At 46.7% G+C, this 69,758-nt stretch overlaps 3 protein-coding genes across 5 annotated transcripts; all 3 read right to left on the bottom strand.

Annotated features, from left to right (window-relative positions):
- Nucleotides 1–4,496: 4,496 nt before the first annotated feature.
- On the bottom strand, nucleotides 4,497–14,817 carry BPIFA3 (BPI fold containing family A member 3). Of its 2 annotated transcripts, XM_008020887.3 has the most exons (7): nucleotides 14,460–14,817; nucleotides 8,327–8,477; nucleotides 7,825–7,932; nucleotides 7,042–7,191; nucleotides 5,802–5,886; nucleotides 5,302–5,365; nucleotides 4,497–4,764 (listed from the first exon to the last, which is right to left on the bottom strand). In XM_008020887.3, the coding sequence occupies exons 1-7, from the start codon at nucleotides 14,581–14,583 to the stop codon at nucleotides 4,685–4,687; spliced, it is 762 nt and encodes a 253-aa protein (XP_008019078.2). In that variant the 5' UTR covers nucleotides 14,584–14,817; the 3' UTR covers nucleotides 4,497–4,684. The 2 variants fall into 2 exon arrangements, with proteins under 2 accessions (XP_008019078.2, XP_037838197.1); XM_037982269.2 differs by lacking the exon at nucleotides 7,825–7,932.
- A 6,740-nt stretch (nucleotides 14,818–21,557) lies between these two features.
- Nucleotides 21,558–38,578, bottom strand: LOC103248491 (putative BPIFA4P protein). The gene is made up of 9 exons (XM_008020915.3): nucleotides 38,542–38,578; nucleotides 33,900–34,013; nucleotides 32,751–32,898; nucleotides 30,584–30,688; nucleotides 29,533–29,679; nucleotides 26,969–27,050; nucleotides 26,258–26,321; nucleotides 24,326–24,405; nucleotides 21,558–22,094 (listed from the first exon to the last, which is right to left on the bottom strand). The coding sequence occupies exons 2-8, from the start codon at nucleotides 33,997–33,999 to the stop codon at nucleotides 24,365–24,367; spliced, it is 687 nt and encodes a 228-aa protein (XP_008019106.2). The 5' UTR covers nucleotides 34,000–34,013; nucleotides 38,542–38,578; the 3' UTR covers nucleotides 21,558–22,094; nucleotides 24,326–24,364.
- A 10,531-nt stretch (nucleotides 38,579–49,109) lies between these two features.
- Nucleotides 49,110–68,081, bottom strand: BPIFA2 (BPI fold containing family A member 2). 2 transcript variants are annotated; one of them, XM_037982880.2, is made up of 9 exons: nucleotides 67,858–68,081; nucleotides 60,470–60,641; nucleotides 57,673–57,817; nucleotides 56,557–56,664; nucleotides 55,185–55,337; nucleotides 52,539–52,620; nucleotides 50,855–50,918; nucleotides 49,920–49,997; nucleotides 49,110–49,298 (listed from the first exon to the last, which is right to left on the bottom strand). In XM_037982880.2, exons 2-8 carry the CDS (start codon nucleotides 60,624–60,626, stop codon nucleotides 49,957–49,959), a joined length of 750 nt encoding a protein of 249 aa, XP_037838808.2. In that variant the 5' UTR covers nucleotides 60,627–60,641; nucleotides 67,858–68,081; the 3' UTR covers nucleotides 49,110–49,298; nucleotides 49,920–49,956. The 2 variants fall into 2 exon arrangements, with proteins under 2 accessions (XP_037838808.2, XP_037838807.2); XM_037982879.2 differs by lacking the exon at nucleotides 67,858–68,081 and adding an exon at nucleotides 61,552–61,601.
- Between the last annotated feature and the right edge of the window lie 1,677 nt (nucleotides 68,082–69,758).

Genomic DNA, 69,758 nt, shown 5'->3' with positions numbered 1-69,758 from the left:
GGAGAACTGCTTGAGTCTGGGAGGTGGAGGTTGCAGTGAGCTGAGATTGTGTCACTGCATTCCAGTCTGGGCGACAGAGTGAGACTCTGTCTCAAACATACAAACAAACAAACAAACAAACAAAAAAGATCCATTTCTAAAGGGCAGAATTGGTTTGATTTTTCAAAGGGCTCTGACCTATGCTAGTATGCAAGGTCTCTTCTCCAGAATGTGAGAATGGGATGTGGGATCTGCTCCCCAGGAGAAAGCTCAGGGTGGGGACTGAGTTAGAGACGGTCTTCAGACGGACTTGGAAGCTCCAGAGCATTCCCAGAGAGCCAGGAACCCCAACTTAGATGAAAAAAATATATATTATCAAGTAGGGTTTGCTTCAGGCAAGCTTCCCTTGCTTTTGAGATTAATCTTTGCGCTTGCTTTTAAAGTGCAAAAAAAATAAAAAATAAAAATAAAAATACTACTACTAATGATAAACAACCTTTTGTGAGACACTAGTGCTTTATGCCACCTATAACAAGCCTGTGGGGAAACTGAGGCTCAGGGAGGGCAGTGACCTGCCCAGGGTCATCTCAGCTGGGAAGAGGTGAAGTCGGATTGTCATCTTTGGCTTCAGTGCCCTTACTTTAAGTGCAAGTTTGCATCACAGTTTTCAGTTCAGAAAGCACCTGCCCATCTTCCCTGGAGCCCTCCCGTTGATGGAGCGCTTCCCCTGCCAAACCCTCCATTTTTCTTTTGAGACAGTTTCACTCTGTCGCCCAGGCTGAACCGTAGTGGTGCCATTACAGTTCACTGCAGCCTCGACCTCCCGAGCTCAGGTGATCCTCTCGCTTCAGCCTTCTGGGTAGCTGGGACTTTAGGTGTGCACTACCACGCCTGGCTAATTTTCATGTTTTTTGTAGAGACATGGTTTTGCCAAGTGATCTGGCTCAAGTGGTCTGCCTGTCTTGGTCTCTCAAGTGCTGGGATTACAGGTGTAAGCCACCGTGCACAGCCTTAAGAATTTTATTGTAGTAAGAACACTTAACATGAGATCCACAGAGGTTTTTTTTTTGGTTTTTTTTTTTAAACACAGTCTTTCTTCTTTCTTTCTTTTCTTTCTTTCTCTCTTTCCTTCTTTCTTTCTCTCTTCTTCCTCTCTCTCTCTCTCTTTCTCTCTCAGTCCTTCCTTCCTTCCTTCCTTCCTTCCTTCCTTCCTTCCTTCCTTCCTTCCTTCCTTCCTTCTCTCTCTCTCTCTTTCTTGTCTTGCTCTGTCTCCTAGGCAGGAGTGCCATGGCATGATCTCGGCTCACTGTAACTTCTGCCTCCCAGGTTCAAGTGATTCCTTGTGCCTCAGCCTCCCGAGTAGCTGGGATTATAGGTGTGTGCCACCACGCCCAGCTAATTTTTGTATTAATATTTTTAGTAGAGACGGGTTTTCACCATGTTGATCAGACTGGTCTCAAACTCCTGACCTCAGGTGATTTGCCCCCCTCAGCCTCCCAAAGTGTTGGGATTACAGGCGTGAGCCACTGTGCCTGGCCTTAACAAAGTTTTAAGTGTAAAACACAGCCTTGTTAACTGTAGGCACAATGTTGTATGACAGATCTCTAGAACTGATTTGTTGTACCCCCTCCAATTTGGGGAAACACATATAGCTCCCAGCCCAATACCTGGCACAGAGTCAGTGCCCAGTAGTGGGAAGGCATGGAAGTTATAAGGCACAGAAAGGCAGAGCCAGGACTGAGGTTCTGAACATTTGGGGCTGAATTGGAGCCTTAAACCATCCTCCAGTGTGAACCCCAGTATCCTAATAGAGGTCCATTGTCCAACAAGCCCTTCCAGGAGGAAATGTAATGAGTCTGTGCTCCATGAACCTTAAAATGAAAACAGAATGCCAGAAACCCAAGGAGGTCCCTACAGGGAGCCCTGCGCCAGCCCAGAAAGGGTCAGGAGGAAGCCAGACAAAAGCTGCCTTCACCAGTGAACCAGGTAGCCTTGTTGGGGACCAGGCCTGGCCCTCCTGTGTTTGCTCTTTGAATCATGAGCAGGAAGAACCCCACAAGCTCACGGCTGGCAAGGGGAACATTAGCGTTTAGGGTTGCAAATCCCCGGTGAAGCATTTCAGATTAGGGAGCTTGAATTCAAAGACAGAGATGTGAGATTCTCCTGCCCTATTCTCATCTCTGAGCTGTTGACATTTCCTTATTTGAGCTTGTCAGTCCCACTGAACACATATTTCATCAGTCCCCACCGTGTGTATGTGTGCGTGAGTGTGTGTGTGGTTGGGTGGGGGGTGTTGGAAGGAAGGGAAGACGGGGAGGGAAGATTGACGGTGGTTGAGAGCGTGGACTCTAGAGCTGGCTGCCTGAGTGCAGTCAATGTGGCCATTTCCTTACGTGTGACCTTAGACAAGTGACTTTATTCTCCGAGCCTCAGGCTTCTCATGTATAAAGTGAGCTGAAATTTTGTATCTGGTGGGGTTGCTGGGAGGCATTGATAAGATGCTGGATGTAAGCTCTGAGCACCAAAAAGCTCTAGATATAACAAATGCTTAATGTGTGTGCTACTGTGATTAATATGTGTGTTTTATTTTCCCTTGATTTCTCAGGTTGCTTTTTCAACTCTTGGTTGGAGGAGAGTGGGAATCCATATTTAATAATTGAATAATCAACAGTCAAATCATTAATAATGGATTAAATGACTTTTTTTTTTTTTTTGGTGAGATGGAGCCTCACTCTGTTGCCCAGACTGGAGTGCAGTGGAATGAACTTGGCTCACTGAACCTCTGCCTCCTGGGTTCAAGCAATTCTCCTGCCTCAGCTTCCTGAGTAACTGGAATTACAGGCAACAAAATCGCCATGCCTGGCTAATTTTTGTATTTTTAGTAGAGACGGAGTTTCACCATGTTGGCCAGGCTGGTCTCAAACTCCTGAGCTCAAATGATCCACCCACCTTGGCCTCGCAAAGAGCTGGGATTACAGGTATGAGCCACTGTGCCTGGCTGGATTAAGTGACATTTAATAAGCATTTTCCATGAACCCATCACATATGAAATATACTGCAAATGGTTTTTCACGGCTTTACTCCTTACAAGCATCCTGCGTTATAAATACATATATGGACTTTTTAGAGAGACAAGGTCTTGCTCTATCACCAGGCTGGAGTGCAGTGTTGCAATCATAGCTCACTGTAACCTTGAACTCCTAGGCTCAAGCAATCCCCCTGCCTCAGCCTCCCAAGTAGTGGTGACTACAGGTGCGTGCTGCTACCTCCAGCTAAGTTTTCAAGCTTTTTGTAGACATAGGGTCTTGCTGCATTGCCTAGGCTGGTCTCGAACTCCTGGCCTCAAGCAATCCTCCAGCCTCAGCCTCCCAAAGTGTTGGGATTACAGGTGTGAGCCATCACAACTGGCCAATATTTTTATTGCAAAATTGTTAAAGTGCATTACACGTAAGAAAAATGCATATATGTAAATACCTCAATGAGTTTTCAGAAACCAAACATCCCTTCCCATACCCAGCACCTAGATCAGGAAACAGAATGTTATAAACTCTCCCGAAGCCCCCTTCAATGCCCTCTTAGCATCTAACCCTTGCCCCAAGGTAACCACTATCTTATCTCTGGTGGTACAGATTAGTTTTGCTGTTTTGGGACTCACCTAAATGGGAGATGCAACATGTGCCCTTTTGTCTATGGCTTCTTTCATGTAACATTCTGTTTATGAGATTTGTCCATGTGGCTGTGGGCAATTTTTGGTCATTTCCATCACTATAGAGATTCCAGTGGGTGCCCATCCCACAAGATATCTGCCCATTCTATTTATTCATTCTTTTGATGGGCATGGGGGGATGCTGAGTTTGGGGTTATGATGAACGTTGCTGCTACGAGCTTCCTTGCCTTTTGCTCCACACGTGCATGTATTTTTGCTGAGAATACACTAGGTAGTGGAATTGCTGAGTTGTAAAGCAAGCCTATGTTTAACTTTAAGAGATGCCTTATAAAATGGTGGTAGAACTGATCTCGCACCAGCAGCGTTGGATGGCTTCTGTTGTTCCACATCTTGCAAGATTTCTATTCCCATTTTGCAAATGATGAAGACAGAAAGGTAACAAGTTTTGTCCCAAATGCAGCTAGTGGAGCCTAAGACTAGAATCCAACCACTCATTGAGCCACAAATATTTACTGAGCATGCACTCTGTGCCAGCTGTATGCTGGGGCATGGGTCACCATGCTGCATGGCACCTACACCCTCATGGAACTGCCAGTTGGGCCGAATTGAAGGTGAGCTCAGGTGTGTTTGGTGCCCATGGTTTCACTTTTCCACTCTCTCACCCTTTCTCTACACTCTCTTGGAGCCCAGCAGTATTCTTGACACATATTAGGTGCCCAGTAAATATGGAATGAAAGAATGAGAGAATGAGAAATCTCAACAGGCCCCTCCCTGCATTTTTTTTTGTCGGCATTTCTGGGCTGATGAGCAACCGTAGGGATATTTGTTCTCAGGAGGATACTTCATCAGGTCTGACTTCTAGACCTAAACCCCAGGGCCCAGGTGGGAGGGACCTGTGCACCCTTCAGAGCTAGAGTTTATTGTGGGAGAGGATGGGATGTCCACAGGGTCTGGGGCAAAGTTTTTAGGGTAGCAGAACCCCACTCTAAGGGAGACTTAAGGTCCCAAGATGTGGACTTTCCTTCTGATCAGCAGTAGTCAGCTGGGGGGCACCCCAGCCTGGCATGCAGAGGGTTGGCTGGATTCATGGTGGGTTGGTTCATAAGCAGCCTCCTGTTCTGTAAAGAGAAAAGGTAGCATCTGTCACCAGTGTGCCCACCTCCCAACTCCCACACTGAAGGGAAACCATCATCTATCCATGGTGACCAAAGGCGGGTGTCGGGAGTGTTCACATGAAAACCCTCCCCAAATGATGCTGAATTATTTGCTTCTTGGTATCTTCACTTTACTAGTCTATGAGCTCTATATGAGCCGGGACTGTAACTGTTTATCTGTAACTGGAGTAGAGATGGTCTCAGGTTTGGGGTGGGACCAGTGCTCCCTACTGGATTGGGTGGAGATCTTGGGAGAAGCTAGAATCCCTGGTAACCTGATGACTTCAGTGACTTGGCAGGGCACAGCCTGCTTGGTAGGGGTACCTTCTGCTGTCCCAGCTCTCTTGGGGGACAGTGTGGTCATCATAATATGGTCACCTCTAAAGTGTTCTCACAGCACATGCAGATGCCCCTTAGCAGGCCTCCATGGGGGCTCCAGGGACAGGGGTACCTCTTTCAGCCCCTTGTAAGGAGTCCTCACTGGATGGACCAGACACTCACCTATGAGGCTTTTCAACAGTTTCACATCCAGCTGCCCGAGGATTTCACCAATCAGAGGACATACCTGGACCATCAGCACAGAGAGAAGGATCAGGCCAGGGGCTGGAAAAGGAAAACTGAAGTGCCTGTGGCAGGAAACTTTAAGTCCATGGGATTTTTCCAGTAGGAATCATGGCCAGAGTGGCTCCCTGGTAGTGAGCACCAACTACCTGCTCAGTGTCATGCACAACACTTCCACGCTTTGTCTCCACAAATCCTCATCATATAAGACAGGGACTGTGGTGGTTCCCATACTACAGGTGGGAAGACTGAGGCTCAGGGAGGCAAAGTCTCTTGCTCAAGGATAGCCTGACAAAACTCATGGCCAACCTGAAGTTTCAAATTGAGATATTTCAAGCTCCAAAACCCAATGTTCGAAATCCTTTGCTAAATTGCCAGTGGATATGCCTTGACCCTCGGACTCAAGATTGCTCAAGATGCAAAGTTTTTTCTAAACTTACTTGACTTTCTACCAGTTGTGGGAGAACTTCTTGCAGGTTATCTTTGAGGTTGTGGAGGAACTGTTTCATCTTTGGTGGGATAGCCCTAGAAAGAAAGGTAGAGGTACAGAACAGAACAGAGCAATCTAGGCAACATTAAAGCCAGGAGGTATGTGTTGAGTACGCCTTCCACAGTCTTTTAATCCTCACTCAGTCCCATGCCAGAAGTATCATTGTCAGTGATCGTCAAAGGGGTAGCTTGGACCTTGCCCAAGGTCACACAGCTAATAAGTGCTGGTTATATAAGAAATATGGCAATAGAGCACCAGATTCCAGAGTCTTTCCCTTACACTGTCCTCCCATGAATGTCTGGTACAATCTAGGTACTCAATGAATATCTGATGAACAAATGATCAGACATCCACTGAGGTCTTCATTGCTTTCAGCATTCCAGAATTACAGAGATAAATCAGGCACAAATCTTGCCTTCAAGGGACTTACAGTCAGTTGAAATTGAAAGACTTGGTCAGCCAATCTGTGGAGCTTTATTAAAGCTGTATTTTGTGTCTTGTTCACCACTGTATCCCTAGCATCAGGTGTGGTGCTGGCATACAGTAGATTTTTGGGAAACATACGAATGAATGAGGGATAAGGAGGAGCTTCAGGGAAGATGGGAAGGGCATTCCAGGCAACAGGATCAGCATGTGCAAAGGCCCAGTGGTGAAAATGCGTGAAAATGGTGAAAATGAGAACAAAGGGCTGAAAAGTTGGCAGGGGAGAGGACAAGCAGGGCCTTGAGTGAAATTTGGGAGTTGCTCTTTATCCAGAGGGCACTGGGAACCACTGGAGGCTTTGGAGCAGGGGCTTGGGCATGGCCAAATTTCTGTGTTAGAAAGTTATTTCTGCTGCAGGATGGGGAATGGAGAGTAGGAGGGGACATCCGGGAAAGCCAGGAGGAGGCTCTTGTAGTGCTCCGGGTAGTGGAGTAGGAGATGGAGATGAAAGAGAGAACCTGAGGGCTACTAGGAAGTCATTAATGGGAACTGGTGATGATGGGCCTGAGGAGTAGGGAGGGAGAAGAGTCTGGCTTCTGGGAGGGTGGTAGGGTCATCACGGTTGGGAACACGGGAGGAAGAGCAGATCCTGGGGGAAGGATGAGATCTGCTTTGGACTAATTTAGGAGATGGTCAGGAAGTGACGCTGCAGCTGGGGCTTGTCAGGAAGGAGGCCCAGCTCTGGGGAGGGGCAGCTGGGGTCCTACTCGGTGAGGACGGCCACGTGGACACTGCTGGGCTCTGCATCGCATTTGCCTATCACCAGATCCCTCCGGCCAAACTCGTCTTTCTCCAGCCAGAACTCCACAACGATGCTCATGTGTGCACACATCTTTATGATGTTGTTATCGAAGGGCCTGCAGATGAGAAAGGAGGAGGAGGAAGGGCAAGGGGAGGAGGTAGAGAAAGAGTAGAAATCTCCGTGTTGGCAAAGATGGGCACTGTCCACCGTCAGGGCTTCCCCTGGCACTCTGAGTCCTTTCAACAAACTAGGCCCAGTTAAATCCCGAAGTCAGTGATTAAATAGAAAACAGCTGTAGCCAGAGTAACTTTGAAAATCCCTTAAATAGGCCTTTGGAAATTCAAACGTTGAGAGCTAGTCTCTGTTTCAAAAATCTTTCCCATTTAGCTGCATCCTCCCTTTCTTGGGGGCAGTGGATGTCAAAGGATAGTTTGAACAGGAGGATGGTGAGCAGGGGTGATGAGATGATTACAGCAGTTCTCCTTTTCTCTCTTTTATCAAGCCCAGTTGTGAACTCTCATAGGTTTGAATGAGCAAATCACTTCCTTCCACTGACTAATGATTGTCATCCATATTTCAGGTGAAGAAATCAAGGATCAGAGAGGTGAAGTGACTTGCCCAAGGTCACACAGCAAGTGGCTTTGGATGCCAGGATTTGAATTTAGGTTGGGATCAGAAAGATCTGGATTTCCCAGGTTCCCTGTGAGGAGGGCTAGCACCTCTCAGATGCTGCTTCTGTATGACTCACGGTCTCAATTCAAGGTCAAATTCAAGTGAGATGTTTGCCGAGAACCACTCCTTATGGAATGACATCTGGATCCCACCATAGTCCAGCTGCATGTTGGTGATGTTGATGCTGCACAAGGAAAGAGCAGAGGCCCCACAAGGGTGAGGGACCTCAGAACAGGTAAGGCTTCCTGCTGAGAAACAAGACTGTCCCGTCTATAAAGAGGGCCTGGCAATGGGATTTGGAGTGTGATTCTTTTACAGATGCTCTGAGGGCAAGAGTCAGGTGCGGGAGCCCTGGACTGCAAGCTGCCACAGAGTGGCCCTAACAGTGCCACACAGTTTTGATTTGTGCAGCTGGGCCCCCACTCTTCCTCGTGTGGGCCTTCCACCTTCTCTTCTTTCAATCTTCCTACCTTCCCTCTTCACAGGCCTTGAACCTCCCCAGCCCCCCATCAGCTCCACCCTTCGATCTAGAGCTCTATAAAGAGTTCCAGGGCCAGGGATGGAACTCAGGGTCTCACCTGCTCTCTTGCTGCTGCTGGTGTTTCCTGCCGCTGATTAGCCAGCCCACCATCCCTGGGGCCACTTGTGCCAAGGCATTCAGTCTGTCCCCAAAGTGGATGTTCTGGATTCGGCTTTCTGTGTTGTGCTTTATGAGGCCCTGAGCAATAACTGGAAATGCACAAGGACCACTGACTTTGCACAGTGTCATGGAAAAGGTGGGGGGCTTGGGATTCAGAGACCTGGGTTGCAGGCTGGTGCAAGCTCTGATTGCTTAGTGAGTGGTGCATGTCACCGCCTCCCCATGGAGATCTACCTTCTTCATCTATGAAATGAAATTATGCTTTGCAAGACTGATGTGAGAAATAAAGAAAAAAACCTGCAGAGGGTCTGGCAGGAAACAGCTGCTCAAAGGGGGATATCCTGGTTGAAAGTTCACCCAACACTGTATTTCAGTCTGGAGCACGGAGCTAACATACGGGATGTAGATCAGAGTCAATGTTGGTTGAAGAGAAAATTTAGATGGGTAAGTGTGGAGAGAATAGATGTAAATTGCTCCACACCATATCTAGAATAAATTGCAGGACCCAGTGGAGCTTCCACCAGAAAAGAATAAATCTCCCAAAGGAAGGAATTTTTAAAGCTATTGGAGATGCTTAAGTCCTGCCTATTTTGTCTCTAGACCCTCCTGCCTGGGATAAGGATCCAGCTCTGATGAACCTCAGAGTGTACCACAGGGCACATTATTTCACTGGTTTTACGTGCCCTGAGATCAGGTCCCACACTGAGAACTCTGGGTTACTGTGGATTAGCAGAGACCTTTGTCACACCCCTTCCCCCTCCTCCAAGACAGCATCTGGGAGCTGTTTGTTTCAGCAATGTTTGTTTCTGTCGCCTACAAACAAGAATGTGTCTGGAGTAGCAGATCTTCATTCAAATCCTGGCTCTATCATCTCCCCGGCTCTTGGCTTCCTCATCTGTATAACAGGGGAAGTACCTCACAGGGTCCTTGTGAGGAATATTAAGACTGTTCATTCATTCATCCAACAAATATTTATTGAGCATCTACTGGGTGTCAGGCCCCAAGCTGGGCACTGAGGATTCAAACCAGTTTTGTGTCTACTAGGAGAGATAAATATTAAACAAATAGTTTCAAGGATAGAGTGAAACTATAGGTATGGCCAGAGCTCTTAGTAGTTCTTGGTTCGTGATTATAGTGGTGCTTGGGAATTTGTGAGCAGCAGATACCAGTGGTTGCCAGTCTAATATTCATCCATCCATCCATCCATCCATCCATCCATCCATCCATCTGTCCATTCATCCATCCGCTTATCCATTTATTCATTCTATCCTCCTCATCTGAACCCTGATTTGATTCAAGTACTCCCTTAAATTCCTAGTCTAGATGAGGCTGTTGATTATCTGAACCATCAGGTGTGCCTCACCCTCACTGACTGTCTTGGGTTCAAAGTTGGCACATGACCCAGTTGGCTCTATCAGACCAAACAGGAGAGCTCATGTTTCACGTTTGAGGGGAAAACTCCTTTCTCTTTCTCCTATCGGAAAGAAGCAAGACAGCCTATAGCGCCAATGGCCATGGGTCGCCATTTTCTTACCACACTGGGAACCAGCATGGAATAAAACCATGATGATAGCAGAGCTGAAAAATAGACAAAATCTAGTCTGGAGGTAAGCTTTGAACTCATGACTGAACCAAACCTGGAGCTTGTCCTACCTCTGACTTTCAGTTATGTAAAATGACAACTTTTTTTATTGTGTAAGCCAGGTTGAGTTGGGTTTTCTGTTGCCTGCTGCTAAGTACTCTAACTGATAATATAATTTCACTTCTTGACCCTACCTGAGATCAGGCCCTTCGCCGGGAACTCTGGGTTACTGCAGAGAAGCTGCTACTTGTCATAGCAATAAACATATGCACAGTCAAAGCACTTTTCACATACTTTTCATCATTTAAGTTTGAAAAGCAGCTTCATGAACTAACATTCTAACTGCACTCATTGTATAAATGAGGTTACCTGGGTTCAGAATTATATACCAATATATTCAATAACCTAAATGAAAAGGATACATTTATGATAAACCGCAACATTCCAAGTTCTGATGAGGAAAAATAGAAAACATTCATAACCAAAGAAATTAAGAAATTTCTTAACAAATAAAAATAGTGATTGAAGATCTCATTCTCCAAGAGCTTCTGACCTAGAAGATTTTACACAGAGTTTTATCAAACTTTTATAAAGAGAAAACTGTGAAAGAAAATGGAAAAACAGAAAGATGTTAAATTCATTTTCTGAGGTTAGTATAACTTTCCTAGCCTCAAGGACAATACCAAGAAAAGAAAGTTACATATTAGTTTTATGTATGAAAAGTTTGCTAAGATCCTAAACAAATTATTAGTTAATGAAATCTTGGCCAGGCGCAGTGGCTCACGCCTGTAATCCCAATGTTTTGGGAGGCCGAGGCAGGCAGATCACCTGAGGTCCGGAGTTTGAAACCAGCCTGGCCAACATGGTGAAACCCTGTCTCTACTAAAAATACATAAATCCGTAGGGTGTGGTGGTGGGGGCACCTGCAATCCCAGCTACTCGGGAGGCTGAGGCAGGAGAATCATTTGAACCTGGGCTGGGAGGTGGAGGTTGCAGTGAGCTGAGATCCTGCCACCATACTCCAGCCTGGGTGACAGAGCAAGACTCCATTGCAAAAACAACAAAACAACAACAACAACAAAAACAAACAAAAAAAACTACTAGTACATCATAAAAACGTTCATTTTAGAAATGTTGGCAAGGTTCAACCACAGAAAAATCTATTAATACAATTTATCATTTAGTAGGTTGGAGGAAAAAAGTGATTAACTTTTAGATGCAGAGAAACTTTTGTTAAAGGTCAATACTGACTTATGTTTAAGAAAAATTCATAAAACTAGGGGCATAAGGAACAAGCTTAATGTGATAAACACTATATTCCAAAAACCTACAGAAAATATGCTTGGAGGGGAATTCTGGATTCATTTCCATTCCTGTAGAAGGCTCTGGCTACAATGCAAGATAAGAAAAAGGCACAGGGAGTGTAAGGCTTAGAAGAGGAAAGACAAAGCTATTACTACTTACAGATAATATAATACTCTAGATAGAAAAACCCACAGAATAAATAAAACAATAAAACTATAAGAGGTCAGCAAGGCTTTTGAATATCAGAAGAAGTCAACAGCTTTCCTTCCATCTGTACCTGCAATTCCAACTAGAAAATATAATAGAAGATTAGGTAGCATTTACTATGGCAATGAAAACTATAAATTCTCTAGGAATCATGTTAACAAATCATGCTTGAGACATTGATAGGACTTTAAAATTATATTATGGGATATATAGTAAAATCTGAATAAATGGAAAGATACACTAAGTTTATGATTGGGAAGTAAAAAATATCAACTCCCTTTAAATTAACAAATTCATTTAACTCCAATCAAATTTCCAGATGATTTTTTTTTTTTTTTTTTTTTTTTTTTTTGAGACAGAGTCTTGCTCTGTCGCCCAGGCTGGAGTGCAGTAACGTGATCTCCATTCACTGCAAGCTCCACCTCCTGGGTTCAAGCCATTCTCCTGCTTCAGCCTTCTGAGTAGCTGGGACTCCAGGCCCTCGCCACCATGCCCGGCTAATTTTTTGTACTTTTAATAGAGATGGGATTTCACTGTGTTAGCCAGGATGGTCTCGATCTCCTGACCTCATGATTTGCCCTCCTTGGCCTCTCAGAGTGCTGGGATTACAGGCGTGAGCGACCGCGCCTGGCCTGATTTTTTTTTTTTTAAGAGACAGGGTCTTTGTTGCTCAGGCTGGAGTGCAGTGGCACAATTATAACTCATTGCAGTCTCAAACTCCTGGGCACAAGTGATCCTCCCACCTCAACCTCCTAAGTAGCTGGGACTACAGGCATGTGCCACCACGCCTGGTTAATTTTCTAATTTTATTTTTGTAGAGGCAGGAACTTGATATGTTGCTCAGGCTGGTCTTGAATTCCTAGGCTCAAGTGATCTCCCACCTCAGCCTCTTAAAGTGCTAGGGAGCCACCATGCCCCGCCAGATGAATTTTTTAAAGGAACTCAACACACTCTAAAACTCATTTGGAAGAATATAGGTCTGTTAGATAAAACAACATTTTACAAAGATGTTGTATTTACAATACTATGTTATTGGCGTAAAACGAATGTACAGATACAGCACAGGGAGCTTAGCAGTGAATCCTCATTTTTGGGAATTTGATGATTTAGTAGATGAGTTAGGGAAACTGAGTCACATGGAGAGAAGCAAAGCTGAATGTCTGCCTTACATACACAGGCATACATAAAGATAGCCTCCAGAGATGGGTTAAAATCTTAAATGTGAAAAGTAAAACTATAAAGCTATTAGTAAAAAACAAAGTAGAATATGTCTGAGGTAGGAGCCAAGTCTTAAGACTCTCTAAACACAAACTATAAAACAAAATATTGATGAATTTGAAAATATTCCTGTTCAGTGAAGGACCTGCAAAGTTAACAGATGACAGTTTGGGAGAAATATTCACAATGCATAAATCTGACAAAGGACTAATATCAAGAATTAAGTAATGTCTCTTCAAATCAAAGAGGATTAAAAAAACCCAGAAAAGCAAATTTAAAAACGGACAAAAGGTAAGAACAGGGAATTCAAAGAAGTCAAAATGGGGCCGGGCACAGTGGCTTATGCCTGTAATACCAGCACTTTGGAAGGCCGAGGTGGGTAGATAACTTGAGGTGAGGGGGTCAAGACCACCTGGCCAACAAGATGAAACCCCATCCCCACTAAGTATACAAAAATTAGCCAGGCATGGTGGCATGCACCTTTTTTTCTCTGTCTCCAAGAAAAAAAGTCAAAATGGTTAACAAAAGTAGAAGATGCTCAAACTTCCCACTCACCAGATAAAGTCAAGCTAAAACAAGTAGTTGTCGCTCAACTACACATCAAACTGGCAAAAAAAAAAAAAAAGTCTAAAAATAATGTCAGTTCAAATTGTGTCCTCTCCTCCCCCAGTGCGACTGTCTTTGGAGATAGGGACTCTAAAGAGCTAATTAAGGTTAAACGAGGTCATTAGGATGTGGCCCTAAACTGATGGGATTGGTGTCTTTATAAGAAGAAACAGAAGCGATCTCCTCCTCTGCATGCACAGAGAAAAGGCTATATGGAGACATGGAGAATGTGTCCGTCTGCAAGCCAGCAAGACAGGCCTCACCAGAAACCAACCCTATTTGCATCTTGATCTTGGACTTCCAGCCTCCAGGACTGTGAGAAAAGGAATGTGTGTTGTTTAATTCCCAGTCTGTGGTATCTTGTGAGGACAGCCCTAGCTGACTGATACAGCTCAGTACTCGGCAGTGCTGGGGAACATGGGGAGACAGGTATAGTCATTTCTTACCGGAGCACGTGTAGACCACATGGCCATTCTAGAGAGGATTCCGGCAGTTTTGGTTAAATTGAGTTTACCTCTACCTCAGGACCCAGTCACTCTCCTTCTGGGTATATCCCAGAGAAACTCTCCCACAGGCTGTAACAGGGACACGTGCAAGGAGGTTCATCTCAGTGTACTTTATAATCGTGGAGAGTTAGAGACAACCTGCATATTCATCCAGAGGGGAACAGCCAAATAAACTGGGGTGGATGAATCTTATGGCTCTTTCTGCACCAGCTGAAGCAACATAGATGTCAACAGCATAGTGCTGAGTGAAACCAGCAAAAAAACCAGAATGGGATATATATGGCAATACAATTTATGTAAATTAAAGTACCGAACATACAAGGACACAGGCATATTTGAATACATCCATTAAACACACTGCAGTGCCTGCCAAGGCAGTAGGGATACGGGAGTGAGAATAAGGGATAAAGGGGGAAATAAGAAAATAAAACAAAAGGGGGACCTTGAAGTGGTTTGTGCCAATGAGGATGTGCTAGAAGTTGGCATATAATCAACACAACCTCAATTTTCTGTACTTGAGGTCTAAGAAAAAAAGAGGGTAAGTGACTAACCTGAATTCACCAAGCAGGTTAGCGGTGGAGCCCAGATGGCACCTTCCCACCTCCCCGACCCCGTGGGCAGCAGGCAGAGCCCGGGGCTTAGCTTACTTCTTGCCAGGGTGGATTTGTTGTCTCTGTGGGCTTGGGCCAGGCCAGGCCAAGGCTGCTTGCGCAGTGCCAAGGGCAAGGCCAGTAACCCGAGGAGGATGAGGAGCCTCCAGAGTGGACACATCGTAGGGTCTGGGACCTGCAGATGTCAAGAGTGTCAGATGGGGCCTGGGCAGATGGCTTTGAGGGTGGCAGTCTGGAGGGATGGGCTCATGGTTTTCTGCAGAAAGATGACATCAGAATTAGCCCCCAGCATGCTGTGGGGAGGGGGTGCACTGGACCCTGGCAGCTGCCACCAGGGCTTGCTCACATTGGGAGAGCAACAGGTGGAACCCTGGGGGGAGGCCAGGGGTCCAGAGGAAGGCCTTGTTGCTTGGAGACACTCACCACAGCCTATTGTTGGGTCATCCAACAGGAGTCCTCTCCCAGACCCTGGCACAGGCTGGATGTTGGTGACTCTTTAGTGAACCAATGAATGAACACATTTGAGTGAGGATGGCTAATCCCAGGCTCTCCAATTGGGCTAGGACTTTCTTAAGGGCAAGACCAACCACTTCAATCTCTACCATGACACTTGCTTGTCAGAAACTGAGTGCTAATGAATGTTTGTTGAGTGACTAAATGGCTGAATTGATAAGTGGAGATGGCTGATCTCTGAATCTCCTCCAAATTATGAATTTCTTGAGGGCAGGGTATGAGTCTAATTAATCCTCATGTCTACAGTGCCTCCTATGTTTGCCACATGGTAAGTACTGGTGAATGTTAATGCTACAAATGAATGAATGACTGGATGGATAGATCTTATCTTTCTGGATAAGATTTACAGAGTCTTGAAGCCAAAGCAGCAGGTTGACCTTGGAGCCCTGGGATTGGGATTCAGAGAGAATTCAGTTTAAGTCCCCTGTCCTCATTCTCAGGAAGTGGTGCCAAGTCCATCTAGTTGCTCCAGTCCCAGCCCGTGGAGTTGCCCTTTCCTCCCCTTTTCCCATCTCCCACAACCCATCTGTCAGGAGATTCTGCTGACACTTCCAGAACATGACCACATCTCACAACTACTCCTCAGCCACCATCAGCTTGGTCTGAATTATTGCCAGTGGGTCCTGGCTGGTTTCCCAGCATTTAACCGTGCCCGCCTACAATCTCTTCCACACAGCAGCCTGGACAGTCATTTTAAGATGTAAGATAGGCTGGGCGCGGTGGCTCATGCCTATAATCCCAGCACTTTGGGAGGCCGAAGCGGGTATATCAGGAGGTCAGGAGTTCAAGACCAGCCTGGCCAACATGGTGAAACCCCGTCTCTACTAAAAATACAAAAATTAGCTGGGTGTGGTGGTACACGTCTGTAGTCCCAGCTACTTGGGAGGCTGAGACAGGAGAATTGCTTGAACCTGGGAGGCGGAGGTTGCAGTGAGCCGAGATCACATCACACTGCACTCTAGCCTGGCAACAGAGCAAGACTCCATCCAAAAACAAAAACAAAAAAGATGTAAGGTAGACCATGCCACTCCTCTTCTCAAAACCCTCCAGCATTTCCTGCTGCACACAGAGCAAAAGCCACTTTCCACACAACACCTCCCAGGCCCAGGAGGGTCCCTGCATCCTCTTGGACCGCACTGCCTGCAGCTCTCTCTTGCCCACTATACTGCAGCAGCACAGGTCTTGGGGGTCTGGGCCCCACCGTGCCATTGCTGTGAGCTCTGAGACAAAGGCATTTGTCACTGTCCCTGTGCTGTTTCCCCATACTGCGGGGGATGTAGAGGGCCCCATGTGGATGAGCGATGGGAACGTCTTTTGCAAATTTCACAGAAGCCTTGCGGCTGTTCTTGGGCAATTTACTGTGGTGTTGTAAGAGACTGTACTGAGAAAGCCGTGGTTCAGAGTGTCGGCTTTCCCTATTGAGGTCCTTTCGTGGAGTTCATGCTCCCCTTGGGATATTTGTAGAATATCACTTACTTCAAAATGTATTTTTCTAGCCTTCCTGGTCTTATGTAAGTGGTTGGAATTTTTTTTTTTTTTTTTTTTGGTCAAGAAAACAGAAGAGTGGGCACTGTCGGGAGGAACAAATCTGTTGTCCTTGGCTCTTTGGACATCTTAACACGGGACGGGGGCTGTTGGTCCCTCCTCATCACAGGCTGTGGTTCTCAGGTCCTTGGCTCTTTGGACATCTTAACATGGGGTGGGGCTGTTGGTCCCTCCTTATCACAGGCTGTGGTTCTCAGGGCCACAGAGCCTAGTGAAAGGACAATGTGGAGGGTATAGATTTTCAGAGATTGATGCATGACAAGAGAGAGCTGATTTGGAGGGATGAGAGGGCCCTGCTCAGGGGCTGGGGACTGGATTTGAAGCCAACTCAGTGCAGGATCACATGCAGTCCAGAGCATGTGCTTTGGGGTCACGCAGACCAGGATTCAACTCCTGACTCTGTCTCTTGGAAACTTAGCTCCCAGGTCTGTAAAAGGATCACAGGGCAGACCTCAGAGCTATAGTGAGGATTAAAGGGAATCATGTTTGGGCCAGTGCTCCAAAACCATGTTATGATGATGATCCTCCTCCTTGTCCTTACTCCTCTGAGCCTTCCTCACCTGTAAACCAGGGAAGCTGATGGAGTCAGTGACATGGAGCATGAGAGTCCCGAGATGGTTTCTGGGACACGTGTGCAACGAATGCGGGAGTCACCTCTATCAAGTACTTTCACGAATGAAATGCAACTCCAGAAGGCAGGCAGGAATGACAGAGAGGCTGAGACGGTAGTGAGGATGTAATGGTCCTGGAGTGAGCTTGAGCGTGGTTGTTCAGATGGTGGGCTTTGCTGTCATTCATTCAATGAATAAAACCACTAAAATCATTGAGCACTGAGTGCCAGGAGCCATGGGCTCTGGGGATCCCACAGAGAGTGGTCAGGCAGGGCCCTTGTCCTCATGGAGCTCACATACCAGTGGGGGGAGACACAGTCTTCAATTATCCCTGCAACTGAGCATAGGATTATGAAGTATGGCCCAACGGTGAAGGAGGTGGGAGGTACCGTGGGAGGACACAGTGAGGGGATACCTAGTTGATGGGGGAAAAGGGATGTCAGAGAAAAGACCTCTCTGAGGAGGTGGAGTTTCAGCTGACATTCAAAGGAAAAAGCCCGAGTTGGCTGGGCACCCCACGCTGGTGCTGTCAGGGAGGATGGTGGTGGAGTGAGGACTGCTCCTTAATGAGCAACTACCTGGAGGTTGGCGGGGCTGGTGTTTCTCCATTGGGACCTGTTCCCTGTGCTAAGCCTGCCCTGTGGTCTATCTTATGCTGTCCTCATGCCACAAAGGTGAGCAGACAGGGACCCAGAGAAACCCAGCAGCTGCCTAAGCTCCCAGCCAGGAAGAGGCTGAGCTGGCATCCCAGCGGGCTCTCTTGCCTTCCCTAGCACCGCCTCAGATACTGTTTTCCTTAGGCCCTGGAGCTGTGGAACACCACTGAGCCTCACGCATTAGTAACCTCTTTCAGTATTCCAAATAGCTTTCCTTAAAACAAGCTTCTTTACCTTCTTGGGGGACATTTTGAAAATGCACTGGAAGTTTTGGTTTGTCTTTTAGAAAAAAAAAATGCACCAAGCTAAAAAATGTTGTACACAGTACCAGGATTGCCATGGACCTCTTAAGGCATGTCCATGGGTTCAATGGTAAAACACTTGCTCTCCTGGGAAATTGGCTTTCAAGGAGTTTGACTCTGAAAAAAATTCATTTATCCATCCACCCAACCATTATTTACTGTGGGCCAACTGTGTGCGTGGCACTGTGCTTGACTCTAGGGAATAACAGTCACCCCGTTCACCAGCAGCTTATCATTTGGCGAGGGAATCAGAATAAGGTGAAATAAACAAGAAACCAAATAACCATAAATTGTATTAAGGGGAAAAAGCTTAGTGTGAGATTGGAAATATCAAGGAGGCCACATTAGACTGGGGCTAGGGAAGGTCTCAGGTGACATTCAAGCAGAGCCCAGAGGAGGAGAGGAGCCAGACTTGAGTATCAAAATGTGGAAGGGGAGCCAGGCAGAGGGAACCACGATGGCAAAGGCTCTCAGGTGGGAAAGGGCTCAGCAGGTTGGAGGAAGAAAGGAAGACAGTAGTGGCTGGATCTACGGGGTGAGAGGTCTGTACCCATGCGCCCAGGGAGAGGGCCTGTCTCACATCCCTGGCTACAGGAAGAAGCTGTCCAGTGGGAAAAGGAGGCAGGAACCTCCCCTGGCAGAACTCTGGGCCAAGCAGGCTTATGCACACCTGTGATCTCCAATGGCCAATTGGGGTGTCCACTTCCTCTCCTTGGGGCCCTAAGGAAATTCCAGGTCCCTAGCAAAAGGCAGAGGTCCCCAAACTCCAGGGAACAGCAGAGAAGGCAGAAGCATTACATGCAGATTCCTGAATCTGATTTAGAAGGGGCTGGCGGAGGTGCTGCGAGCTGCCTTTGGAATGAACACCCTAGAGAGATGATGCAGGGGGTTCAGTCCATACTTCGAGAATTACTCTTCTAAGGAATGGAATTCATTATTCATCTAGTCATTCATTCGTTCCATTCTTTATATATATAATATATATGTGTGTGTGTATATATATGTACATATATGTATGTGTGTATACATATATGTACATATATATACACACACACATATATATGTTTAACATACATATGCTTAACAACTACACAGAACTAGGGGCTGGAACTTTAATCCAAAGGCGCATTTCCTTAAAGTGGCAGGGGAGGACAGAGTGGGGACCATCTCTGAATGGCCTATTGGGTTTGACAAAGGAAGAGTTGACCGATTCTGGGTTCTGAGGGTGGCCTGGAGAAGGCAAAGGGAAAATGGAAAAACTGGAATTTCCAGGGGAGCATCACCGAATTTTGGAGGGAGAGATGGGACTTGTAAGAATGCAGATTCTTAGGTCACTTCTGATGCATCGAGTCAGACTCTCTGGAGGGGGAGCCTGGGAATAAGCTTCTGGACAATTCTGAGGCACACGGTGTGTGAAGATCACTTAGCTGAAATAATAACAGTGATACCAGCTAAGAGTTATTGAGTGCTGACTGAGCTCCAGGGGCAAGCTAAGTGCTTTACTTGTAATGACTTACTGAATTCTCAACACAACCCTTTGCAGTAGGTACTGTTATTATTGGCTTCCTTTTGCAGAGGCACAGGAATGTTAAGTAAAATCCCCAAATCTACCCAGCTGGGGAGGAGTGGGGCTTGGATGGGAACCAGGTAGCCAGGCCTGCAGGAGGGAGCTCAGAGGAGCTGCTGCTCATTCCCCACCAACTGCTCCATCCCACACCCCATTCTGCTGCTCAACATGATCTTCAGCCCTGCTTTCCCCAGCCACAGGCATTGCAAGGAGAGGCAGGAAGAATAATAAGGGCAGACCCATGTTGAACCCTGACTCCGGAGTCACTTGTATAAGGACACACAGCTGGTAAATGTGGAGCTAGGATTTGATCTTGGGCCGTCTGGCTCTAATCGGCTCTACCTTGTTTCTGGATAAATTCACTTACAGCCCTTGACCTCCCCCACTGCCCCCAGGGTCTGCAAGCCTGTTCTGTCCAGGTGCATTTCCTCTTATATACTACAGAGGCTACTAAGATTCGTGGGACATATATGGCCAATACCAACATTTTCAGTGTGTTGATCCACCAGATGGACTGAAGACTGCAGGTCTCACCATAACCATGAACACTCTGGACCACAAGGGGGCAGGAACCAACCTGTCAAGCCCCGAGGCTTACCTAGCAGGAGTGTTCTCAGGAGGAAAGAAGGAAGGCAGGTCATTAAGGATAACCAGCCAGGCAGAGCCTCACCTGCCCTTAAATGTCAGCCAATAAGAAGAGGAAACGGGCATGGGTCCTTCTTTTAAAAATGCACATTCAACCTGTTTGATCATTAATTTTATTCTTCAAGCAACTTGGCTTCTCTTCTGCTTCCTGCTGCCTTTCTCAAAGGGACCAAACTTGCTTTCTGTCTTCTTCCATTTTCCGCTTTTGGATCCCAATTCCCCTTTTATTAATTTTATCCAACATGTGTCACCCAATATTTGCTCATTTTGCTTTAGCTGATCCTAAATTCTCATGGTTGCTGGAGATAGCTGCAACACTAAATTTCTTCACTTGGATCCTCTGGGAATTGGGGAACTGTCTTTGGAAGAGGGATTGTGTGACTCTGAGGGTGACATTCTCCATGCTGTTGTGCAGTGTGTGGCAGCTCCCAGGAGGGAGCATTTATCAGGGAGTTGGCAGGTTTCACTGAGCCCCTCCATGTGCCAAGCAGTCAACAGGACAGATAAAAATCCAGTCCAGTGTTCAGCTCTGACGTTGAAACAAGCTGAGGAGGCAGCACAAGAAAGCCAGTGTGACCAGAGCAAGTGAGACAAGGGGAAAGTGATGGGGACGGGGTCAGGAACATGCATATGGACACAAACAGTGTGCCCACAGGCCCAGTGAGTACCCAGACTTTCATTCTAAGGCAGATGTGGTTTGAGTCCCATCACTGCACCTCTTTGAGCCTCAGTTTTCTCACCTATTCAAGAGAAAATAACAGTTACTTCCTAGGTTTATCATGAGAATTAAATTAGAATAATGCTTTGGAGAAGGAAGCCAGATTGTAAAAAAAAAAAAAAAAAAAAAATGGCCGGTTGCAGTGGCTCACGTCTGTAATCCCAGCACTTTAAGAGGCTGAGGCAGGTGGATCACTCGAGTCCAGGAGTTAAAGACCAACCTGGCCAACATGGTGAAACCCCATCTCTACTAAAAATATGAATATTTGCTGGGCATGGTGGCACACACCTGTAGTCTGAGCTACTCAGGAGGCTGAGTCAGGAGAATTTCTTGAACCCAGGAGGCGGAGGTTGCAGTGAGCCGAGATCACACCACTGCACTCCAGCCTGGAAGACAGAACAAAACTCCATCTTAAAAAGAAATAAGCAGGGGATGAAAGTGAGGAAGAAGAGGCAGTGAATAGCAGCTTATGTTTTGGGAAGTTTGGTGATACAGGGAAGAAAAATGGAGTTACCAGGGCCAGGATAAGGTTTCTCCCATAAATCACAACTTTGTAGGCTGTTCCTGCCTGAGGGTGCTGGGAAGATGAGACCAACATTCCCACTGCGCAGTGAGGAGACTGTGGCCAAGAGGATGGAGCCACCCAAGCTCACAAAATCAGTTCAGAAAACATCCCAGACAAGACAGGAAACCTTTTAAAATTTTTAATTAGCTTTAGGGAAACATCATGCTAGAGTGTTCAGATGTTTATGAGATAATGGATAAATCAACCTACGTATCCTCCCCTGCTTTCCAGACTTTAGTTATCATGGCCAGACCCACCACCGTCTCTGGCTACATTGCCCCCATCTACATGGCGCTGTGGAAGGTGGACAATTTGCAGTTCAGAGCTGCTAAAAATTTATTGTGGGAAGATTACAGGGAATCAGCACAGAGGTTCCGGTGAGGATTTACAGGGAAATAACCTCCATACCCGGAGAAGCAGGGGATCTTCGGGTCCAGGGTGGGTCATGCAGTTCCAGGCATCAGCTGAATAATCAACACGATCTACGCAGGTGGTGTCCTGGAGTGTGGAGAACATTCCAGGGAGAAAACTAGGATGCAGAAGCTGATTCTGTGTGAAATAATCCAGATATTAGTAAATTTCACACCCTTTCTTCCGGTCAGAACCGACAGCCTTTCCCACTTCCTGCCCTCTCCCTCCGCGCTGGTATGACTGCTGTCCGTGGTGCTGAAGTCTATTGCTGTAGGGACACCCATCCACAGCCTCTCTCTGGATAACGTTTTCTCATTGTTTCCCTGGACTTCCTTTCATCAATTAAGGTGGCTCTTCCTCGTCACCTTGGCCTACTTCACAACACAATAATGCAAAATATCACCCGGTGCCCTAGTTAATCAAAAGACATATTTCTTACTTTTAATATTGGCAACTCAGTCACATGTATAAAACACTTTATAGGCTAAACCAAATATGTCTGTAAGCTGAATATAATATGGGGGGTCACAGATTTGGGACTTCTGTGCTAAGTGACAGCCTAGATATATTGGCAGGAACACTTGAGATGCCCTAGACCTTTCAACGTTTTGCAACTGCCAGCCAATTAACTTAGAGAGAGCTGCACTGTCCAATAGGGTAGCCACTAGTCACGCATGGATATCAGCATTTGAAATGCAGCTAGTCCACACTGAAATATGCTGTAGGTATAAAATACGCATCAGACCAAAGACTTACTGCAAAAATAATATGTAAAATATTTTATTACTTTTATATTGATTCCATGTTAAAATGATAATATTTTGGATATGGTGGGTAAATATAAACCAGTAAGGTTAATATAATCTGTTTCTTTTTCCTTTTAAAGATGGCTTTGCTAGAAAATTCAAAATTACGTGTGTGTCTCCTGTTATATTTCCATTGGATAACAATGGTTTAGAGTATGACATAACTAAGCTAATTAACTCAAGGACATAGATTCCGTTATGGTGTTGGCCACTTAATTTTTTATGTCCCCATCATGGACTGTACCTTATTACAGCTCGATTCATCACATGTGACCTTGTTCTCACAAAGCATGTGTACAGCGCAGCTTATTACATGCTTATCCTTACTCCTCAGAGGAGGATACCTCTATCCCCCATGACTCTTATGGGCAGTCACCCAGAGCTTCTCCCCATTGCCTAGAGCATCAGACCCTTTCCTGCTTCTGTGTACTTGCACATGCTGTATCCTCTGCTTATAATGTCTTTTTCCACCAAAAGAGTCTTTATCATTTTTCAATACCTAGTTTAAATCTTGCCTCTTCTGCAAAGACTCCTGGAAGTCTCCTGGTGAGGCTACTGGGTCTTGCCTGTCTACTTCCATAGAACCTCAACTGATCACCTCAGTGCACAAGAAATTGCCTATTTATTTGTTTTATCTCTTGCTAGGCTGGGGGATCTTGAGATCAGGGGCCATGTGTGATTCATTTTTGTAATCCTGGAACTTAGGATAAAACAGGGAATAAGATGAAGTCCCTGACTTCATGAGGTGTACATTCTTTTGGGAGGGGGAGAGAAAAGATACAGATAATATAGTAGGAAGTAAGATAATAATGACTGTTATGAGGAAAAATAAAACAGGGAAGAGAGTGGTGGATGTGCCGTTTTTGAGAGACTTGAGATGGTGACACCTGAGCAGAGTGTATTCAGCACAGAATTGTTGCAAATACATACATGATAAATGAATGAATAATGACATCTCCTTTTATAGAAACTCCCTTCCTTTTATCTGCCAGATATCACTCTTGTAAAGATGTCTCCTAAAACTGAGCTCCCTGCACACTCCAGCCCACGTCAACCTCCTTTCTTTACTTCAAAAAGGCAAGTTCCTTCATTCCTGCTTCAGGGACTTTGCACGTGTTCATCCTCTTGCTTGTGATACTTTTCTCCTGGGTCTTGGCACAACTCCTACTGCCTGATCATTCAGGGCTCAGCCGAAATATCTGTTCCCCAAAGAGCCTCTGTCTGACTATATTAATTTGATGCCTCTCTCTGTCCCCACCTCAGTTACTTTTGTCCACATCCTCCTGCTTTTTTTTCTTCTGAATACCCACCATCCTCTGGAATTTAGTTGACTATATATTTATTTCTTTGTTTGCTGTTAGTATTCCCAACTAGAATACAAGCTCCAGGAAATCAGATTCCTTGTCCATCTCCTTCACTGCTGTATTCCTAACATGTAGAATAGTGTCTAGCATATAGTAGAGGCTTAACTACAATTTAATAAATGAATGAGTAACACACTTATAATGACCCTAAAGGCCAAAGGTCATCACTAAGGAATGGAAACATGCTCTGGTTTCTCACCGGATTGGTACACACATAGCTCCTTCACTTTGGGGACATTTAGATGGTGACTTGGTACTTTTCCTGCAGCAGGACCAGATCTAGAATGCAAAACAGATACCTCAGACAGTGGGGGTGGGGGAGGATCAGAGAGACCAGGCAGGTTTCCCCCTTGGAGCAGCACTGGGAGCAGAATGGGGAGGGGGAATGAGCCCAAGGTGTGGAGACAGAAGTCTGAGGCTGGAAGCTCTGATTTGCTGCTGGCTGTCTTGAATGATTTTGTGGACAGTTCTGGATACTGCATGGATACTGCATGGATAACCATGCAGTATAGCGACTACCAGTGTGAGCTCTGTAGCTGGAGGATGTGGGTTCACTCTGGCTCCGACACTTTCTTCCATGGAAATATGGGCAAACATTTTGATCTTCCTTTGTTTCTGTTTCCTTATCTCTAAAATGCAGATAGTGATAATACCTAGTTCATGGAGTTGTGTGGACTGATCAAGTTAACATATGTAAAGTCCACTAAGAGTCTGGCACATAGTAAAGCACCTAATATGCATTTAGATTTAATTGTTATTATTTTTTGCTAAGCAATCTTGGATAAATTGCTTAAAGTTCTTGGATCTTGGTTTCCTTATCTATAGATTAGGAACAACCACTTCCTTCCAAGCTAATCACTTAAGAGCTCCTACATTGTAATGAGACAGTGGAGAAAGGTGCCATTACTGCAGCTGGAGTCTCATTTCATCTGGTCATCTCTCTGAAGCGATGGCCCAATAGCAAAGTGAAGGTGTTGGTTGAGCTGTCCCATTCATTTGCATGGGCCTGGGATCACAAGCTTTGGGAATTTTTAGGCTCATCCAGATTAGTTGCCTCAAGCTTCCTACCTCATAAGTAGTGAGTTCTGGCCAGGCGCGGTGGCTCACACCTGTAATCCCAGCACTTTGGGAGGCCAAGGTGGGTGGGTCACTTGAGGTCAGGAGTTAAAGACCAGCCTGGCCCGTATAGTGAAACTCCGTCTCTACTACAGATACAAAAATTAGCCAGGTGTGGTGATGCATGCCTGTAATCCCAGCTACTTGGGAGGCCGAGGCAGGAAAATTACTTGAACTCTGGAGGCAGAGGCTGCAGTGAGCTGAGATTGCACCACTGCACTCCCGCCTGGAGAACAGAGCGAAACTCCATTTCAAAAAGAAAGAAAGAAAGAAAGAAAAAAAAGTAGTGAGTTCCCAGTCAATGAAGGTATATAAGCAGAGGTCAGAAAATTGCTTGCTGGGAGAGCCACTCGAGAGAACTTTAGAAACTCCGGCATCTAGCACTTGGCAGGACTAGTGAATATTCAGTGAATGAAGGCATATACCTTTCAATTCAGCCTTTTTTTTTTTTTTTTTTTTTTTTTTGGTGGGGGAGGTTTGGAGTCCTGATGGGAGCCTGAGCTGCTGAGATTCAATCTTGCATTTTTTGCTTTGAATTCCAGCAGATATGAAAACTGGATGCTTGAGGTAGAGACATCTGAAAGGAGGCAGTCTTTGTCTCGGCTGAAACCAGACCAATTTCCTGCCCCTCAATCAACATCATACAATTTTAGAGGAGAATAAAGGGAGAATTGGGCAGATTTTCTCCCCTGGAGAAGCCTTCATTCATATCTTAGCTGCTCTAGGCTGAGGACAAGAAGAGAATTGAAACAAGCATGTCCTTAGCTAAAGGTGCACATTCAATTGCTAGTGCAGGCACAGTGCTTCATGTTGGCACACTGGGTCCCCTCAGTAAATGTCAGCTGAGTTTATTAAGGTTGTGATTATTAGGGACCATTCTACTTCAGCAGGAAAGAGATTTTTGGTCTAGGAGAAGTGCCAGGGTGAGGTAAGGGGAAATGAGATACAAAGGGTGACAGAGGGGTCTGAGCTTTTTTCTGGAGTGTTCTTGTCCCTTCCCACCTCCAGCACTTACTAATCAATTCTTTAACCACATGCTGCTCCAGGTTGTAGAGCCATTTATTAATCACAGGACACACCTGAAAGACAAGGAAATAGGCAAAAGTCAGGAGGAGGGCTCCGTTAATAAAGCCTAAATAAGAGTGAGCAAGGCAAGTTCTCCTAAGCCAACCTATTCTGGGGACAACTAAGTAGATGGGTTTTGGGGACAGGCTACCCTAGGGTCACAAGCCAGCTCAGGCTGCCCTAGGGTCACAAGCCAGCTCAGCCACTTGGCAGCTGTATGACTTGAGTAAGTCATTGGCCCTGCCTGGGACTGTTTCTTAAATCTGGAAAATGAAGATGATATTGTTACCTGGAGTATGAGATTGTTTGGAGGATGAGATAAGAAAATTTGGATACTTAGCATAGTGTTTGAGTGCTTAGTGAATGTTAATTTTGTGATTACTTATTCCCATTTTACGGATAAGGAAACTGAGTTTGGAGAGAATTATCAACTCACTTCTGGTCACACGGATGCTGATTTTGACCTGAAGAATTAAAGAATGTCTGTCTGTAAAACACTTCATCAGTGTCCGATTGCAGAATGGGAGCTTAATAGACGCCACTCCATCTCTCCCTAGCTCTCCTTCCTGGAAGATTTCTTCCCACTTCGTTAAGAAGATCCAATCCCTCGTTATCTGAGTCTCAGCTCAAAAACGGAAGTAATCTGGGTTTGCATACTTACCTTTTGTCCCAGATCATGGGCTACTATGTTTTTCAGGTTTCTCTCTATGTTTGCCACAACAAATTTTGCTGCTGGGGCGAGTCTAAATGAAGAGGCAGAAAATACGCAGAACAGATTAACTTCTCTCGGATTCCTTTCTCCACATCACTTCTTTGCTCAATGACCGTGAACTTCTTCAAGTCTACTCTTTATTTCCACGGCATTGAATCACCCAGCCATGTCCTACTGCTCTAGTCCACACTCTAGGGCTCCTCAAAATTAATCTTCCAATTTAAGTCACCTTGCCCTTATCATTGTTACCCACCGTTATCTTCTCTGTGACTATTTTGCATCTCCCACTGGAGATGCCTTCTTCAAATTCTTGTTAGGCCCAGCCAACCGGTTTCCTTCAGAAAGCTCTTGCTGACCATCCTGGCTAATTCTGAGTTCTCTCTTTCCTTCTCACTTTCTCATTTCTCTGATTACCTGATGCTACAGTGGAACTTATCTCTTCTGCCGGAGGGCCAGTGCTTTCATGGAAGGAACAGTATAACATCGTTCTTTAATTGGGAGACAGGAGAAAGAAGCAGGAAATAGCATAAAGGTGTCCTTGTGTTCTGTGTTCCTGACTCAGTCCCTAATCCTTAACATGTGAGGATAAATCTGTCCTATTCTCAGGCAAAGGGTTTATGTCTATTTTTTAAAGAGTGTGCATAGAAATCAGCTATGATCTATTGCTTCCAACCTTAGGTCTCAGATTCCTCATAAAGGAGGGCCATGTTTTCTTTAGCATATCACGGGAGAGAGAGGTATTTGCAGAGTTTTCAGAAGGGGAGATGGGTTGTGAATCTGGCCTGGTTCTCATTTATGTCTGAGCATGTCAGGAGGACAGGACCAGGTGTGCAAGGGTGCAGAAAGCATTCCACACCCAGAGCTTTCCTGAAACAGCGAGCAACTGAGATGAATCAAAATAGAGAATTCGTGAAAGAAGAAAACAAGATAGAAAATGGACTGGTGATGACCACTGGATTCAGCTAAATGTGGATATCAGCCTTAATTTAAACAAACACACACACAAACAAACTTTAAAAAGGGCTAGATGTGGTGGCTCATGCCTGTAATCCCAGCACTTTGAGAGGCTGAGGCAGGTAGATCACTTGGGTGCCGGAGTTTGAGACCAGCCTGGGAGACATGGCGAAACTCTGTCTCTACAAAAAACACAAAAATTAGCCAGGCATGTTGGCCTGCGCCTGTAATCTCAGCTACTCAGGAGGCCTAGATGGGAGGATCGCCTGAGCTGGGGAGGTGGAGTTTGCAGTGAGCCAAGATTGTACCACCATTGCACTTAAGCCTGGGCAACTGAGTGAGACCCCATTTCAAAAAAATATTTAAAAAGAAGACTTTTGAAAAAGGATTATAAATTTAGAAGTAACACTAAAACTCTACTTAATAAAAGAGCAAAATCTCTGAAGACAGTTTCTCTGAAGAGGAAATATCAGAGACTAAGAAATGATGAAATCTTTTTCTACCGGTAGTCAAAGTAATGAAAATAATAGCATTTGTGGGATTTTCCTCCTAGTGAAAAGAAGATCTTGTCTTAATGTAGCTCAGAATAATCATATTCAGCACTTTTCCCAGCACCAAGCAGGCTGAAATAAATGAGTAAGAATGAGAGCCATCTATAGCAGATGCTTGGGGAAGGTATGCATGTATAAAAGAATAAATGTTGTGAAAAAGAGAATAATTGGGATTTATTGTATATGGGACAAAATTGCCCAGTATCAGCTAGAGACCTGCCACTTGGTTCAGTTCCATTGGTAAGGTATTTGGTGAGCGATTTGGCAGTGCTGAAAACTTAGAAGTTGTAGAACTGTGTATACTTTTGGAATAATCTTAAAAATCTACAATAAGAAAATAATTCTATTTTTGGAAAATTTTCCTATATCAAAATGTTCTGGGTTATTTATGATAGCAAATGTTTATCTTTTTAATTAATTTAATGTTTTCGAGACAGGGTCTTGCTTGTTGCCCCAGCTGGAGTGCAGTGGCATGCTTATGACTCGCTGCCACCTCAACCTCCTGGGCTCAAGTGACCCTCCCACCTCAGCCTCCCTAGTAGCTGGGACTATAGGCGCCTGCCACCACACGTGGCTAATTTTTATATTTTTTGTATAGACAGGGTTTTGCTGTGTTGCCCAGGCTGGTCTTGAACTCCTGGGCTCAAGCTGTCCACCTGCCTTGGCCTCCCAAAGTGTTGAGATTACAGGCATGAGCCACCTCACTAGGCCCAAAAAGTTTAGAAATAACCTATCATCAAATGGCCAAGCAATCCTTTTTTTTTTTTTTTTTTTTTTTTGCTCAGTCCTATTTGGTAAGTCTCTTTTCATGTTGATAGAATTATTACTTTTGTAAAAAACAAAATTTTAAAGGCACAGAAAGTCCTATTTATTATACCCACATCACCATACACACAAAAGCCTAATTTTGTAGGGTATTGTTTTTCTAGTGACATCTTTCAGGTGAAACCTCACTGGGAACATCATCATAACCAGCTGGACACAGAGAAAGACAGATGGAGAACTCACTGGGCTCCAGTTTGGATCCAGATAGCCTCAGGCAAGAGTCTGCAGTTCCCAAAGGCAAGTTCATATCTGCCACCTACATTCTCCAAATGAATCTGGACTTTTATATCTGACTGCATATTAGCTGTGAAGGGCTTCAAGGTCAGGAGCCTGTGGGAGGGAAGAGGTAAGGCAGGTGGGAGAGAAGCTCAGAGCTCACTACATCCCCATTTGTTTCTAGAACGACGTTCCCCATGTTGCCACAGAATCTTCAAAACCACCCTGTTAAGGTCATTTTCTCATTTTTCAAAAGAGCCCATTCAGTCCTGGAGAATGGGAATGGCTTTCTCCAAGTTACGCATCCAGCCAGTGGCTAAGTCAGAGGGTTCTGCACTCAGGGAATCTAATACTTGCTACCTCTGGCTCTGGGGACAGTTAGGAAGGAAAATATTGATTCTAAGTATGGCATCTTATCAAAACTAGAAAACTTTATCTGACCTTGGAAAGTCCTTTTCTAGAGGTCTCAGAATCCATCACCTTGATGACCAGGCTTGAAATGGCAATGAATGAAGTAGACTGGCAGTTAGTTTCACAGGGAGAGGTAAAGGCTGTGGTGAACTGGAGAATGCCTGGCCTCTGCAGATGCACCATGCAAACCAGACAAAATTTATCAGTGGGCCAGATGCATCTCCTGGGGTGATCTCTAGGCAATAGTGTCACAGAATTGGGGTCCAGAGGTGATTCGGTGTTCTTGTCTTCAGTTACATTCAATCAGAACTAAGCAGACTCATGAAGTCCAAATAAATGAAGGTGGGGGCTGTCTGAAAGAGGTAGGGGGAGCAAATCTGCTCAACCCTTCTGCTTTCCCCAGAGGGGCCCCAAGCTTGGAGCACTCAAGTATTCTGCAGGCCTCTCATTCTACACATGGGGTGACTCAGGCCCAGAGAGGGTGGATGTTTTGCTCTAACCACACAGCGAGTCTGTTGCTGAGTCCTTTGGTTAGCGCTCCTGCCCACAACCCCCGACTCCTATGCAAAAGCCGATGGAACCTGCGAGACTCATAGCTGTGACTTACTGCACGATCAACTCAGATATGAATGGTACTCGTACAGTGGCTTCCTTTCTTTGAGGGGTGCTCTCGATGGAGACTTGGAGGAGTTGAGGATTTTTCACCTGTATCCTGGGTGAAGAAACAGCACAACACAGGGAGGCTGTGGCTCCTGCTGCAGGTGGACCTCACTTTGTGCAATGGCAGGTCCCTTGCAGAGAAGAAGCTGAATATAGGCAAAGATGGTTACTCATTCATTAACCAGGTAGTTTATTGCAAAGCTACTATGTGTTATAAGCACTGGAAATATATCTCTGAGCAAAAAGAAGCTCTTATCTTAATACATCTCAGAATAATCATGTTCAGCACTTTGCCCAGCACCAAGCAGGCTGGAATCAATGAGCGAATAAGACCGAAAGCCATATATAGCAGATGTTTGGAGCAGGTATGTATGTATAGGAGGATAAATCCAGTAAATAAATACTTACAGAAAGTGATAGGCATGGTGAAAAAAAAAAGGCCTTACAGGATCAGGACAATGGAAGGTAATATTGGGAAGAGTGGAATTTCAGACAGGGTAGTCAGGGAAGGTTTATCAAAGGAGTTGACGTTTGGGCAGAGTCACGAATGAAGTGAGAATGAGTCATGCAGATAGTCAGGAGAAGGAAAGGACAGGCTTAAGACAGAGCAAGGCTGGGTGCATGGCTCACGCCTGTAATCCCAGCACTTTGAGAGGCCAAGGCAGGAGATCAATTAAGTCTAAGAAGTCAAGGTTGCAGTGAGCCATGATTGCGCCACTGCACTCCAGCCTGGGTGACGGAGCAATACCTTGTCTCGAAAACAAAACAAAGGAAAACAAAAAATCAACCAACCAAACAAAAAATTAGCTGGGCATGGTGACATGTGTCTGTGGTCCCAGCTACTCAGGAGGCTGAGGCAGGAGGGTGGCTTGAGCCCAGGAGGTTGAGGCTGCAGTGAGCTGTGGTCACACCACTTACTGAACTCCAGCCTGGGAGACAGAGCGAGACCCTATCTCAAAACAATAATAATAGTAGAAATAATAAAGAAGGCAGAGTAAGTGCAAAAGCCCTGAGGCTGAAATGTGGCTTGTGCGTTTGAGGAAGAGCAACAGGCTTTGTGTGGCTAGCAGGCAGAGAGTGAGGCGAGACTAGTAGAAAAGGTGAGCGAGGTAGCCAGGGCCAGATTGCATGGAGCCTTGAGGGCCAGTGGTAAGAACTTTGGACTTGGTTCTGAGGGCGAAGATAAGACATTGGAGGGTTTGGACAAGGGAGTTACAGGGTTGGCTTCACTTCTTAGGAAGATTTTTCTGGATACTGGCAAAACAGAATGGAGGAGATGAGGGCTGGTGGGTAGAAGCAGGAGAATCTGCGGCTGTAAGTTAAGCGGGGAGATAATGGTGGCTCAGACCACCAGAGGTGGGAAAAAAAAGTGGTGAGATGCCTGGGTGTGCTTTGAAGGCAGAAGTGACAGGGAGGATTTGGCAACAGGTTGGAAGCAGGTACAAGGGAGACAGAGGAGCCAGGGAGGACATCACGATTTTTGGCCAGAGCAACTGGATGGATGGAGTTGTCATTAGGTAAGACGGGCTGGGCAGGGAGAGGCACAGGTTGGGGCAGGGATGAAGGTGGGAGTCAGCGGTTGAGTTTTGGACATGTTGAGTTTAAGAAGACAAGGGACCTAGGTCTTCTATACTCTGGTGGCCAATCTAACTCTAAAGCCCAGCATCATCTAGTATTAGGATGATCACATTCTTGCTCTTGTTTATTACCTGTGATTGGATGCTTACTGAGGAGAGGAAGATGTGCAAACATTTTACACATATTATTTCACTTAATGTTCACAACAGTCCCATGGGGGTAGATGTTATTATTCCCCATTGAACAGGGCAGATGTTGAGGCTCAGAGAAAGGGGCAGATTGGTGATGCTGTCACAGCTGGTGAGTAGCCATCCTCTTCCCAGACAAGGGGACTGAATCCCTGTGTCTTTAGCCCCTCCCCTAGCCTCCTGCAGTGGGAGTTTCTCCCAACCAGGGGATCTCAGGCCACCAGAGTTGGAAAGGCTCTTTGCAAGGGAAGGGCCTCTGCAAGGTCAGGAAATGTGGGGAGAGCTCTAACTATCCAACAAACCCGGACAGCCTGGACTGGGGGTGGTTGGTGATCAGAGACCACTCACCTAACGGTGTCGACCTCATTGGTGAGTGGAGGCCCCAAGATGTTCAGGAGGCCTGATACACCATCGAAGGCACTACTCAATGATTTCTGGAGGCCGATTGTCTGCAGGCTGGGAAGAAAGTCTGCCCTGAGGAGTCCTTGAGTCAAATCTGTAAAGAATGTCCCAACCCCAAACCCATGTAGACATTTAGATGCCAAAGATCCTCAGATACAACCTCGATCTCCGAGCATGTCCCCTATGTGACTCTGACTTGTCGATCAGCTATTTCTGGCTTGCTGGGCTCTGGGCCAAGTTCCAGACATAATCATCCAGCAAATATTCATAGGGGCTTACTATGCACCTGGGCCATGCATCCAGTCTGTTCACCACCCTGGGCCCCACCCTGATGGACCTGGCATTCTTACGGGGCTGAGGAGAGACAGATAAAAAAGTGGAGGATAAAGGGACAGGCAGGATTCAGGTGCAAACAAGTGCTGTGAAGGGGTTGGTTTCAAAGTATTTAGCAACGAGCTCAACAGGGGCACTGGCCATAGCTCTGGACCAAGGTCCTGGGGTCCCCAGGCTGTGCCAGGTGTTAACTGCATAGTTGTTTAGTTCATGGGGAAGCTAGAGTTCTGGGGGTGAAGCTGGGATGGTTGGGGCAATGGGGGGCACCTGGAGAGTGTAAGCAGGAAGTATTTCCCAAATAGTATACCCCAAAATTTCAATGTTTTAACCATGATGACCGTGCCGCTGAATATCAGTCCATCCTATGACGAAAAAATAAAAGGCAGGGTGAGGGATTCATTTATGCAGGAGGTCAAGGAAGGGCTTTCTGCAAATGTGGCATTTGAGCAGAGACCTGAAGGAAGGGAGGCAGCCATGTTGACAGGTAGGGGAAGAATGTTCCAGGCAGAGGGAACAGCAGGTACAAAGGCTGGGACAGGGACCAGTCCATGTAGAGCTGGTTCCTTTGATGGTAGGTCTTGATAGATAAAGCACAGCAAGGAGGCAGGAAAGAGGGGGCTCTTGGAAAATGAGGATTAAACGATGTTGCAGTCAGGACAGCGAACAATTAATAGTGTTAATTGTGTCCCAGGCACTTTGCTAATGAGAACTTCACTGGCATTGGCTCAGGGTTCTGCATGACCCAGAGCAGGACAGTCTCACCATTAAGGAGCTGGGAAGAAACTCCAGCCAGGACCTCCTGTGCAGAGGATGAGGCAAGCAGCCCACAGAGGAGAATGAAGAGGCCGGAGACATTCAGCATCCTGGGTTAGGTCCCTGTGGAGGATCAGGGAAAAGAGGTCATTTGCAAGGACACTTTCTGAGAGGGTCTTCCCAGAGCTTAGGTCTGAAGTGGCCACAGAACTCATGTGGACCCATTCACCTATGTCCATTTTACAGATGGGTCGACTGAGGCTCAGAGAGGGACCTGCTTTTCCTCAGAGTTTAGAGCAAGAAACAGAGGGTCCAAGAGATGAAGTCACTTGCCCAAGGCCACACAACTTGTATTTATGCCCAAAAGCTGGGCATATGGTTTTCCCCGCAGGGACACTGCCCTCCCCAGCAGGGCTGCTCACGGCTGCTGCAAGAGGCTGCATAACGTTAGAGTTATGACAATGGTCTCTGAAATCCCCCACCTGTTAGCAGCTGTGGGATTGTGGGATTTAGTGCAAGTTGCTTCACCACACGATGTTATGCAGGACACACTATCCTCATTTTACAGTGAAATGGTGGCGGTGATATGCCCTGGCTTCAGACAGACATACCCGGGATGGAATCCCAGCTCTGCCACCTACTTGCTGGATACCTGAGGCTTTCCTCACCTGGAAAATGCAGAGGATACAAACGCATACCTTCTTCTTGCCCTTGTTGCAAGCACTTAGCACAGCACCTTGCGCATTGTAAGTGCTTCACAAATGGTCACCACTGTGACGATGCATCATTATGATCATGATTTTCACTTGACATTTTCAAGGGCTTACCTCCCTGAGCTGGTGGGAGAGAGCAGGCTCCGCAGCATGGACAAGAAGGGCCCAGGCTGAGGGACTAGGGCTGGAGTATGTGGACACTACAGGCTCATCTACTGTGCCCGTTTGAACGGCACACTGCCTGGTCTGGGAGTGCCCCTTGGGACCTTGACACACGCTCCACCCCCCCCGGAAAGGAGGTGCATGCAGGTGTTTGTGTGGCTTCCTGGGACTTCAACCAAATGCCAGTGCAAATGGCCCCACTGGGACCTGAGACTAACAGGTAGAGGCTGGTAGGGGCCGGTTCTCTCCCTAGACACTTGACAGATTCCAAGGAGACTCTCAGCCCAGTCCCTGGTCACTTTTCTCATGTAAATTCATAAGCCCATTTGGTTTAGCATTTTATTTTATTTTATTTTATTTTATTTTATTTTATTTTATTATTTATTTATTTTGAGACAGAGTCTCACTCTATTGCCCAGGCTGGAGTGCAGTGTTGTGTGATCTCGGCTCACTGCAACCTCCACCTCTTGGGATCAAGCAATTCTCTTCCTCAGCTTCCCAAGTAGCTGGGATCACAGGCACCCACCACCACGCCCAGCTAATTTTTTCATATTTTTAGTAGAGATGGGGTTTCACCATGTTGGCCAGGCTGGTTTCGAACACCTGACCTCAGATGATCCATCCAACCTGGCCTCCCAAAGTGCTAGGATTATAGGTGTGAACCACCTCATGGTTTAACATTTTAATTTGGGAGATCTGTTTTTAGGCAAGTAGAGAAATTAGAAAATAAAGATATGTACAAAGACAGAAGAAGCAGATAAAAATAAGTTCACAGAGATAACTTCTGTTGTGTCTTTTTTTGGAAGTTTTTCTTTCCATAGGTATGCATTCATGTAACACGATGAGAAACAAGGATTGGCCTGTCATGCTTCTACAGAAGCATTTATTCAAGTAGCAGCACATCAGGACTGTCTACCTCCTCGTCTGCAGAATTTTCTAAGGTATGTATTGACTGATGTTCATGGAATGTCTCCTCTTTTGGGCAATTTTCATGTTTTTACCCCAGATGGCACCGGCAGGAACATCCTTAGGGGTTTTCTGCGTTTCCCTGCCACATTATAACCCGTGAAGCATTTTCCAGGAATAACCAACCCTGAAGTTCTTTGTGTGTGTGTGTGTGTGTGTGTGTGTGTGTGTGTGTGCATGTGTGGTGTTTTGTTTTGTTTTTGAGATGGAGTTTCGCTCTGTCACCAAGGCTGGAGTGCAGTGGCGCAATCTCAGCTCACCGCAACCTCTGTGCAAGCCACCACAGCCGGCTATTTTTTTTTTTTTTTTAATTTTAGTAGAGACAGGTTTTCACCATGTTGCCCAGACTGGTCGTGAACTCCTGAGCTCAGGTAATCTGCCCCCGTCAGCCTCCCAAAGTACTGGGATTACAGGCGTGAGCCACCACGCCTAGCCTGTTTTTATAAGTATGGAAGCATTCTCTGTGTTCATCCTTCTCACCCTATCCCTGAACCGCAATGAGGGTTCACAGTCCTTGTGAAATCTACGCTCAAGTTCCATCTGCAGAGTTCTGGTTTTGATCACGACAGAGTATCTTGCATCAGACTAACCGTCCCAACTAAAGTCAACTATAAGAGATGGAAATCTATAAAAACAAAGGAGGACATCCTTGAGCAACTACACGGGCACAATTTGAAATGCTGTGTTTCTTGAGAAAGAGACATCATTCAAGGTGGGCTCCATATTCACCCCAGCTTTTGCTTGAGGTCATTTTCCAATGTATCAACTAGAGTCCAAGCAAAAAGAGCTAGTCTTACAGGGATGAGGAGACAAAAATTGGAATTTGGGGCCACCAAAGTGGCTGGGACTTGAGGGGCAAAATCCCAAAGAGGAAGGTCCCCAGGGAAGGAGCCTTGAAATCTCAGCTTTTAAGCTGCGCCCTTGCAGGGTGGGACTCTCAGGCTTGAGGCAGAAAACAGCAGCTGAAAGTTAAAAAGCTGAACAGAGAGATTAGCACCTCCGCTGTGTGATGCTGGGGAAGGAAGCACTGGTTGGAGGTGGGCCCCTTTGATGGGAAGGACCTTGGTACACATCTTAAGCTCTCAGTGAAGACACAAAAGACTATGCTCTAGGAGAAAGGGCTACACCCTAGAAATAGTCTCCCTCTAAAAGTAAGAACAAGACCAAAATAGTTCTACCTAATAAAACACAAAGCTAAGCCTAGGCAGGGTCATGATCCATTTCTGCTCTATCTTTCTGCCATCTCCGTTTCTGGAAAGAAGATAATGTCATTCACCATCGTGTTCCACATCCAATAAAAATTTACAAGGCATGCATGCTTAAAAAATGACCAAGGGACTAAAGGCCAAGAAATTAAAATATACAATATAATAAATCCACAGGCAAGTCAAATATTCAAATATTGAGCAGACAACAGAGCAAGAAACCAACAGACGATGAGGAGGCCCGAGACCTTCAGCGTCTTGGGGCAGTACCCGTGGGATACCAGGTAAGTAGAGTCAACTTCAGGGTCACTCTGAGAAGTTCTCTATGGAGCTAAAGGAGATTGGGGGGAGCAAAGGAATCATTTGGACTCATTCCTACCCACACAACACCCAATTTTTTTTTTTTTTTTGAGATGGAGTCTTGCTCTGTCACCCAGGCTGGAGTCAGTGTCATGATCTTAGCTCACTGCAACGGCCGCCTCCCAGGTTCAAGCAATTCTCCTGCCTCAACCTCCCAAGTAGCTGGGACTACAGGCATGCGCCACCATGCCTGGCTAATTTTTGTATTTTTAGAAGGGACGGGTTTCACTATATTGGCCAGCCTGATCTGGAACTCCTGACCTCGTGATCCTCCCACCTCAGACTCCCAAAGTTCTGGGATTACAGGCATGAGCCACTGCACCCAGCCCAATACCCATTTTACAGATGGGACACAGAGGCTCGGATCAGGGTTAAGTTTTCTTAAGGCCAGCTGTAGTTAGTGGTTAGCACCTGGCTCTCTCGCCTGTAAGTTTTTTATACTTTAATCTGCATCTCACTCAAAAAGGTTAGTAGGAGAATTCAGCAAGCATTTTGAAAATTGTTTAGCCTACTGCCACTAAATAGAAGTTAATTTTGAATTTGCAAATTAAAGTTCCTCTTTATCCCTCCCTGGTTCTGACAGTAAGTACCCTTGGAAGACTCACAGACAGTCTGAAGGAGGGGAGGGTGGCCGGGAAGCATCTTTCCTGCTGGGTGCTGGAGGAGTGCCCTGATTCCTTACAACATCCCAATCCTATGAAACAGTTATTGACATGCTTCCTTTACAGAGCAGGAAATGGAAGCTTGGAGAGCTGAGGGCACATGCCCATTCTTCCCTCTTTATTTATAGAATCCTTTTATTTTTGAGGAAAGAAATGTGCTTAACAAAGAAATTATCTTTCCCAACCTTCTTTGCAACCAGGGATGGTCCATGAGATATAAATGGAAATTGTAGGTCAGGGCTTCTTAAAATGTTCTCTAGAGTGACTGATCCAGCTGCAAAGCACATGCTTTTGTTTTCCTCTCCTGCCTTTTCCTGATTACATGTAAGGCTTGATGACTGGAGCCCAGCAGTTACCTTACTAGAAGGAAGATAAAAGCCACATGCTAGGGGTAGCCAAGAAAGGAGATGGCAGGCTCCGCCAGCCTAACTCTGGGCTTCTCATCATGATGGAAACCATGATTTTTCATATTCTGTGCTAGAACCAAACACAATTTGTAACTGGTAACATGTATCAAAAGCTTTAGTCTGGTTCAGCATCTGATGAAAAGGCAGGTTGGAGAGTGCCATTGCCTTGTGCTTACCTGGATTTCTCTGGTGTGCTGTCGAGACACTCTGGCCTCTGTAGGTTGATTCTCGATGACTCTGTAGGGGAGCAGACTGTATAAATGGCAAGTGATCCCATTGCTGGGGGAGACGTGGCACTGGGTGATGGACAGCTAGGAAGCTAATGGAAAGCCCTTGATTTTACCACGTCTATCCAATACCTCCAAAGCAAACATGCCTGCCTGGAAGGCCCGGGAAAATGTCAACAACATATTTGAATCTGTAAATCACGAATGCCATCAAATGGAGAGGTACAGAGAGTATGGAGAGCACCGAGAGGGGCTGCAAGCAGGAAGACAGTGTGCAGGAGTCACATTCACATCCCTGCCCCGCTCTGAGCTGCTTTTCTCATCTGTACAATAAGCAAGATGGGTCTGGTGACTCTGAGGAAGGAAGCCGCTCGGTCTTCTGTGAGTGGGGAGGCAGAGGATGTCCTAGCTTCAGTTTACTGGTCTGTAGTCCCAGACCCTTGAGCTCCAGCATGGTGCTGCCCATTTCTTGCTGTTTGATACTGGACAGCTCCCAAGCCCTTTCTGGGTCTCCGTCTCTCCGTCTATAAAAATAATAGCTCACATTGACAGGCAATTTTCACAAATGCATCCTTATCATGCAAGAACTAATTAACCTGATTTTACAGATAAGGAAACTAAGACTCAAGAGAAGACAAATCTTGCCCAAGGTCCTAGAGCTAGTGTATAATAGAATCAGGATTTGAATCTAGTTCTACCGTCTATGAAAGCTTGTAACCTTCACACTACATCATAATTTTCTCCTTTTAGAGCAGAGCTGTGGCTTCCTTGTGGGGTAGGGGTAACTGTTCTCTATCTTACTGAAGAGGTTTGTTCCTTGAAGACTTGAGAACAGATGTGCTCAACCATTTGAAAGGTTGGGACCCCACTAAAGCCTTCATTGCAAAGATGTCTTAAAACACGTGCAAGGTTTGAATGCATGTGTCCCTCCAAATTCATATGTTGGAACTTAAACCCCAAAGCAGTGGTATTAAGAGGTGGGGCCTGTTGGGAATCAATTAAGTCATAAGGGTTCTGTACTCATGAATAGGACAGTGTCTTATAAAGGTGGCCTCAGATAGCTGCCTAGCCCCTCCACTTCTCTTTTGCCATGTGAGGACATAACATTTGTCCCTTTTAGCCCTTTCGTCCTTTCTCTCTTGTGATTGCAGTGAGAAGGTGTCATCTTGGAAGCAGAGAGAAAGCCTTTACCAGACACCAAGTCTGCTGGCACTTTGATCTTGGACTTCAGCCTCCATAACTGTGAGATGTAAATTTCTATTATTTATAAATTACTCAGTCTAAGATATTTTGTTATTGCAGCAGGAATAGGTTGTACTTTTAGGTCTTGCCCTGTTCCCCTCTCAGTCCTTCCAGTCCCTGCAACAAGTGTAGCAGGAACACATTCCTTGCATGCTGAGGTTGGAGAGTCACTGCTTAGGTCATCTCTGAATTGCTCAGCACAGGCTTGGCTCAGCTAGATACGCAACAACCTTCCTATTTTTTTTGAAAATGCATTTTTTTTCTTGCATGCACTAACACAGAAGTAAGTCACATCTAACGAATAAACTTCTGTCAAATTTTGGCATCCCTTTTCAGTTTTTTTTCTCAGTTCCACTTTTTTGCGTCATTGTGATTCCAGCTAAGCAAATTCTTAGATCTTTATTTCCACCCAGCTGGAAACTACAGTTATTTTTCCATTTTTAAAAAATGCCCAGAAAACAAGTCTGTTGAGTTGGTGTAACAATTGACTCCCCTAATTTGAGAACTTTGGCTTTTCCAGTGTGATGAAATTTATTCTACTCCCATTCGCAGAGCAAATATTTACAGTAAAGGTTTCCATCTGCTGGCAAAGATGTAGTGAAATAGGTACACGCTATCATCGTAGTGTAAACAGAAAGATCCACTTTGGTAAATATTTCATGATGTGTTCCTGGGGTCACAAAATGTTCCAAGGCATAGAGTTAACTGTTTGGATCCTGAAATGTTATCCTGTATGAATCAAGCAAACATTGGAAAGATCCATATGAATGGGCAGCATTGATTTAACTGAATAAAGGCTTCAAAAGAGCCTGCACTAGAGTTGGGTGCTTTACTCTCTGGATAACTTCATGTCCACTTAGGTTGTGCCTTCATTCTTCCCACATATCCCCTTATGGTAGATGTCCCTCTCCCTCCCAAAGCATCCTCCTCTTCCCCAAAGCCTCCTTCATGGGACATCACCACCTCCAGGAAGCCCTCACCACATCCCCACTTTTAAGTTCTGGGCTTGGTGAGAAAGAAGCCCAGAGCTGGCCCCAGGGAGGCTCCCCGAGGGGAAACTCCCCCACTCCACATTGGCCACATCAGTCATCAGTGGGTCCTGGTGATCTTGGCCCTACTCCCTCCACAGCCTGGCGCCATGCAGCTAGGAGCCATGCGTTTGGTCCATAGTCCATCAATTTTGTCCTCCATCATCTGTCTCTGGTTAACAGAAAATAATGCAGGTCTCCCATACCCCCTAATCCTGGTTTGCTAGAGTTTTCCTGCTTGCTCACCCATTCAGCTGCCCCAGAGGTGGTGTCTGTGTACAGTCAAGAAGAGGCTCATTCATTTATTCGCTCATTCATTCATTCATCATGGGTTATTTGCTTGCACCTTTGCTAGGCACTGGAGCTGTTGAGGAGTGAAGCACCTGCCCTCAGGCGGATGGGCAGAGGGGTGAAGGAGAAGAGTGGAAGCCACGCTATTAAGAACTGATGATGTTTGAGTGTTCTCTCTGCATTGGACGCTGGTGACAAGGTACCTTGGTTAGACCTGCATGTCGAGAAATACAGTGTCTCATTTTTGGAAACACGAAGGAGCAGTCCTGCTCAGCTGGGTGGTGACTCCTGAGCAGTGGAGGATTTAACCAGCAGGTGAGGGAGAAGGAAAGGTGTCCTAGTTTGGGACAGCGTGGACTAAGGCTTGGCACTGACCCGAGTTAGTTACTGCCCAAAAGAAGCCCCGACTTTTGAGCACCTCCTTGTGTATTTTCTGTGGGATTGGATTGCCACAAATTATAGTCAGTAAGGAAAATTTGCATCCTTCATCTTTTGCTAGCGGGAAAAGCTATGGAGGAGATGAACTTCCGATTAAATGCCATTTTGCCTCTGACCAGCCATGTGGCCTCAGGCCAGTCACTTCACCTCTCTGACCCTGAGTTGCCACACCTAACCAGACTCATCCACTGGATCACTCAGTAAAAATCGGAATTCAATGAGATAAATGTGTATGAGGTCCACTACAGGATTTCTTCCCCACCTCGCCACTTCCGCAGGTTTTAAAATTTAATACATTGTAATCAAATAGTAAGCAGTAAATAAACACTTTGAAAAACAAGCAAGTATCCCCTTATATCTGGAAGAATATTAAGTCAAAGTATTCTACATGATAGAAGGGAGACAACTGCCAATGTCCATGGTTAGACAATTCAAGGACATCTTGGAAATTTCTTTTTGTTCTTTTCTTTTTATTTTTTTCTCCTTCCTTCCCTCCCTCCCTCCCTCCCTCCCTCCCTCCCTCCCTCCCTCCCTCCCTCCCTTCCTTCCTTCCTTCCTTCCTTCTTTCCTTCCTTCCTTCCTTCCTTCCTTCCTTCCTTCCTTCCTTCCTTCCTTCCTTCCTTCCTTCCTTTCTCTCTCTCTCTCTCTCTCTCTTTCTTTCTTTCTTTCTTTCGGCACAGTCTCACTCTGTCACCCAGGTTATAGTGCAGTGGCACGATCTCAGCTCACTGCAACCTCTGCCTCCCAGGTTCAAGCGATCCTCCTACCTCAGCCTCCCAAGTAGCTGGGATTACAGACAAGCGCCACCATGCCCGGCTAGTTTTTGTATTTTTAGTAGAGACAGAGTTTCACCATGTTGGCCAGGCTGGTCTCGAACTCCTGGCCTCAAGTGATCTGCCTCCCCTTGGCCTCCCAAAGTGCTGGGATTACAGGTGTGAGCCACTGAGCCCAGCCCAACTTGGACATTTCTAAAGCCATTTCCAAAAAATCAATGGCGACAGGTTGGGACACAGCTACTCCAAAGGGTAAAATGTCTATATCTACATTGGTTTTTATTAACAGAGATCAAGTTGTACCTGTATAGCATGACATTCTTGTCTTTAGCTTTAAAAAAAAAAAAAGCCTTTTCCATTTGCACCAGTTTGAAATATTTCCAAAATAAGGCTCCCTTAAAATGGATTAGTACAGTACTTATTCATATGACAGAGTTCATCCATGTAGTAAAAAGACAAATACAGGCCGGGCGCGGTGGCTCACACCTGTAATTCCAGCACTTTGGGAGGTCAAGGCAGGTGGATCATGAGGTCAGGAGATCGAGACCATCCTGGCCAATACGGTGAAACGCCATCTCTACTAAAAATACAAAATTTAGGCCGGGCGCGGTGGCTCAAGCCTGTAATCCCAGCACTTTGGGAGGCCGAGACGGGCGGATCACGAGGTCAGGAGATCGAGACCATCCTGGCTAACACGGTGAAACCCTGTCTCTACTAAAAATACAAAAAACTAGCCGGGCGAGGTCGCGGGCGCCTGTAGTCCCAGCTACTCGGGAGGCTGAGGCAGGAGAATGGTGTGAACCCGGGAGGCGGAGCTTGCAGTGAGCTGAGATCCGGCCACTGCACTCCAGCCTGGGTGACAGAGCAAGACTCCGTCTCAAAAAAAAAAAAAAAAAAAAAAATACAAAATTTAGCTGGGTGTGGTGGCGCGTGCCTGTAATCCCAGCTACTCAGAAGGCTAAGGCAGCAGAATTGCTTGAACCTGGGAGGCGGAGGTTGCAGTGAGCCGAGATGGCGCCCCTGCACTCCAGTCTGGTGACAGAGCAAGACTCCATCTCAAAAAAAAAAGAAAAAAAAAAAAAGACAAATACAGGGCTTCGTGGGCTTTGTTTGTTTGTTTGTTTGGTTAATTGTACAAAATGAGAGAGAAATACTCACAAGCATGATCTGTTTAACAACTGTTTAACTCTTAGGTACATCAGAATGCAAAATATAGAATGCCCTAAAAGAGACTGACCAACAGGCATATACAATTGCAGTGAAGCCTGGGATCAGCTCAGTTCCTGCTATCTCTTCAGCATTCCTATGAGGAGGTCTTTCTCTCCTCCTGGAGCATAGACCTTCGACCTAATAGAAAGGAACCTCAGAAAGGCAAGGCATTCTGATAAAACACTCCTCCAGCCTTTACATGGGACATTTTATTTTTAATTTAAAAGGATCAACCGGCCTTGGTCAGCCTTAGGAAGGGAGGTATCACTTAGGTGAAGATATCTGGGGAAACTTTAAATACCTAGCTGCCTCTTCGCATTTAAATCAGATTGCCTTCAGCGGTTCTTACAAAGAATTCCGCATAGCTATTCAGAGCAGTCACTCAAGTTTTGGTTCTCTTTTACATAGCTGCATTTGGAGACACTCTGTGTAAGGCACGTTTAGAAAAAGAGAAACACGGCCGGGCACGGTGGCTCAGGCCTGTAATCCCAGCACTATGGGAGGCCGAGGTGGTGGATCACTTGAGGTCAGGAGTTCGAGACCAGTCTGGCCAACATGGCTAAACCCTGTCTCTACTAAAAATACAAAAAATTAGCCAGGCATGGTGGTGGGCGCCTATAATCCCAGCTACTTGGGAGGCTGAGGCAGGAGAATTTCTTGAACCTGGGGGGTGAAGGTTGAAGTAAGCTGAGATCACGCCACTGCACTCCAGTCTGGGCAACAGAGCAAGACTCTAGTCTCAAAAACAAAAAAATCCCCACTTATATCAAGGCCATTCCCAGAGATCACTGGCTGTTAGCAGGGGGTTCCCAGAGATCACTGGCTGTTAGCAGGGGGTTCCCAGAGATCACTGGCTGTTAGCAGGGGGTTCCCAGAGATCACTGGCTGTTAGCAGGGGGTTCCCAGAGATCACTGGCTGTTAGCAGGGGGTTCCCAGAGATCACCACCTGTTAGCAGGAGGTTCCCAGAGATCACTGCCTGTTAGCAGGGGGTTCCCAGAGATCACCACCTGTTAGCAGGAGGTTCCCAGAGATCACTGCCTGTTAGCAGGGGGTTCCCAGAGATCACCACCTGTTAGCAGGAGGTTCCCAGAGATCACTGCCTGTTTGCAGGGGGTTCCCAGAGATCACTGCCTGTTAGCAGGGGGTTCCCAGAGATCACTGGCTGTTAGCAAGGGGTTCCCAGATATCACTGAGTGTCAGCAGGGGGTTCCCAGAGCTGCTGTAGAAACGGTGTTTCTGGTGGAGGGTGTCCAGGTTCTTGGCGTCTTGAACAAAGAATTGGACAAAACGCACAAATAAAGCAAGAAAGGAATGAAGAAATTTATTGAAAAGAAAGTGCACTCCACAGTGTGGGAGCAGGGCGGAGCACAGGGGCTCAAAGGCCCTGTTACAGAGCTTTTGTGAGTTTAAAAACCCTGTACTTGGGGTACGCCCTGTGTAAATGAAGAGGATGAAGTAAAGTTACCAAGTCATTTACTCAGTGTAGGCCCTATGGAGAGGGTATTTCCTGTCCTAGCTGAAGTGTGAATTGGCCTTGCGTTCCCTGCCTCCAGACCCTATTTTCCTGCCTCATCAGGGCTACTGGGTAGCATGCTTTCGTCAGTAAAGGTGAGCAGTGCCGTTCTGGAACCTTCCCGCCCGTCTGCTCATCCTTGCTCATCTGAACATAGCAGTCAATTAGATGAATCCACACTTGCCACAAAGGACAGAGTGCAATCTGAATTTCCCATCTTGGTATTTGATTGGAAGATTAGTTGGTCCAGCTGATGTTTTAACAGATATTGTTAATAGGTCGTCTGAATGGGAGCTATCTCTAATCAAGCAAGTTCCTTCTGGTGCCTCTTTTAATTTATCTTTGGCTCCATGGACGTATTTCCCCAGTACCATCCTGTGGGAGCTCCTGCAGGGCCTTTCCAGACACGCACCACCTTCGGGCACAGCTCCTCAACGACCCCGTGGTCTCCCTGCTGGCTCCGCATCCCTTCCCTGCCATTCCTGGAGGGCTCAAGACACCGCAGGGTCATGGGAGCAGGGGCACTGTGGCAAAGACAGGTGGCCACTCGGGCTGGCTGGGGTCAGAGAAGGGTTTGTGTCCTTCCTGAATGTCAGTGGGAATCCCAAAATGAGTCCCTCTGGGGTATCTAAAATGGGGGAGGAGGGGTAGGGGACGGGGTTCTTTCTCCCCAGGTCCTAAAACACAGACGGCCAAGTCCTCCACAGATATGGTCACCCACAAATTGCCTAACCCGGGCTCCCCAGCTCCAAGGGTGGGGAATCCTGAGGCTGTGCCCCAGGGTCCTGGCCCTCACTGTCCTCAGCCCATACCGGTTGCCTACTACAGGGTTTCTTAACACTATGACATTTTAGGTTGGATGCTTCCTGTGTACTATGGAATGGTTAGCACCACCCCTGGCCTCTGCTCACGTGCTCTCCTGGAGTGGCACACACCTCATCTATTTGTGACAACTGAAAATATTGCCAATGTGAAAGGAAGATATCTTGGGATCCCCAAATCACTAAGCTAAAAGGAAAATTCGAGCTGGAAACTGCTCAGGGCAAACCTGCCTCCCGTTCTATTCAAAATCATCCCTCTGCTCACTGAAATAGATGCATATTGTGACTGCCTCCTTTGGAAAGGCTAATCAGAAACTCCAAAGAATGGAACCATTTGTCTCACCTACCTGTGATCTGGAAGCTCCTTCCCTGCTTTGAGTTGTCTCTGTTTTTCCCGGTTTTCCGGACAGAACCAATGTACTTTTTACATATATTGATTGATGTCTCATATATCCCTAAAATGAATAAAACCAAGCTGTGCCCCGATCACCTTGGGCGCATGTCATCAGGGCCTTCTGAGGCTGTCCTGGGTGCACATCCTCAACGTTGGTAAAATAAACTTCCTAAATTAACTGAGACCTGTCTCAAATTTTCAGGGTTCACACCAGATATTACCAAATGTTCCCTGGAGGGCAAAGTCATCATCAGTCTAATACAGTGTCTGGCATGTAGTAGAAACTTAAAATGTCTATTCTTTCCTTCCCTCTTCAGTTATGGAAGAAACATTAACTTCTGTCCTGTCAGAGTGGGAAGAACCTTTGGGGCTCCGAGAGGGGAAGTTGGCTGCCTGATGGTCACACAGCATGTGACTGGAAGAATGAGTTAGGTACAATGTAGACAAAGCAGACTTAGCAAAAAGACCCCAACATAGTGGTTTAAATAAGCAAGTTCATTCCTTTCTCCCTTAAGAGCCCAGGGCTGAGTGGTCTGGGGCTGCTGGAGCAACTGTGGTGTTCTCAACACAGGGCTTCCACCTCTGGGTCCAGGTCAGTTGCTCCAATTGCTCCCATTTCTAACTGCAGAGGAGGGAGAATGCCAGGAGGAAGTTGAGGGAATCCCCTTCCTTTTAAAGCACAAAGTGGAATTTGCATAATTAGTTCTGCTTATATGCCATTGGCCAGACCTTAGTCACATGGCCACAGTTAGCTGCAAGGGAGGCTGGGAGATGTGGTCTCTGGCTGGGGTCCATATGTCTAGCCAAATCTTGGGGAGAGAAGAATACACACTGGGAGTTAGTTATCAGTCCTCCCTCATAGAGACAAGGTAGAAACTCAAGATCTCCTTGGGCCACGATTCTTCTACCATATTTTTATCAGTCAGTCAACAAACCTGAGTATGGCAGTTGTAACAGTAGTTTCAGGGTGTAGAGGCCAACATTCATCCTGTGCTTATTTGGTGTGAGGCCCTGGTTAAACAACTTCCACTCACTGACTCCTCATTTAATCCTCACAAGCCTAGTGAGGGAGATTTTCTATTAATTCCATTTGACAGGTGAGAAAGCTGAGGTTAAGTAACTTGCCCAAGATCACACTGCTAGAAAGTGGCAGGGACTGACTTGAACTCAGATCTGCCTAAGTCCTCAGTTTCACCCTGTGTCAAGCAACTCACAGTCATAACCAGAGCTGAGGTCTTCAGCAGAGGGGCTCAGGAGGAGATTCAGCTTGCTGGTCCAAAGCCCTCTAGGCAACTTCAAGGAATCAAAGGGCCTCTGTAGGCCACCTGACTCTCTGAGACTGCCTTCATCAGAGAGGAAGCCCTCGAGTGAATCAGCAGCTGGGTGCAGGCTTCTTTGCAGGCCTTGGCCTCTCTGAGTTTGAGTTTCTCGTGGAGACAAGAGCCGTCCCTGCCTCCTAGAGTTGTGCAGAGTAATGAGATGGCTGCTTGGCAAAATTGGCAAAGGTTCCTGGGGCTGGGTTCCCTACTGGAAAGGAGAGGCTGCTGGGATCGTGAGGTGACAGTGTGCATTAGTGTGTGGCCCGTGTTGCATCTCTGCTGAGGCCAATGCGATTGTGGGAACGGGCAGTGTCCTGCCCCTTCTAGAGCAAAGGAAGAGCCGAGGGTCCACACATGGGGGAGAAGAACAGCACCCAGAGCACCTCGTCTGTCCTGGGCCAGGGAAGTGGAGCCTGCTGGAGACTGGCAAGAGTAGTGGCCAAAGTGCCTGGAAGCCAGGATGTCACCTCTCTGAGCCTGGGCCCTCTTTGTGCCTCAGTGTCTTCATTTGTAGTAAATCCAGGGGTCCTACAGCTGTGGATTCAAAGCCCGGCTCTGCCCCCTTGCTCACTGTGTGACCCGGAGGAGTCACTTTGCTTCCGTCAGCCTCAGAGTTCTCTGTCAAATGGGTGTGATAATGGCTCTCCTGGTGCATGGGTATGGTAAGGAATCAATGGAGCCCGCATGCCGCACAAAGGCAGCCCCCCATGACGTGTTGCCGTGAGCAGTGTGATGCTGTCTCTGCCACAGCCTGGTGCAGCATGGGCTGAGCTGCATTCTGGGGTGTGGATGGAGGGGCCTTGGGTGGAGGGAGAAGCTGGTCTCTATAGGATAGGTGAGCATCCCAGGGTTCTCAACCTCACTAGGGAAGCTGGACCTCCAGGCAGCCTGGCAGGTGGGTGCACAGGCTCTCAGGTGATGGGAGGGGTGGGTGAGGGCGCTACAGACTGAGAACTCTCAGGACCACCTGGAAAAGACATCTCTGCTCCAGTGGGGCCCCTAGAGGGCAGCGGGGCCAACAGGGCAGGTGGAGATGGGGCCACAGGCCTCTGAGCCTGCATCACTCTGCCTTATACTCCTGACTCCAGTCAGGCTGGGTGTCCCCTGATTCTCCGAGAATCCTCAGGGCCCCTGGAGAGGAATGGAGGAAAGCGCTGGGTGGGACTGTTCCCAGAATGTGATTTTCCAGTTCCCACTGTCTGTCTGGTACAGAGTAGGTGCTCACTACATACCTGTTGAATGCGTGAATGGATAGATCAGGGGTCTGCCATCGCCGCAGACTGGCTGTGAGACTTGGGCTAGTTTGTTGCCTCTCTGTGTCTCCATGGTCCCCTTTATAGAACCAGGAGACGGGGCTGGATATTCTCACTGAGCCTTCTGCCTCTGGATCCAGGTCTCTCCCACCCTAGTTGCAGTCCCCAACCTCCCTCCCCAATTCCCACCAACAAATCCCAAATGGAGGGAACGCAACGAGCCACACAGAAGGGTGCAGAAATGGGCCTTTATTGCCAGGGGCAGGAGAGTATGTGTAGAAACTGCTGTTCTGACTGTGAGCAGGAGGGGCATCTAGGAAGGTCCTTCTGGTGGGACTTACGCTTTCACGCTGGTTAGGTGGTGGCAGCAGCTTCCCAGAGGGAGATGCTATAAGGGGGTGGGGCAAGCCACTGGGAACCAATCTGGAATGAGACCACAGGGGGTTAGGACATTTGCAGCTAGGCTGCCCTTATACCCAGCTGTCATCCACTGGGCACTTGATGGGACCCAAGTTGACCTGGCTCCAGTGTCCCAGCTCTTTCCCACAATACCCCATGTGGTTTAAGTCCTGGGAAGAAGAAACTGGCACCTGTGGTTTGGGGTCTTTCATTGGCACCTAGCACTGACTCATCTACATTCCCCTCACCCCCCTTCAGAACAATGGCAGATGTGAAAAGATTGATTGCAGGCCACCACTGGAGCCAGGTTCAGGGCCCAATATGTGATCAGAATCATGGATCCATTTGAGACTAAGGTTGGGGCTCAGTCTGTGACCAAGACTAAGGCTCAGTCAATAACTGGCATCAAAGCTCGGTCTGTGACTAGGATCTAGGCTCAGTCTAGGGCCAGAATCATAGTTCAGTGATTAAGGCTCAGTGTTCAGAGTGTGACCAGAATTAGGTCCTAGCCTGGGACGGGGGCCAGTGCTCAGTCTGTGACTGAGATGAAGGCACAGTCTTCTAACACAAAAAGAAGGGAAGCCATGCTTGGCTTTTCTTCACCATAGGCCCCTGTGCATTGGGGCTCAGAGCCTGGCTCCTCACCAGCAGGCATCACAGTGGTCCTTGTCATTCATCCTCTTCAGATGTGGGTTTGCAGCTGGGTTTCATGCTGAAGATTATCTGAAACAAAATCAATAGCAGGTCTTAGTCTCTGCCTCTGGAAAATTGAATAGAGACCAGACTCCAAAAGATGCCACTCTCCGGCAGGTCACTTGACAGCTGTGGGACCCCAGGGATGTCACTACACCTCTCTGAGCTTCAGTTTGTTCATCTGTAGAGTGGATACAATGACTGTACCCACCCCACAGGGTTGTTGCAAGGATCCAGTGAGATAGTGTGTACGGAGCACAAAGTGACTGCCTAAGGGACTGGACTTGCGGCTATTTCCTTTCTTCTTCTTTTTTTTTCTTTTTAATTTTTTTTTTGAGATGGGGGTCTCACTCTGTCGCCCAGGCTGGAGCGCAGTGGCATGATGTCGGCTCACTGCAATGTTCGCCTCCCAGGCTCAAGCAATCCTCCCGCCTCAGCCTCCTGAGTAGCTGGGACTACAGGTGCATGCCACTCACCTGGCTAATTTTTGTATTTTTTTTGTAGAGGTGGGATTTCACCGTGTCACCCAGGCTGGTCTCAAACTCCTGAACTCAAGTGATCTGCCCACCTCAGCCTCCCAAAGTGCTGGGATTACAGGTGTGAGCCACCGTTCCTGGCTGACTTGTGGCTATTTTCATAGAAGGGTCACCTCCAGGGTCTTGACACCTTTACTTACTCCATTTCTCCCCAGCAACCTCAGCCATGCCTGTAGACCCAAAAGCCAAAGAGAGTCCCCAAATGCCTGTGGAGGGGAAGCCACAGCTCCCTATTTGCTTAGGACAGTGGGTTCTTCTGCTTCTCCAGGGTCTCCTGACCAGAACTGCTTATGCGGTGGGCACAGAGCTCCAGGCCTGCCTCGGAAGGTCCCCACTTCCCCATTGACTTACCGATGATCTGCTGAATGAATTTCACATCCAGGGAGTGGAGGAAGATGTGGATCAGTGGGCATATCTGACAGCCAGAGAGAGGAGGAAGAGGACGGTCAGGAGAAGGAGGAAGAACAGACCATTCTCCTGGGCTAGAAACAAACTGCTTGCCACCCACAGAGGAGCTCATTTCTAGGGATCTTAGAACCTTTGAACTTTAGGATTTCATTTTGTTTTATTGTTTTTTTTTTTGAGGCAGGGTCTCACTGTCTTGCCCAGGCTGGAATGCAGTGGTACAATCCCTGCTCACCGCAACTTCCGCCTCCCAGGTTCAAGTGATTCTCCTGCCTCAGTCTCCCAAGAGACTGGGACATGTGCCTGTAAACCCCAGGAACATGGAAACTGCTTTCTAACTACAGACAGAGCCACATGGATCATCACTTAGAATCCCATATCTGACCAGTGGCTCACCCCAGGGCCTCATGAGATTCTCAGTACAGAGACCTTATTCGTTCATTCATTCAACCCATATTCACAGAGCACCAACTATGCACCAGGAACCTAGCTGGGCCCTGGTACCGAATGAGCGAAGTACAAACATCCCCTAACCTGGTACCTAAACATGCATGACTAATTTTTGTGTTTTTAGTAGAGACAGGGTTCCACCATGTTGGCCAGGCTGGTCTTGAACTCCTGACCTCAAGTGATCTGCCCACCTTGACCTTCCAAAGAGCTGGGATTACAGGCATGAGCCACCGCGCCTGGCCTGAACTTTAGAATTTTAGAACAATGGGATCCCAGCAGTCTTAAATCTGGAAACCCTAGGGTGTTAGAATCCTAAAACCTTAGAACACTAGAATTCTAGGACCTCAGAAATCTACATTCTAGAGTGTTGACATCTCCATGTTGTTGAGCTTTGGAACCCTGGAATTTTAAAGGATCAAATGGTGCCCTGAGGCATTTGCCCTGAGGTTGTAGAGCAGAGTATCTCATGCTCTTGTGTGTACACAGTTCCCTGCAGATTGCAATTCAGCAGGTCTGGGGTGGGGCCTGAGATTCCACATTCCGATCAAGCGCCCAGCTGAGGCTGAAGCTGGTGGAGGACCACACTTGGAATATAAATAAACTCCGGTTCAGTGGGTCACAGAGCCATCCGGAGGGTTTTTCTTTTATAAACCCACATTCCTGGGTCCCCTTCCAGAATGAGAGATTTAGAATCTCTGCAACTGTGGGCCTAGGAATCCTGCACATGGTACCTAAGGTTCTGGATGATGCACAGACGGAAAAAACAATTAAAACTATTTTATAAGTCTGTGTTTAGTTTTTCCATTGATTGTATGATATGTGATATTAATTTTCTATTTGTGATAGGGATATAAAGTTTTATTTTTAAAAATAAATGCTTCTAAAGAAATGTATTTAAGTAAAATTGTGTCGAAGATGTTAGCTGCAAAAGCATATTGGTAGTGCATGGATATGTTGAGTGGCTCAAGTTTGGGTCCTGGCAATTCCAGCTGATGTCAGGCCTCTGTTCTCCCCTGCTGCCCCCCAGGCTGATTAGTAGGGGAGGAAGTTCCAGCTGACCTCCCAAGGAGAAGCTTTCACCTCTGAAGGAAAAGTGCCCAGAGGATACAGCCAGGCCTGCAAATTCCCCAAAATGCCACGACCAGGCCTGGATCTGGGCCCCAAGGAGTGGGAGACTTACCTCCTTCTGCACCAGGAAGGATACGGTGCTTTTCAGCGTGTTGATCACTCTATTCACGATGTTGTTGATGATTTGGCTGCGGCTGCAAACACAAGGAACTGTTAAAGCCTAGTCAAGTGGGCAAGAGATGGGGGAAACGGCCAAGAAACTGGGGGGGAAACACTGTGGAGTCAGATAAACCCCAAGGACATGGAAACTCCTTTCTAACTACAGACAGAGCCACACGGATCATCACTTAGAATCCCACATCTGACCAGTGGCTCACCCCAGGGCCTCATGAGATTCTCAGCACAGAGACTTTATTCGTTCATTCATTCAACCCATATTCACAGAGCACCAACTATGCACCAGGAACCTAGCTGGGCCCTGGTACCGAATGAGCGAAGTACAAACATCCCCTAACCTGGTACCTAAACATTAACAGTCCAAACATACCCTAATGTGGTACCTAAACAATTCTTGCCAAGGTTGGCTCCTCCCACCTTCAACTGTCAGTATAACTGCCACCTCCACAGGGCAGCCCTCCCTGACTACTTATCTAAGAGAGGGCTTTGCTATCACAGTGCCCTGTTAAGGGTAATGCTCTGTGCAGGACTCATATTTCCCCGGAGCGTTCTTTACTGATGGACTGAATTTGGGTTGATTTGATCCAAAGTGCAAAGAAAAGCCCTGAGAAGATTCAGAACTGTAGAGGGGTGTCATTTCACAGATGTGGACACAGATCCAGGGCAGCTTAGCTTTCCCTTAGGTAAGCTCCGCAAGAACAGGGACCTTGTTTGTCGTTACCAATCAGTTCTCCAGAGCCCAGAATGGTGCCTGCTCAATACACCTTTTTTTTTTTTTTTTTTTTTTGAGACAAGGTCTTGCTCTGTCACCCAGACTGGAGTGCAGTGGCACCATCTCGGCTCATTGCAACCTCTGCCTCCTGGGTTCAAGCAGTGCTTGTGCCTCAGCGTCCCAAGTAGCTGGGATTACAGGCACTCGCCACCAACCCTGGCTAATTTTTGTATTTTTAGTAGAGATGGAGTTTTGCCATGTTGGCCAAGCTGGTCTTGAACTCCTGACCTCAACTGATCCGCCCACCTCAGCCTCCAAAAGTGCTGGAATTACCAGTGTGGAGCCACCATGCTCAGTCTCAATACATTTTTGGCTGAAAGAACGAAAAAAGTGAACATGCAATTAAATATATGTTGAGAACTTGTGACAAGTGCTTTAAAGGCAAGAGTAGACTCTTATGAGAGAGAATAGGAGGAGCCCTGTGAAGGCCCTGCAGGATGCAGCAGTCCATTGAAGCAGAGTGAGAAGAAGGTGCTCTAGGCAGCCAGAGCATCCCATGCAAAGGTCTTGAGCTAGTAAAGAGCCTATCTGAGGCACGGCACAAAGGCCACTGTATCTGGGCACAGTGAGTAAGGGGAGGGTGCAGGGATACAAGGGTGGGGCCAGATCAAACAGAGCCTACGTGACCATGGGGAGCACTTGGGATTGAACCACAAGTGCAAAGAAAGGCCCTGGAAGGATCTGGAGCTGCAGAGAGGTGCCATCTCACAGATGTGGGCACAGACCCAGTGCAGCAGGATGGAGTTCCTGAGGCTACTTGGGAAGATAGCACCCAGCCAGACTCCGGTCTCTGAATTTACTTCCCGGCCTTTGTGACTCACATCAGGCTATGGAAACCTTTGGTTTTCAGGGGTCTTTGGGCAACCTGTGTTCAGATCCCTCAGTGCAGGGCAAGTGGAGTGTCCTCTGCTCATGGCCACTGGGGCTGAGAGCTGAGGACCCAGCCTTGCTCCTGGCCAAGACCAAGTAGCCCCAGCCCTCAGCTTCTGGGTCGTTCTTTTTCTCCCAGCCATCGGCCAGTGTCGCTCTTTTTCCCTCCACCCTCTTGTCTGAGTCAGACCTGCTCTTTCAAGCACAGAGCTTAAGATGTAGATTTTGTGGATTAAAAGGGATCAATGATTTAAATGGGGAGGATTAAGTTTTCAAGATCTCCTTTCAGGAAATTTCCACTGGGTGGAGAACAATTTGAGGACAATCTGAAATTAGAGCCCATGGCAGGCACTTACTCTCCCCTCTCCCTCCTTTTGGAGGCAAGAAGGTAAATATAATTTTATTATTATTATTATTATTATTATTATTATTATTATTATTGAGGGACATTACATAACAATAAAGGGAACAATTCTCCAAGAAGTCATAACAATCCTAATGTGCATGCACCTAACAACAGAGCTCCAAACGGTATGAAGCAGAAACTGACAGAGTTGAAAGGTGAAATGAAGAAATTAATGATTATGGTGGGGAGCTCAACACTCCAGTCTCAGTAATGGAGAGAACCAGCAGGGAGAGAGGCAGCGTGTTCTAGGCTGCATGCTAAATATTTGCATTTTCTCATCTGGTCATCTCAGAAGCCTATGAGTAGTTATTATGAACACCCCCAGTTTACAGATGTGAAAACAGGCTTAGAGGATCAAGTTGGTGATAAAGTTACAAGTTAGTGGCAGAGTTGATGTTTAAACCAAGGTCAACATGACCCCAGAGCCTGAACACTTTCACCACGAGGCCTCCTCTTATGTATAGGACTAGAGCTGAAATTAGGGGTCCTCAAGTTCCCTGAGAGCCCAATTCTGCTAAGATGACAGGACTTACTTGTCCAGCAAGGAAAGTGAGATGCTGGTTGGGTCACTGGCACATTCTCCCAGGACGGCAACAGACTGATGTGTCTGGGGATCAGTTTCAATGCTGACTGCAGTCAGGAGGTCCAAGGAAGCTTTCAGGTTGATAATCTGGCCAATGATGGGCCTGCAGGAAGTAAGATGCACAGTGAACAGAGTCTAGAAGGTCCTGCCTGTTGCCCAGTTGGGTTCTTCCACCTGTGTGGACATGAGTCAGAATGTCTATGTGTAATGTCAACATGGCCCAGGTAATATCAACATGGTCCATATCCTCTATGAAATTTACATGTTTATATTAGGGGCTTCTTCTCCTGGCCACTTGGGTTTAGCTCATATGAATTTTTTATACAACATTACACTAATAGGTAAAATAATAATAGTTAATATTTATTGACAACAATTTATGTGTAGGTACTTTAAAATGTATTTTACCTGGATTCATTTATTACTATCCCTATTTTCTGAATGAGGAAACCTTGGTACAGAGAGGTTAAGTAACTTTCCCAAGATCTCATAGCTAAATGATGGATGGCACCATTAGTGCATGTAGTTTACAGAAGTGCTTTCATACATGCTCCTTTCTTGTCTATCTCCTTTAAAATTAAAATTTTTTAATTTTCGTGAGACAGGGTCTCACTCTGTCACCCAGGCTGGAGTGCACTGGTGCAATCAGGGCTCACTGCAGCCTCGACCTCTCGGGTTCAAGCAATCCTCCTGCCTCAGCCTCTCAAGTAGCTGGGACTGCAGGCGTGCACTGCCACACCTGGTTAATTTTTGTGTTTTTTGTAGAGACAGGGTTTTGTCATATTGTCCAGGCTGGTCACGAACTCCTGAGCTCAAGCGATCCTCCCACCTCAGCTTCCCAAATTGCTGGGATTACAGGTATAAGCCACCACTCCCAGCTAAAATTAAAAGAGTTTAAACTTATATTTTGCACACACATACTTTATTATACAGTGTGTATTACTGTATGAATTTTTCTGTAATGGTCTCTGCAATTTAGAGAGAATCTTGAGAGACAAAATAATGCCAGAGGAAATTTTGCCAAGGAATAATAAATGCTTGTTTTCTCAACTTTTCAAATTTTAAAATCAGATAAATGTCATGATTTCAAAACTACATTCATTGGAGTATTATTTTAAAAAGACCCTTGATTATGGCTAGAGTTCTCTAGAGCATTTTAAGGATTGAGATCTTAGACCCAGAAGGGTCCTCTCACTCACAGATTGGGAAACAGAGGCCCAAGGTCACCCAGTAACGGGAGGAGGTGCCCGATTCCCAGGTTGGGCATCCATCGGCCAGGTTGCACTGCCTTTCCCAAATCTCAGATTCTAGTGCATACTCACAAGGTTGCAGTGACATCCGCGGTGACGGGGAAGCTCAGGTTAAGGCCTTTGCCACCATCGATTGGTTCAGCTTTGACATCCAGGATGAGGGAGTCGCTGATTTTCAACCTGTGTAAAACCCACAATTCACCCTTGTCACTCCTCATAACAGCCACTTGCCAAGCACTTCCCTGAGCTGAGCATTTGGGCCTCGTCAGCCTTGCCTTCCTTAGTCTTCACTATAGCCCTGTTCAGAGGTTTGATTCTCTCCATTTTATGGCACAGCACACCAAGGCTCAGGCTGGTGTGATTTTTTTCCCCCAGATCTCCAGGGGAGTAAGTGCCAGAGGCAGATTTTGAGGCCAGAACTGTCTGACTTTAAAAGTTCATGAGTGGGGCCGGGCACGGTGGCTCATGCCTGTCATCCCAACGCTTTGGGAGGTCGAGGCCGGTGGATCACCTGAGGTCGGGAGTTCGAGACCAGCCTGACCAACATGGAGAAACCTCATCTCTACTAAATATACAAAATCAGCTGGGTGTTGTGGTGCATGCCTGTAATCCCAGCTACTCAGGAGGCTGAGGCAGGAGAATCGCTTGAACCCAGGCGGCAAGGTTATGGTGAGCCAAGATTGTGCCATTGCACTCCAGCCTGGGCAACAAGAGTGAAACCTCGTCTCAAAATAATAATAATAATAATAATAATAATAATAATAATAATAATAGTAAAATAAAAAGTTTATGAGTGGATCCACTGCCTGGAGTTATATGGTGAAGACTCCAGTTTCCCTTCCTCTAAAGGGATCTGGGCTTTTACCCTCAGTTACATATGGAAAATAAAAGTTTTATTCCTTGGAAAGGGACTTTGTGTACCAGCAAACAGGTAGAGGTAAGGATGAATATAACCTTCACCCTGACCCTGAAATTAAAGAACATGGAAGCCCAAACCCATAAGACACCCAGATTGACCTTGTAGCCCTGCCTCTAATTTACTCAAGCTCTGGTGGGTCTGACCTCGCTCAGACCACCTTGGCTCTGTGGGAGGGGAACGAGGCTTGTCTTTCATCTTAAACTTACCTCCTCAAAGATATGTTTCCCTTTTCTTAGAGCAAAGATCTCCACCTTGAAGCACCAACTCACCCCAAAGTGTTCGTATTAGTTGGAAGCAGCTTAGAAACGACATTGTTCAGCAATTTCTCAGCTTCCTGGACCTTCTGCTTGGCCAGTTGCCAAGCACTGGATTTCTGAAGCACCCCTAGGTCGACCTTCAGTTTCTCAAGGACACCTGCCAAAAAAATCGCCATTTTGTGTCATGCACCCCTTACGAAGTAGCTACGATGCTCCAGGTACCAGGTAAGACTGTTTGCCTATGTTATTTCATTTAATCTTTATAACAACTCAGTGAGGTAGATATTGTCATTGTCTGCTTTTTTACAGCTAAGGAAATAAAGGCTCAAGATGGTTAAGAAATGTGTCTAGCCACACACCCAGGGAACTCTTGTTTCCTTCATGCTGCCTCCATTCTATTAATAATATATTCTGATTATTTGTCAACAGAGCAATTAGCCAATTGGCCAGGCAATTGATATTGATTGTACGCCAGTGTCTAGAAGTGACTTAGGGGTCTATTGTGTTAAGTGAGATGCTCACGTGAGTTTGAAAAACTAGAAAGAATGAGAGAATACACTCAAGAAATGAAAAATCTAGAATCAAGGAGAAAAAATGGCTCCAATCCATGAAACTGGCAAATGAGAGTCCCAGAATGACAGCTTTGGAACAGGCCCACAAAGCAATAATTCTTTTTTTTTTTCTTTTACTTTAAGTTCCAGGATACATGTGCAAAATGTGCAGGTTTGTTACATAGGTATACATGTGCCACGGTAGTGAGCTGCACCTATCAACCCGTCATCTAGGTTTTAAGCCCCACATGCGTTAGGTATTTGTCCTAATTCTCTCCCTTTCCTTGCCCCCGAGCCCCCAAAAGGCCCCAGTGTGTGTTGTTCCCCTCCCTGCATCCATGTGTTCTCATTGTTAAACTCCCATTTATGAGTGAGAACATGCAGTGTTTGATTTTTTGTTCCTGTGTTAGTTTGCTGAGGATGATGGCTTCCAGCTTCATCCATGTCCCTACAAAGGACATTTTTTATTCTTTTTTATGGCTGCATAGTATTCCACGGTATATATGTACCACATTTTCTTTATCCAGTCTATCATTGATGGGCAGTTGGGTTGGTTCCATGTCTTTGCTATTGTAAATAGTGCTGCAATAAACATATGTGTACATGTGTCTTTACAGTAGAATGATTTATATTCCTTTGGGTATATATCCAGTAATGGGATTGCTGGGTCAAATGGTGTTTCTGGTTTTAGATCCTTGAGGAATAGCCACACTGTCTTCCTCAATGGTTGAACTAATTTACAGTACCACCAATAGTGTAAAAGTGTTCCTATATCTCCACAGCCTTGCCAGCATCTATTATTTCCTGACTTTTTAATAATTGCCATTCTTCCTGGCATGAGATGGTATTTCATTGTGGTTTTGATTTGCATTTCTCTAATGATCAGTGATGATGAGCTTTTTTCCATATGTTTGTTGGCCAAATAAATGTCTTCTTTTGAGAAGTGTCTGTTCATATCCTTTGCACAATTTCTGATGGGGTTGTTTGTTCTTTTCTTGTAAGTTTGTTTAAGTTTCTTGTAGATTCTTGATATTAGACCTTTGTCAGATGGATAGAGTGCAAAAATGTTCTCCCATTCTATAGATTGCCTATTCACTCTAATGCTGGTTTCTTTTGCTGTGCAGAAGCTTTTCAGTTTAATTAGATTCCATTTGTCAATTTTCCATGCTCATGGATAGGAAGAATCAATATCTTGAAAATGGCCATACTGCCCAAAGTAACTTATAGATTCAATCTGTTCCCGTTGAACTACCATTGACTTTCTTCACAGAATTAGAAAAAACTACTTTAAATTTCATATGGAATCAAAAAAGAGCCCATATAGCAAGACAATCCTAAGCAAAAAGAACAAAGCTGGAGGCATCATGCTACCTGGCTTCAAATTATACTACAAGGATACAGTAAGCAAAACAGCAGGTCATTGGTACCAAAACAGACATATAGATCAATGGAACAGAACAGAGACTTCAGAAATAATACCACACATCTACAACCATCTGATCTTCAACAAACCTCACAAAAACAAGCAGTGGGGAAAGGATTCCCTATATGATAAATGGTTCTGGGAAAACTGGCTAGCCATATGCAGAAAACTGAAACTGGACCCCTTCCTTACATCTTATTCAAAAGTTAACTCAAGATGGTTTAAAGACATAAATGTAAAACCCAAAACCATAAAAACCCTAGAAGGAAACATAGGCAATACCATTCAAGACATAGACATGGGCAAAAACTTCATGACACCAAAATCATGAAGAAAGAAAAGAAAGAAAGCAGTAATTCTTATAGGAGGAGGAGGGCAAAGTGTCTTTATGATAGGTCTCTGGAGAACTTAGAGGAATGCAAAGTGAAATAAGTTATAGCTTTTCATCTGTGAGACAGGCAGAACATTTAAAGTTGTCCAGACCCACTGCTGGAAAAGGGGTGGGAAAAAAAGCACTCTCGTAGACTGTTGGAGACAGTGTTAACATAGGAGATTATTTGTCAACGGCATAGTTTTTGAACTTTTGAAATCCCACTTGTAGGAATTTATCTTATGCACATATTGGCAAACGTTTATCAGGATATAATATGTAAAAGGATAGTCATTGTAGCATTGCTTGTTTCTAGAAAGAAACGAATGAGCCAGGAATTGAAGAGCCACTTTTCTCAGTAAACCACCCATAAAGAGTAGCCCCTGGTGGCAGCCTCTGGTAATGCAGGCATAGGGTTCAGGAGGTTAATTTAGGTGACACTCTTCGTAACCCTTGTTGATTTACCTTTAAGAGTATTGTCAACTGTCTCAAGTCCATCGTGAAGAATAGGTTTCAGCTCATCCACAACATTGCTTAGGTCACTGCCAAGATTGTCAAGAAGAGACTCGGAGGTCCCAGTGAGCACGCCGCATAGGAGAACAAGTTTCCAAAGCTGAAGCATCTTTTGTCTTGACACCTGGACAGTCATGGGAAGAACAAAGTGAGAATTGCCCAGAGGGAAATGGTCTCTTCAGTGAGTTCCCATCACTCTTAACATTTAACATTCCATTAAGATAGATGTAGTTATTTCCTATTTTACAAATGGGCAACCAAGCTCAGAAAGCTACAGCAACTTGCCCGGAGACACACAGCCAGTGAGTGAAGGAGCTGGGATTTGAAAAGTCAGACTTGAATCCAAGCCCATACTCTTGGTTCCTTTTCATAACGCTGTCTTCTCTGCCTAAAATATTTTTCTTCTTCTTTACTTTTCCACTTAAGTCAATTCGTATATCATGCCTTCTGTGAAGCCTACTGTAGGCCCCTCCCCAGATTCTAAGTTGGGGGAGTCCCACCTTGCTGCCTTCATTATCCTGATCAAGGTCCTGGGTAACACTTCCCTGATTATTTGACCACCTTTCCTACCAGGCTGTGAACTCCACAGGGGAAGGACTGTGACTTATTTCACTGTCAAATCCTCAGGCGCCAGTAAAAAGCCTGCACCTAGTACAGTACAGTAAATGAATAAATATTTGTTGAATAAGAGTATGAACAAATCAGTGGAGACCACCTCATGAACCTGCATTGTTCATTAGTTTGACACTTATTTTAATATAATCTATAGATCTCTAAATTTGCTCTGATTTGCTATTTGTCTTGATATCTGGACTGTCATGGGAGGAACAAGAGTAAGAATTGCCCAGAAGGAAATGGAATCTTTAGTGAGTACCCATCACTAAGTTGCTATTTAGAGCAAATTTAGAGATATATTATCTCTGCTATATGCAGAATATTAGCTAACCCAAGCAATCCCACCCCTCTGCCTCTTGCCCCCAAAGCCTTCTGAAGACCACCATGTGTGGTGTCAGTGGGGGAAGCACGCCACTCACAGGTTTAGAGGAGGATGCTCATGAAATCCTTGCCCCCTGCACAGTCTGCTGGGATTCTGCTGAATGGTGGCGGCTCTTATATGGTGGAGATGGGATGGAAGGCTGCCCACAGAAGCAAGCCTTGGTTCTGGGATCATCCAAGGACACTCCAAGGAAAATACCCCTCTCAGGATGAGCAGAGAGAGAGATTTCCAACCCAAAGGTCACCCAGGATGTTTGAATTGAAATGGATGGCTATGGAGAGGGCTTTCTGCCAAGACTAAGACCAGGTCCTCATGGAGCCTGCAGCTACCAAGGGGGTGGTCCTTGGTCCTTGTGGGTGAGGACTGGGGAGAGACCGAGAATGAATGAATTGGAGAATGTCTGGCAGGAGGACCCATAATGACCATTCAGTCTAACTCTGTCATCACTTGGAAACTGAGGCTCAGAGAGGGGAAGCTACCAGCTTGGGGTCATTCAGCAAGACAGGGACAGAGATGGGTCTAGAATTGTGGCCCACAAGGAGTCAGACAGTCTCCCAGTGCACAGCATCCTGCCTCCAGGGGTCTGCACCCGGCAGGTGCAGCAGATGCCTGGCAGCTGCTTGTGCTGACACTGGGCTTGGTGTCCCTAAAGGGCACTTTAGATGCACTTTCCTGTTATTCCTTATGAAAACTCTGTAAGGCAGGTTTTCAGAGCTCCATTTTCCAGTTGAGGAAGCTGAAGTTCAAAGAGGGAGGTGGCTTGTCCACTCTTGCAAGGACAGGAACCAGGCATTTGGGCCCCCAGGGAAGACCCTTCCACCCATATCAGGCTGAGGTCAGTTAGCAAAGAGGGAGAGTCCCTGGGCCTGAATATCCTGTTTTTGCTTCGGCCACCGATGTTTGGGTTGGTTGTAACGCCTGCTGCATTGGGCCTGGGTCAACCCGGAACAGCACAGGAAACTCAGGTGGGTGCCCACTTGGCCTCAGGCTGGGAAGGACTGGCACAGAGCTCAGGGTCACTATGGGTCTCTGCCCTTCTGCTTACCCACCTGCAACTCAGCAAGGACCTGGGGGGGGGGGGCGTCCTCAAAATGACGCAACCAGGCAAAGGTTGGGACAAGACCGGTGGCTCCAGGAGCTGGCTGTTCCTACGTTGACCATGGCTCCGCTGTTATAGCACAGAGCTGGGTGGCTGCAGGAAGAAGGTGATGGCCAGGCCTCAAGAGCCCAGACCTTTAGAGCACTGCTGTGGTCTTGCCCGTGGTCTTGAATGGTTGTCACACCTCCTTCCCTGGTTGCCTGACACTGGGTTCTGCACACATCTGAGCCCCGCTCTTCCCTCAGTTGTGAAACACAGAGCCAAGGGCTGTGCTGAAATCTCGTGAGGGCAGTTTGTTCTAGCCCAGGAATACAGCCCAGGGTGCTGAGCGTGATGCAGTGACCTTGAGACCTGGTGTTGGCCTAGGCCTCAGTTGCCTCATCTGTAAAATGGGTAAACACCCTGTTCCTGGATCTCAGAGGCATAGTGGACAGGCAAGGACCTAGGAAATCAAAGCAATGGTGAGGGGCTTTGAGGGCGGTGCTCAGAGCCTGGCACTGGGCTTGGGCTCTCCCGGGCTTGAATACTTGCTCTGCTGGTTGCTGGCTATGTGACCTGGGCCAGAGACTGCACTTTGCTGAGTCTCAGGCTTTTATCTGTGAAATGGGACTGAGAACAGTGCTCACCTCATGGGCATGCTATGAGGTCAAATTGGGGTAACACCCATGAAGGCTTAGCATAGGGGAGGCCCTTGATGCATGGCGACAGCAAAGATGGTGAAGATGATGCTAATGAATATGTGCACATATGGTCCCAGATTACCATGGTTTGACTTCAATAATTCAACTTTACTGCGGGTTTATTGGAACATAACTTATTATAAAATGAGGACCATCTGGCCGAGTGCAGTGGTTCACACTTGTAATCCCAGCACTTTGGGAGGCCGAGGCGGGCGGATCACCTGAGATCAGGAGTTCGAGACCAGCCTGGCCAACATGGTGAAACCCCGTCTCTACTAAAAATACAAAATCTAGCTGGGCGTGGTGGCGGGTACCTGTAATCCCAGCTACTCTGGAGGCTGAGGCAGGAGAATCACTTGAACCCAGGGGGTGGATGCTGCAGTGCGTCAAGATTGTGCCACTTCACTGCAGCCTGGGCAAAAGAGTGAAACTCCATCTCAAACAAACAAAAATAAAATAAAATGAGGAGCATCTGTCATAAGATTAATATTACATAATATATAATACAGGCTCGTTTGTAGGGGGGGAGTTTGGGACCCTCAGAGGTCACCTGTGGTTCAGGCTGGCCGGTCTGAGTCCTTCCGGAAAGAGAAGCAATGACACCTCCGCCTGTGTGCTCGTCCTCCTCCTCTTCTTCCCTCTCCAGGTTACACAAAGTCTTCTCACATGGAAGATGTTTGCCTTTCAGGGACAAAAGCCCCAGCCATGAGGGTCGCGAGATGAATTTCTTATTGAAAATTCCCAGCGAGGCATTAAAGACTAGCTGTGCCAAGACTAGGACATCCTACCCCTGGCATGACTGCTAATCCCCAGCTGGGGCAACTTCCTGGTCCCACTGGCCCAGCCTTAACCTCCAAGCTGGTATCTTTTTCCATACATGGCTCAGTGCCCTGGCTAGAAAGAGCCTAAGAGGTCACGTAGCCTACTGAGACCAGAGAAGGCGAGTGACAGGGCTGGGGTTGCACAAGGGGCCAGCCAGGCTGGGGGATGCTCAGCTAACCAGGCTCTGCCCCATTGACCTTCCTTCTCCCCACTGACAGAAGCAGCCCCCACCCCTTCTCCAGATAACAAACACACAGACGTGCCCTCCCATCGCACCCATCAAAGATAATTGCCTTATTTTGCCAGTAAAATTGTTGAAAGGCTTGTCACCATTTTGCTTGTGAAATCAGTCAGGTACGAATCATCCATCCAATTTCTAGTAGGTCCTAGGTTGTCACACTTGAACTGCCTACTCAGGAATTCTTGGCAAATAAGAAAGATCAAAGCAACAAAATGTGTTCACACGTTACTGTCCTTCTTTTGACTGCTCAATAGAGCAATTAATAAAGTTGTCACAATGTTACAGTCTGAAGGCCTTTAATTCAACTTTTACTAATTTTGACTTTGCTGGGTTTTTTTCCCTGATTTTGAAGGTGACAATTGTATTCTTTCAGCTCTCAAGTATTTCCCTAAGTCCCGGATTCCACATCTGGACACTAATAGACCCCCCTCAGGTCCTGCCCCTAGAATATGGGGAGCCACTTCCTATGGACTGACTGATGGAGGGGGCCTTGCCCCACTGCAGGCTGGAGTCTTCTTCCTCCTGTCCCATGGAATGGTCCCTGAATGCTTCACCCAACACTCCCAGAGAAAATTTAAAGGAGTTTTCACTGGGTCAGGGTCCTCCCCTGGGTCCTTTGAAGTCTGGGCACCTTGTCTTATTCACCTTGGTTCCCTCAGAGCTGGAACAGGGTCTGGTCTACAGCAGGAGTCAAATGATGTTTGTGGCAGGAAAGAAGGGAGAAAGAAAGGAAAAAGAGGGAGAGGGAAGGAGGAAAAAAGAGAGGAAGGAAAGAGAGAGGGAGGGAAAGAGAGGGAAGGAGTGAGGGAAGAAAGACAGGAAAGGGAAGGAGAGAGGGAAGGAAGAAAGAGAGAGAGGGGATGTGGAGAGAGAAGAAGATAGGGAGGAGAAGAGGGAGAGAAGAAGGGAGGGAGGGAGGCCAGCCACGTCCCACCAGTTCCACTCTCTGAGGGCAAGACCACACCATCTCCAAGGTCCCAGTACTCAGCCCAGGGTCTGGTTCAGCTCATGGGCATTGACTTTCTGTCTTCCCCAGGTGGGTGGGCCTCTTGACATGAGCGAGCTCTCTGGGTCCCTCCCTGTTCTCACCTCACTCCCTGGAATTTGGCCCCTCAATCTGTCTGTGCCCTGTCTCATCTTTCAGATCCTCCTGGCTAAAGTGGGCCTGGCCCTGCATCTAGTCATCTCTCCATTTATTTATTGTTCATTCACTTTACAAGTGCAAATTATTTTCTGCTGGAACCACTCATGCTTTTGACAACCCTTTGGTGGGTACCTCAAGCCCTGTGATGGAGTCAAAGACGTCTGAAGCTCAGTCCTTGTCCCAGAGACAAGCCACCTCCAGGGCAGTAGGTGAGTTGCTTCGATCGGCTCACGTCTGGCAAGAAGGCATTTACCCTCCCAGCAACCAGAGGCAGGGACTGTCTTATTCCCATTTTATAAACAAGGAAACTGAGGCACAGAGTGGTAATGTGTATTGCCCAAGGTCACACACCTAGTAAGTGGCAGGGCTGGGATTTGAACTCGGAAAGCCTGACTCCGGAGTCCATGCTCTGAGCCACTCACAGTACACTGCCATTTGTGTGTGTGTGTATATATGTATATCTTTTAAACAAAGTCCCTCTTGGCTCACTGCAACCTCCACCTCCCGGGTTCAAGTGATTCTCTTGCCTCAGCCACCCGAGTAGCTGGGATTACAAGCATGCACCACCATGCCCGGCTAATTTTTGTATTTTTAATAGAGATGGGGTTTTACCTTTTGGCCAGGCTGGTCTCGAACACCTGACTTCAAGTAATCCACCTGCCTCAGCCTCCCAAAGTGCTGGGAATACAGGCAAGAGCCACCGTGCCTGGCAGCACTGCCACTTATATTCTAATCGTCAGAATCCCCCCTGGGTTGTGTGGGTCCTTCTGATTCATTTGCATTGCGCCAGCACCCCCAGCCCCAAGTCTGTGTCCAGGGAATCCCTTCATAAAAGCTTGTTGGTTGAAGGCATGTGAGTTAGCCCTTTCTCCTCCGCTGGACTGGGGCTCCTTAAGGTTGGGGACCATGATTCTGCCATCTGTGTGTCCCCAGCAGCAGCCTGGGGCCTGGCTTTTGGTGGATCCCAATAAACACCACAATTAATTAAAGCGAAAAAAGCAAGTTAATCCACAGACTGAATAGATGAATGTAGGAGATGAGACCCAGAATCAGCAAGAAGAGTCTTTCCTTCCCTCCACCCACCCATCCTGTCATTCATTCATTCGTCACACACGCACGGAGCGTCTTACCTGGGTCCTGCCCCATGTGGGGCTCTGGGCCCCACAGAGCACCCCCACATGTGTCCACCCTCAGACCCCACCGGCAGGGGCACAGGCCAACACGCACACTGACAATTACTTTCCACAAAGCAGGTACGGTTCTTGCAAGTGTTCTGTGCATCGATGGCCCGAAGCAAATAGGCAGCTGCTGTCCCTGGCACAGTGCCCCGCCCTGGTGAAGGTCCTTCCTTTAAGCACTGAATGGGGTCGAACTGACTTTGGGAGTGGAAAGAGGAAATGCTATGACACTGTGGGGTAGGTGGAGACAGATCATATAGACGACAAAGGATGGGAGGATTCCAAAACGTGGGTAAGTCTGGGTGTGTTTGTCTTGCAGGGGCTTTGGGTAACCAACCAGACCTCAGTTTGGGTCCTAACCATGCTGCTTTCTAACTGTGTGACTCTGGAAAAGTGACATTGCCTCTCTGGGCCTCTATTCCCTCATTTGCAAAATGGTGACCATGATCATCCGCCTGACACAGCTGATCTGGGACTGAAGCCTGGAAAAGAGTCAGCCCAGTATCAGGCACATCGTAAGTGCTCACTAAAGATAATGCAGAAGTGTCACGCCCAGCAGCAGGATTAAGGGTGGGAAAGAAGGCAGAGCCTCACTCCAGTCTCTGCCACTGACCAGCTGTGTGATGTTAGGCACGGCACGGCCGCTCTGAGACAGTGTCTTCTGCTCTCTAAAATCGGTGCAATCCTGGCCAGTAGGGACTGGGGAGGCATTAAATAAAAGGGGGAATGCAGAGTCCTGGAGCATCGTGTGGTGGCCACTCAATCAAAAGGGTGAATCAAAACCATGGGAGAGGCTGGGCACGGTGGCTCACGCCTGTAATCCCAGCACTTTGGGAGGCCGAGGCGGGTGGATCACCTCAGGTCAGGAGTTCGAGACCAACCTGGCCAACATGGTGAAATCCCGTCTCTACTAAAAATACAAAAATTAGCCGGGCGTGGTGGCAGGTGCCTGTAGTCCCAGCTGCTTGGGAGGCAGAGGCAGGGGAATCACTTGAACCTGGGAGGCAGAGGTTGAGTTGAGCCAAGATCTCACCATTGTACTCCAGCCTAGGCAACAGAGCAAGACTCTGTCTCAGAAAAAAACAACAAAAAATCCCAAACCATGGGAGAAGTACCATAGCTCCTTGTCTTTTCTTCTAGGGCCCTCAAAGGACTTGTGTCTGTGGGGTCTCGGCTTACCACCTCTGTCAGACTTCTCTGTTTCTGCTGGACAATTCCCAAAGCCTCCTCTTTGGCCTCCCAGAATTTCTTTGCATCAACTCTTCCCAGTGCCAAGAACCAGGTCTGAGGATGTCACCCCCCCTGCAAATTCTCCCCATCCTGCAAGCACCTCTTATATAAAGCCTTCATTGAGTCACCCAGCTGACCTTTTCTCACGTTCTGCCTTGTCAGTTTTGAACAGGTCTCTTCCTTACCTACACACCCACAGCTGTCTCTCCTCCATTGTCAATTCCGGGAGGCCAAGTTCTGTCTGAGGTTCATCTCTGGTTTCCCACTATGGCTTGCCAATAAACTGAAATGTTTGTCAGTTGCATTTGTCAGGGTTCTTTGGGTTATATTTGTAATTGAAAACACAACCCAAACTGACTTAGATGTGAATGAGAGTCATTGGCTTATGTAACTAGCAGGTCCACAGGTTTCAGGCATGGCTGAATCTAGGTGCTCAAAAGAAATCTCCAGGCCTCTGTTTCTTTCCATGACTTGGCTTGCCTTTCTTCTCAAACTGACATCCCCCCAAGAGGCGGCAGAGATGGCCACCAACAGCTTCAGGTCCACATTCTCTCTTAATAGTCTAGCAGAAAGAGAGTATGTCTTTCTTAACATCTCTTCAAAAGTTCTAGTACTGATTCCCATTGGTCCTGCTGAGGTTACATGCTGAGTACTGAACCAATCAGAGTGGCCAGAGTGAAGGAAACCACTGGTTGGCCAATTTGCAAATATCACATCTGCAAAGAAGGCAGAGGTAGAATGGTCAGAGGAGGAGGAGGAGGCTAGGGGAGGAAGGCCAAGGGAAGAACTGATTTCATGGAGGAGGAAGTAGTATGTGTGCTATGGTCAAGATGAGGCTGACCTCAACTATGGTCCACTGGCTTCCTCTACCTGGTGATCACAGAGGGCCTGGTAAAGGCGAGTTTGGTAGGGTGACCAGTGGAAACAAGATGGGTGGTGGGGTGGATGTATCCAAAATAAGCATGCTGCTCAAAGGGTGGCCCATGGACCACTGGCCTCTCCCTAGTTCAGACCAACTGCCCTAGAACCTGCATCTTAATAAGAGTCCAGGTGGCTCATGTGTGTGTTCAAGGTGGAGAAGCACAGTTCTAAGGAACTTTGGCTACGAAGGGGACGAGAGAGGGAAGGAGGTTGGTGGAGGGAATGTGTAGTTACAGGTGGAACCTTTATTCTTCCTGAGAAGGGAGGGACTTGAGGAAGTTAGGTGTGTGTTCTTAATAGTGGAAAATGTGGGAGGAGGGGATATGTTTTATTTAACTTTCTGTTCACCATGTAAAACTTAATATGTTGTAGGACACTTGCAAATTTGCAAGTCAGATTCGTATCAGATGGGACCTGGCTATGTTTACTGCCTGAAAGAATGAGTGTCGTGGTGGTGATATTTCCCAAGAGCCTCTCATATGGATCCTGTGGTGACCCGAGTCCTCGCCATCCATCTGAGCATTTATTGCTGGACCAAGAACACAGGTGCCCTGGGCCTGTGGAGACTCAGGAACCCTGAAGGCCGGCTCCACTTGCTTCTTCTCTCCTTTCCTGGTGCCACCCTCAGGCTCCACGTGACTCTCCCCGCAGCCTGCAGGGCCCTCAGGTTGTTCACAAGGACGGTCCTGACAAAAAGGTTGAGAAAACAAACGTTGTCGTATGTGTCATCAGCCATGCACCCAAGTGACACTAGGGATGCCCAGCATGGACTGAGCTCTGGGTGGCTTTGGTTGGGGCATGGGGAGACATACAGGAGCTTAGGGTACTCCTCTTGCTGCAGGGCCCACCCCCCAGCCCCAGGAGCCTCCTGGATATGGCTTCTTGGCTGTTGCACTGCATTTTCCTCCAGAGAACCAGGGGGTAGTGAA

The sequence above is a fragment of the Chlorocebus sabaeus genome, chromosome 2, assembly GCF_047675955.1.
Source record: "Chlorocebus sabaeus isolate Y175 chromosome 2, mChlSab1.0.hap1, whole genome shotgun sequence".
Taxonomy (NCBI): domain Eukaryota; kingdom Metazoa; phylum Chordata; class Mammalia; order Primates; family Cercopithecidae; genus Chlorocebus; species Chlorocebus sabaeus.
The sequence above is the reverse complement of the archived record's forward strand: the minus strand, read 5'-3'. Positions and strand labels throughout refer to the sequence as shown.

Bases quoted from the DNA above. Each gene is read 5' to 3' on its own strand.
- BPIFA3 (XM_008020887.3), bottom strand. From the start codon at position 14,583: ATGTGTCCACTCTGGAGGCTCCTCATCCTCCTCGGGTTACTGGCCTTG. The intron at 8,478-14,459 runs GTAAGCTAAGCC...GTGCATTTCCAG, and splicing joins CAAATCCACCCTGGCAAGAA to TTATTGCTCAGGGCCTCATA. The intron at 4,765-5,301 runs GTGAGTGTCTGG...TTCTCTTTACAG, and splicing joins ACTGTTGAAAAGCCTCATAG to AACAGGAGGCTGCTTATGAA.
- LOC103248491 (XM_008020915.3), bottom strand. From the start codon at position 33,999: ATGCTGAATGTCTCCGGCCTCTTCATTCTCCTCTGTGGGCTGCTTGCC. The intron at 29,680-30,583 runs GTAAGTCACAGC...TCCCTCCCACAG, and splicing joins ATATCTGAGTTGATCGTGCA to GCTCCTGACCTTGAAGCCCT. The intron at 27,051-29,532 runs GTGAGTTCTCCA...CTCTTCATTTAG, and splicing joins TGGATCCAAACTGGAGCCCA to ACTCGCCCCAGCAGCAAAAT.
- BPIFA2 (XM_037982880.2), bottom strand. From the start codon at position 60,626: ATGCTTCAGCTTTGGAAACTTGTTCTCCTATGCGGCGTGCTCACTGGG. The intron at 55,338-56,556 runs GTGAGTATGCAC...TACTTCCTGCAG, and splicing joins GCGGATGTCACTGCAACCTT to GCCCATCATTGGCCAGATTA. The intron at 49,998-50,854 runs GTAAGTCAATGG...ATTTTGTTTCAG, and splicing joins ATTCATTCAGCAGATCATCG to ATAATCTTCAGCATGAAACC.